The sequence below is a fragment of the Narcine bancroftii genome, chromosome 1, assembly GCF_036971445.1.
Source record: "Narcine bancroftii isolate sNarBan1 chromosome 1, sNarBan1.hap1, whole genome shotgun sequence".
Lineage (NCBI taxonomy): Eukaryota > Metazoa > Chordata > Chondrichthyes > Torpediniformes > Narcinidae > Narcine > Narcine bancroftii.
The window spans coordinates 209,350,379-209,422,467 of NC_091469.1; the positions used below are offsets into that span (position 1 = coordinate 209,350,379).

Genomic DNA, 72,089 nt, shown 5'->3' on the forward strand with positions numbered 1-72,089 from the left:
AATGGGAACTTGATGCTCTAGACCAGTGGTTCTCAACCTTTTTCTTTCCACTCACATCCCACTTTAAGTAATCCCTATGCCATCGGTGCTCTGTGATTAGTAAGGGATTGCTTAAGGTGGTACATGAGTGCGAAGGGAAGGTTGAGAATCACTGCTGTAGACCCAATTGTTACTGACATATGTTGCTTGAAAAAAAATGTCATTGGCTCATTACCTTTAGGAGTTATGAAACCATGCACATAATGAGTCAATGAGGTACAATTAAAACAATGGTTTTCAAGCTTTTTCTTCCCAACCACATCCTACCTTAAGCAATCCCTTACTAATCACAAAGCACCTATGGCACAGAGAATACTTAAAGTGGTATGTGAGTGGAAAGAAAAAGGTTGAGAACCATTGCTTTACACCTCAGGATCCTGTTGGACTTAAAAGTTTGGACGTTAAGATTTCTAAACTCCTTGGGCAGATGTAATGCATCTTCTTCATCCTGTGTGTGAATAATGATCCTCATTAAATTCCGAACAATTGTAGTACCTGTTACATCTCATAGAGGACTAATGTGCTATACAACAAAGCCATCTATTTTTCTCCCTTGAGCAATCTCTTGGTAGTTATATAAATTCGTGATTTATGTTTCACTATAGTTCTGAAAGGTACACTTGCTTATCTTAAGAAAATTTTTTTTTAAAGTGGCAAAGGTCAAACTTCATAACAAATCAGAAAGGACAAAATCATGCCTGAAGCTTCTGTGAAAGAACTTCAAACATCAGCTGCACAAAATAACTTAAGATGTGTAAATAATGTAAGATCTCCTGCTTTGAGCCACTAACACTGGGGTCACATTCATCTCTACTGTAAAGAATAAAAGAAAATTAAAATATTTTATTTTTTTTTAAATCAGCTGAAAAGAAATTAAAATATTTATAACACTTAACTGCACCTGCTCATTCTCCACTGAAGGAACTCATTCTGTATACATTTTTCCTGGCATAAAGCAAAGGGTCCAGATGGGAAGTGTATCCATGCAGTGTGTCAATGCTTTGGTTCCTGTCTTAGTGCTGAGGTCAGTCAGATTCCAGGCCTAGTGTCTATCCTTCAGTTAACCCTGAATTGACATGTTACAATGCATGTATTCATCACTGGCTGATAGTTCCAATAAAAGCATCTTCAGAGACCACTTTTCCAATGTATGCTTTAAAGTGTATTTCATATCTTTTAATTTTTTAAAAAGATTTAGACATACAGCATGGTAACAGGCCATTTTGGCCCAATCACAGCCAATTAACCTAAAATCCCTGGTACGTTTCAAACAGTGGCAGGAAACTGGAGCACCCAAAGGAAACCCAGGTAGAAATGGTGATGAACGTACAAACTTCTTGCAGACAGCTCTGTAATAATAGTGATCGAGGTTGCAAGACAACTAGCTATGCCTTACTGTTTGATTATTCTTGGCTGCCACCAGGGGCTGACACAGAGCAGAAGACACACCGTATGCTGGATCTATAATGGAGACTTGCAGCCTCATGGCCTGCCTCATTGTGCTGTTTACATCAACTTTAAAGTAAAGAACCTTTTCCTTCATCCATGTGTTGTCTTAAGAACTCACACATATGAATACAAAAAGAAGTATGGTGACAGAAGTGAAATGAAGGAAATACTTTAAAAGGTAAAATCTAAAGTCAGCAACTGATCAGTGAAGAGAAGCCAACAGAGTGAAAAATTGAAGGATTACATCCACCAGTGAAACTTCAGCTGACAGGTAATGTGGCTGAAAATTGGAACAGATTTGAACAGCATTTTGGATTGTATTTAGTGGCAGTTGGAGCTGACAAGAAAAGTGATAAAGTGAAAGCATCAGTTTCCTTACATGTCGTGGGTGATGAAGCCGTGGAGGTGTATAATAACCACATTTGCTGCTGAAGGAGACAAAATGAAACTGGAGAAAATAATGGAACAGCTTGAGGCATACTGCATACTTAAACATAACGTCATGTTTGAGAGCCACAGATTTTTCACACGTGTGCAGAAAATGGAAGAAAATATTGATCAGTATGTGATTGAATTGAGAAATGGAAGCAAACGTGCGAATTTGGTGGACTGACCGACTTGCTGATAAAAGACAGACTTGTGTGTGGTATTCCAGATAATAGACTGCTAAGAGAGCAAAATCTAGACCTTGATCTGTCCTACAGCTGTCACACTTATTGTTTTGCCCATCATAGAATGTCAGCACGGGCCACAACTCTCTGTGGGTCACTGAAATCCTCATCAGCCAGCAACATGTGGATATCCTCTGGCAATTGGTCCAAGAAAGCCTGCTCAAACATGAGGCAGGGCCTATGCCCTTCCCCTAGTGCCAGCATTTCATTCATGAGCATGGAAGGGGTCCTGTCTCCCAAGCCATCCAAGTGAAGTAAACAGACCACTCGCTCTTATCGTGAAAGGCCAAAGGTATCAATGAGCAGACTCTTGAGTATCATATACTTGCTCTCCTCCAGAGGCTGCTTCAGAAAATCAGAAACTCAGCATTCCCTTCTCTTGATCCAGGCACTGACTACAAAGTAGTACCATCTGGAATCAGATGTTATCTGCCTTAACTGGAATTGGGCTTCTGCTTGGTCAAACCATACACGTGGCTGTGAAGTCAAAAGCATTGGCAGTTTCAGGGCCACAATGTGCATCAAAAAAAAAAATCAATGTTGGGGTCCAAATATCATTTGATCCATCAGGGTCACCAATGTATTCTATACTGAGCTACTATAGACACCAGTGTACACATTGTTGAGTTGATGTATACACAGGAAAGTCAATACACACACAGTGGAGTTTTGTGTAAGACTTGAATACTGGGCTTATATACATCACTGCTTCTGTCACATGGACAGGAAGTGATATCATCAGCCCAGATAAAAACCTGTGTTGCATGCAGGTCAATTTCTCACATTTTTCCCCAGCATGTCTGTCATATTGAGAGCCAGTTGGCTTGCTGGTAAGTGGGTCACCACTCTGGTATTTTAATAGTTCAAATACTGCTGTACATCTAATTTAGAAGTATTGGACAAAAAGTTGTACTGTGCCTGAAAAAGCATGTTATAGCAATGCTGTTCAGAGGAAATGACAACAAAAATGGATAATGCACATGACCCAAACTATCATTTGCTATTGAATAGTCTCCAAGCTATTTATAACACCATGGACTTTTGCATTGTTGCCATCAGAGAAAGTCAGTTGGGCTACACTTTCTAAAGTGGGAATCAGGTTCAGGGAGCTGTAGAGTTGATCCATCAAAGAGAGGACCAGGGTGCAGCAGGAGGGATATAGATAATGCTATTGCATAGTTTAATGATGAGTCTATTGTCACATATATTGTACAATGTACATATGCACCAAAGTATTTGCTTGTTGTATTTGAATAAGTATCAAAAAAAAATAACTAAATGTTTAGTTATCCTAGTGCAAACAGACCTTTTGTCATCATGTGAGCCTGTAGAATGTGCTGTAGTCATGGAAGACCCACATCAAAATTCAGAATTTTCTGGAAGTAATGATGGAGCAATTCCTGGTGGTTGCCATCAGCAGGAACTCCAGTCTATTTGTTCAGCATAAAACTTTGAAAGTTGCTGCCTGCAATGCACCAGAGCTTGCAGACAAGTGCTCTGATATTGAACTCTAACTCAGCAAGGCAGTGAAAACTTGGATATTACTGCCAACAATTTATAGATGAAATATATTTAATGGTGTTGAATCAGATGTGAAGAGGATCGTGTTATCGCCATTATGTAGCAATTTCCTGGTTCAAATCTTCTGCGTGAAGTTGAATTCGGAAACCGAGCCAAGAGGAGTTAATATTCACTGCATGATGTATAGGTCTTTGCAATACATTAGCATTTGGGCTGAAAACTGAATGTCAGAAATTTTGAGATAGCATTTATGATGGTGATTCTACAGTAGCTGGCTGCAACAGCAGAGCTACCACTGGCATGGATCTGTCCAAGAAAGTAATGAGCAGGCCCACAGCCTTTCAAAGCTCATCTACGGGACCCTACTGCTGAGTTGCCTGCCCAAACTCTGGCTCACTGCTGAGACAGGGTAGGAAACTGTGCAGTTACAGGGACATTGGGGGAAGTGATACTGGAGGAAGCAGAAAGATTCATGGACTCTCTTATCTTTGAAGAGATGCTCTTTTGCTTCTCTTTCTCATCTTGAGAGTGGCACTGAATTAATCACAATTCTTTCTGTGCCTTTACAGGGCAAACAAAGGAAATATTCTTTTCTCTACATAATAATAAACAGAATTTTGAACCTTGAATCTTGGGGATGAGATAAATAGATACATTAATTCTGAGACAGAAGCAATTAACTTCATCAGTTAAAGTTAAATTATTTCAATTAAGTTTAAACAAAACAATCCATGGGTTAAATTTCCAAAATTATATGTGTCCTGTTGAATTCACATTGGATGGACTGCCTGTTGCCAAGGAAATTGAGGATGAATTTTAAAGCCATTTAAAGTTGTCCATGCTTCATTAGTAAAGGTGGCATTGAAAATGGATGGATCTTTGCTGCTGTTTTCGTGGTTTAATGCTTCACAGAGTTTGGTGCTTGGGCAATGTCTGACAGCGAGGATTCGGAAAACAAACTTTGGATAGCACTGTTTCCTCTCCGCATTCATAATTCTGTTTTATTGTGTATTGTTTGACTAACCCGGTGCCTAAGAACAGAAGTGTGAGCTGCTTATTGACTATTGCCCAGTAGCGCTAACTTCTACTGTGATTAAATGTTTTGAGAGGCTGGTCATGTCCACAATTAAAACGTACCTAAGAAAAGATCTGGACTCGCTGCAATTCCCCTATCGTCACAATCGCTCCATAGCAGATGCAATATCGCTGGCTCTCCACTCTGATCCGGATCACCTCGAAAACAGCAATTCATACATTCAGCATAGACTGCAACTCGGCCTTCCCTCAAAGCTGGTCAAGAAGCTGCAAACACTGGACCTCTGTAACCTCCCTCTGTTACTGGATCCTTAATTTTCTCATTGGATGACCACAGGGTACAGAGTAGATATGTCCCAGTGGGGATCAAAGGAAAGGCTGGAAGTCATAGGGAGGCTTGGTTTTCGAGGAATATTGGAAATTTGGTTAGGAGAAAAAGGGATGTGTACAAGAGGTGTAAAGAGCAGGGAGCTGAGAATTTGAAGGAGGACAACAAGGAGTGTAGAAGGAATCTTAAGAAAGAAATTAGAAAGGCCAAAAAAAGGCATGAAGAGGCTTTGGCAGACAGAGTAAAAATAAATCCAAAGGGTTTCTATAGGTACATTAAAAGTAAAAGATTAGTGAGGGATAAAATTGGACCCCTTGTAGATAGCGAGGGTAGGCTGAGTGAGAAGTCAGAGGAAATGGGGGAAATTTTGAATGATTTCTTTCCCTCGGTATTCACTAGAGAAAAAAAATATTGAACCAGTTGAAGTAAAGAAAAATAGTGGGGAGGTCATGAAACATATAAGGATAACCGAGGAGGTAGTGATGGCTGTGTTGAAAAAGATAAAGGTGGATAAATCTCCGGGACCGGATAAAATATTCCCAAGGACACTCAGGGAGGCTTGTGGGCAGATAGTGGGGCCATTAACAGAGATATTTAGGATGTCACTGGCCACGGGGGTAGTGCCAAAGGATTGGAGGGTGGCACATGTGGTTCCGCTGTTTAAGAAAGGGTTAAAATGTAAACCTGGGAATTATAGGCCTGTGAGTCTGACATCTGTGGTGGGCAAGTTGATGGAAAGTGTTCTGAGGGATGGTATTTACAAATATTTGGAGGTACAGGGATTGATAGGGAGTAATCAGCATGGTTTTGTCAGGGGTAGATCATGCTTGAAAAACCTGATTGAGTTCTTCGAGGGGGTTACAAAAAAGGTTGATGAAGGGAAAGCTGTGGATGTTGTCTATTTAGACTTTAGTAAAGCTTTTGACAAAGTTTCCCACGGGAGGTTAGGAAAAAAAGTGGAGGCGTTAGGTATAAATAAGGAGGTAGTGAAATGGATTCAGCAATGGTTGGATGGGAGGTGTCAGAGAGTAGTGGTAGAAAATTGTTTGTCCAATTGGAGGCTGGTGACTAGTGGAGTTTCTAAGGGGATCGGTCCTGGGTCCACTATTGTTTGTTATATATATTAACGATCTGGAAGTAGGGGTGGAGAATTGGATAAGCAAGTTTGCGGATGATACAAAGATTGGTGGTATTGTGGACAGTGAGGAGTATTACTGTACATTAAAAGGTGATTTAGGAAGGCTGGAGGTGTGGGCTGAGAAATGGCTGATGGAATTTAATACAGATAAGTGTGAGGTGTTACATTTTGGAAAGGCAAATCTAAATAGGTCATATGCATTAAATGGTAGGCTATTAAGATGTGCAGAGCAACAAAGGGATTTAGGAGTGATGGTAAATAGTACCCTCAAGGCTGATACTCAGGTAGATGGTGTGGTGAAGAAGGCATTTGGAATGTTGGCCTTCATAAATCGGAGTATTGAATTCAAGAGTAGGGAGGTTATGATGAAATTGTACAAGGCATTGGTGAGGCCTAATTTGGAGTACTGTGTACTGTTTTGGTCACCAAATTATAGGAAAGATATAAACAAAATAGAGAGAGTGCAGAGAAGGTTCATGAGAATGTTGACAGGATTTCAAGGTTTGAGTTACAGGGAAAGGTTGTGCAGACTAGGGCTTTTTTCTCTGGAGCGTAGAAGATTGAGGGGGGACTTGATAGAGGTGTTTAAGATTTTAAAAGGGACAGACAGAGTAAATGTGGATAGGCTTTTTCAATTAAGAGTGGGGGAGATTCAAACTAGAGGGCATGGTTTAAGATTGAAGGGGGAAAATTATAAGGGGAACATGAGGGGAAATTTCTTTACGCAAAGGGTGGTAAGGATGTGGAATGAGCTTCCAGCAGACGTGGTTGAGGTGGGATCATTGGTTACATTTAAGGAAAGACTGGATAGTTACATGGAGAGGAGAGGACTGGAGGGGTATGGACCAGGTGCTGGTCAGTGGGACTAGGAGGACTAGTAGGGTTGAACTGGCCTGTTCTGTGCTGTAAGTGGTTATATGGTTAACATTTCCTCCTCACTGATTATCAACACAGGGCGCACCCCAATGATGTGTGCTTAGCCCACTGCTCTACTCATTATGCACCCATGACTGTGTGACCAGGCACAATTCCAATGCTAATGGCAATGGCACCACAGTTTATGGCAGAGTCACAAATGGCAATGAGGAAGCATACAGGAGGGTAATGACAGCTACCTTGCACTCAACATTAGCAAAACCAAGGAGATGATTGTGAAATTCAGAAGGAAATCAGGGGAACATGTCCCAGAACTCATCAAGGGCTCAGTACTCTGCTACCATCGGGGAGCCAAAAGATGAGCACTCAGTGGCACAAGTACAGCTTCGTCCCCGCTGCCATCAGATTCCTGAATAATCAATGAACCAAAGATGCTGCCTTATGTTGACTTTTCATGCACTATTTTTATTTATTGTTGTAAGGTGGTTTATGTGAATGTTTGAACTGTGATGCTACCCCAAAATAATGAATTTCAGGACTTGTTCATGACTAAACATTTTGATTCTGATCCATGTAATTGGTTCTTATCAAATGAGAGCAACATCTATTGCCTTGGAGCTTCTTGTACGTTCCTCAATAAAGTTTTAAAATATCTTGCAAAAGTAGTAAATCAATGTGATCTCTATTGGTGTCACGAACAAACACACAGAATAGCCGCCAGCTGTTTTGACCAGGCTGCGTCACTCCTTGCTGCTGGGTGGTATGCAGCTATAATTGGAACATCAGAACCTTGTGTTAGAATCCTAGACATCACATGTGGAGTCATAGAATGTTTGAATTGTTTGACACAGGAGGAGACATTTTGGAACATCAGGTCCACACTGGATATCCATAGATAATTTAATTAGCCATATTCTCCACAGTTTTCCTGCAAAATAGGATGTGAGACAAAGCTGCATGCTGTGTTGGGGAGAGCCTTTAGGAGAATAAAGTATTCACACTTGTTCCTCAAGTGTCTATCTGATTATCAAACTAATTTTAACCCTTCTTTCTGTATCTGATTGGATGATGAGAATGCAGTTGAATGGTACCCAAAATTGGAAAATACAATGTTTGTCTGATTAGGTCACAGGCTACAGAGGCAGAATGAGGCATTTTCCCTTTAGTTTGTGTTGGATCTCACTCAGCAGTGAAGGAAGCTGTGAGCAGGCCAGGTTTGCGTGGGTCTGGGAAGGGGAGTTAAAATGGCATTCAAGCTGGAGTTCAGGATGGCCATTGTCCTCTGCAAAAATTGGGTGCCTGTACTTAGACTTAATGACATTGGGAGTACAGAAGGCACTAGGCAAGGTTGGAGTAGGTGCCTCACCTGAAAGGGTTGCTGAGATCCCTGGATTGTGGTTTTGAAGGAGGTGTAACCATTCGTGTTTTACCTCTCGCAGCTGCAGGGGCAATGCTGCGCTCAGGGAGGGATGGCAGGTGAGGGGTAAATGTATGGGGGACTCAGAAGGAATGATTTCTGTAGAAGGGAAGATGTGGTTAGATGTGGGAATCCCATTGCTGCTACTAGAAATGATGAAGGCTGATGGAACGGATACAAAGGCTGGAAAGATGAAAAGTGAGAATAAGGGGAACTCCTTCTCTATTTTTGGAGGAAGTAGGGATAAGTGTGCAAGTTCGGGTAACCTAACTTCTGCATTCATCGCCAGGAGAACAAAGCCTCATCAACCACAGTTGAAGGGAATCCATGTTTCCTGGTAATTTTCAGATTTTGCAAGATTGCTATGTTCTAACCAAAATACAAGAACCTTGTATATGATTCCATTTTAAAAGGAAACAGTTTAAGTTAGTGGAAAGTTTGCAAAGAACTTAACCTGGAACATTTATCATTAAGAATATCATAGTATTTATTATTAACAAATTTTTAAGCATTTATAAACTTGTTCCATTGACCTTCTTCATGGTGGCTCACATAGTGATTATGTTTTTAAAGCTCTTGCTACAGCCTATTTCACTGTAAGCAATGAGCTGTTTTAGGGCTGGACATAATAGGACGTGAGACAAAGCTGCATGTTGTGTTGGGGAGAGCCTTTAGGAGAATAAAGTATTCACAAGCAAGGCCATTGTAGAATTGTTGCATGGATTTTTTTTGTAATTTCTTCATACATGTTATTTATCTTTCTCCACAAAAGCCTTTAGAAACTGTTAATTTAAACTGTTTAACATTTAACTGAAATATTAATACTACAGTGATAGCACTCTTGCAGCACTAATCAGTTGCCTCAAAAGCAAAGATTACTTTGCGCAGGAGAGATGGCAATAAATATTTCAATGGAGCATAAGAAATAGGAGCAGGTGCAGACCATCTGGCCTGTCAAGCCTTCTTTGCCATTCAGTAAGATGATCTGGCCATAGACTTCACCTACCTGCCTTTTCTACATAACCCATTAATTTACAACTCTCTGGGGAAAGCAATTTCTCCTATCTCTGTTCTAAATCTACTCCCCTGTATCTTGAAACGAATCTCCTAGTTTCGGGCTCACCTAGCAGGGAAGTAAAAACACATAAATACTGGAGGAACTTTGCAGGCCTCTCAGAGTCCATAGGAGGTAAAGATGTATTACAGACAATTTGGGCCTGAACCCTTTTTTAATGCAAGTCCCAGGTGACTCCATCTTTCCACCCAGGCTAATGGTTTCATTTCCAGAATCAACCTAATGAACCTCCTCTGCCTGTATATCCTTTTCCAAATAAGACCAGGTCTGTGCATCGCACTCCAGGGATGAACTTGCCAGTTCTCTGTACAGTTGCAGTAGAACCTCCCTGCTCTTAAGTTTAATGCCTCTATCAATGAAGGTCAACAATTTATTTGCATTCTGGATAACCTGTTGTACCTGCAAGCCAACCTTTTGCGATCTGTGTGCAAGCACTCACTGCACAATAGTACACTGCAGCCTTTCACCATAAAAACAATAATCTGATCAACCATTTTCCTTCCAAAATGCATCAGCTTCCATTTAGCAGCTTTCATCTTCCAGTCCTGGGTCCACTCATTCAAACTATCTTAACCTCTCTGGAGACTCTCCACATCCTCTGCACAGCTTCAAATTCGGCAAACTATGATATGCCATGCACTGTCTCCTCTTCCAAATCATTAATGCATATCGTGAACAGTTGCGTGCCCAGCACCAATCTCTGTGGCACTCCACTCACCACTGTCAACCACTGAAGCACCCACTTAACCCATCTATCTATTGCTTAAACAATTCTCTATCAATTCTACTATTTCACCTCCAACTCCTTGCATCATTATGGATTTTTTTTATGTGTCACTTTACTAAATGTCTTCTGGAAATCTAAATATACAACATTGACCTGTTCTACTCTATCCACTGCGCTCATTATATCCTCAAAGAGTAAGTATGTTCCTTGGCTTGTTCTTGCTTTTTAAACAACGGCACAGCATTAGCTGTCCTTCAGTCTTCTGAACTTCACTCAAGGTGATGATGATGTAAATACCAAGGCCACGACCTCCACAATTTTTTCCTTGGCTTCCCTCAGGGTGCAGGGATGCACCTCATTGGGCTCTGAGGACTTTTCCACTTTAATCACACTCCAAACCTGCCAATACCTCTCTTCTGGTACCTTTCAATTGGTCTGTGACCTGCAACCATCTTCATTTGAGATAATTCTCTTTACTTGGCAGCTCACTAAATAAACAATGAACATTTAGTGTCTTTCACAAAGATGTTGATGTTCAGAATGTTAAAGTGTGTTTAGGAAGAAATATAATTAATGATTTTTCAATATTGTGTCATGAACCAACAAATTGTCTGAGAATCTAATACATGATGGGCTAAAATTATCATTGTCTTATTATTGTCAGAGTACATACATGGCATAACATACAACCCTGAGATTCTTTTCTTTGAGGGCAAGGCAGAATTACCACTTATTGGTAGTGCAAATAAAACTGCACACACTATACATGGAAACAAAGGAATGTAAATGGATAATGAATATAAACAAACCAAATGTGCAATGCAAAGAAAATTTTAAAAATCAATAAAGTGCACAAGTAAGAGTCCTTAAATGAGTCCCTGATTCAGTTAGTTGTTGAGGAGTCTGATGATGGAGGGGTAGCAGCTGTTCCTGAACCTGATGCCGTTGTCTTATGGAACCTATACCTCTTTCCTGATGGCAGCAGCGGGAACAGAGCATGTGCTGGGTGATGTGGATACTTGATGCTGCTGCTCTCTGATGGCAGTGTTCCCTGGAGATGTTCTCAATAGTGGGAGAGTTTTGTCTGTGATGTCCTGGGTTGTGTCCACTACCATTTGCAGGGCTTTATGCTCAGGGGTATTGGTGTTCCTATACTACACTGTGATGCAGCCGGTCAGCACATATTCCACCACATATCTGTAGAAATTTGCCAGGGTTTCTCGTGTCATACCAAACCTCCGCAAACTCTAAAGGAAGTAGAAGCACTGATGTGCTTTCTTCACGATGCCATTGGTGTGTTTGGTCTACGAAAGATCATCCGAGATAGTGACTCCCAAGAACTTGAATGTGGTCACCCTTTCCAGCTCTAATCTCCCAATGATCATTGGATTGTAAACCTCTGGCTTTGCCTTCCTGAAGTCAACAATCAGCTCCTGGGTTTTGGTGACATTGGTTGTTGTTGGTGCACCGTTCAGCAAAGTTTTCAATCTCCATCCTTGTACGCTGACTCTAAAGCAATAATTTTTAATAAAATGAACAAAATTGATCATTAATTTCCTGAGGTTTATAGGTAACTGTTGAATTCCTTTTCACAGCATTAATAGTTCTTGAAGCCTGCTCTGTTTAGAACCCTGTAATGACTTAGCTCTATCACCTAATTCATAATAACACTGCTTAGATCTCTGAATTAAACACTCATATTGATAAGTTTTCAATGTATTATAATGTAATTTCAACTTAGTTAGTGTTGCCTTTTTATCTTTTGTACACTTTCTGAAACTCTTTTTCCAACTCATTTATCTGTTTCTCCAATGTCAGACTTTCTGCTAAATACTTCCTTTTTTATCCTTTGCTGAATAACTAATAATTTGGTCTCATAAATATCCTTTCAAAGCATCCCATAAAATAAAATTACTCCAAACAGATTTTGTATTTATATTTTAAAAAGAAGCAATTTTTCCTTAATAAAACTATATTAATAAATATACTACCTCAATAAAACAATAGCATGAAATCTCCAACGATAAGTTGACTGGCAAACTTCAGATCCAGCACATGATTTAAGTAACAGAATGATCAGATACAACCCTATTCTTATACTCAGCCTGATTAATTTGAGTTTGAAGATGAGTAGATACCAAAAACAAATCTATTCTAGAGAATGAATCATGTCTAGATGAATAAAACAAACAAAAAAAATTCTCTGTTGGATTTAATCTCCTCCAAATCTCAACTAAATTCAGATCTTTCATCAAAGACACCATTTGCGCAGCCATCTTCGATTTCTTTACATTTTTTGGAAATTTGTCCAATAATGAGTCTAAAACAGAATTAAAATCTCCTCCAACTGAAATATCTTCCTTAGCCTGATTTAATGTCAGAAAAGCTTCAGATATAAATTGTTCATCATCTACATTAGGTGCATAGACATTTTACAAAGTCCCCGATTCTGCATAAATCTTACAATTCACCATGAAAACTCGACCTGCTGTCTCAAAAAATGATTTCAATTCAAACTGTATTTTCTTATGAACCAAAATCTCCACTCCTCGTGCTTTAGATTTAAAAGAAGAAGCAATTACATGTCCTACCCAATCTCTCTTCAATTTTAAATGTTCTTTTACAGTTAAATGTGTTTCTTGCAAGAAAGCAATTATCAACCTTCATCTTTTTAATATAAGCCAACACACATTTACGCTTAATTGAATTATTCAATCCCTCTACATTAAAAGTCGTAAAAATTAGACATTTTGTACTAAAAAAGTTTCTGTTAATTTCACCATTCACATATATATAACAAAAAAAGCTTCCCTTGCTCAAATAATTAAAAAAACTACTCTAAAATAAAATACAAAAAAACCCCTTCAATATATAAAAATCACACAGAAAAAAACACTCCCCAAAACTACAACCAATGTAGTAATTCCCCAATTAACTGGGTGTGGTAAAAAAACAACCCACTGGTGGCAGATGATTTTTGAAAGCTTCAGAGTCATCGATCTCCCCCCCACCGTCGAACTTTTCAACAATTATCCATCTCAATCATATTCCCAATGATTCCAATCCTAAAGATTATTCTGGATCTTCAATATCAATCAGGCTCCTTGACATTTCACCCTTGTTTCCATTCCCATTCCCATTTCTTTTATCAGATATCCTCCTCTTAGGTGACAATGGTCAATCAGCTCCCCGCACATCTGGTAAAGAATGAGCAAATATTAATCCATCATGTTCATTCTCAAAAAACTGAGATTGATAGTTCCCATAAAAAACTTTCAACACGGCAGGGTACTGAAAAGTAAACTTGTACCCCTTTCTCCACACACATCTTTTGCTGAATTAAATTCCTTACGCTTCTTAATAATCTCCTGACTCAAATCAGCATAGAAAAAAAACTCTATTGCCTTGAACCATCATTGGAGTTTGATTTCGCTGAGCTTCTGAACAGCAACTCTTAAAATCATCTCTCACATGGTATCTCAGACAACGAAGTAAAACTGCTTGAGGTGGTTGACCTGCATAAGGTTTCTTCCTCAATGCTCTATGTGCTCTATCCAGTTCCAGTCCATCTGGGAAAAATTCAACCCCCAATACATCTGGCATCAACTTTAAAAAAAAAATTCACTGGATCTGAACCTTCAATGCCTTCTGAGAGTCCTACTATTTTCACATTATTCTGATGCCCTTGATTTTCCAGAGTCAATCTTCTTCAACAATTGTCTCTTTTTAATCTCCCATCCTACAAAAGAATCTTCCACTTTTACTATTTTCTCTCTATTCCATTCCACCTGGTCTTACAATCATGGAATGCCCCTTCAATCTTTTTGAAATTATCTTGCACTGAATCCACCACTTTCAGACATCTATTAACATCAGCTTTAACAATAACAGTCATAACTTTCTTTACAGATGACACTTCTTCACAAATACTGTTCATTTCAACTTTCATATCCATAAAACCTTGATCCATTTGAGAAGACATCTGAGTTGACATATTGTCTATTTGATGAGCAATCCCTTCCAAAATTGTAAAAAACTGCTTCTAAGCCAGGTTCCCCCATTCCTCCTTGAGGCCACCCTTCTTAAGCTGTAAGTTCTGAAGCAAGTTCTTCCTGTTTCCATTCTGACAAGGCAGGAATTCCCTCCCCCTCTTCACTTGCACTTGTCATCGGCCAGGTCGCTCTGCTGCGGGTCTGGACCCCCACCGATGCAGGGCCGAGTTCCTCAGCCTGTTGTTGGCTGGTCTCCCCCACAATCCAGACCCTGTCTAACAAGTCACAAACCCGCAATGCACCTCACATGCTAGTCAGCGCCATCGATCGCACAGGCGCGTCTTCTGATGGGCCTCCGCACATTTCAGGGCCACCAGGCACAATTGCGGGGTCATGCGGTGTAGTCGGGAGATGCTGCTTAGCCACTTCTCCTGCGCATCCGGCATCATGGGTGCGTGTATTAGAGTTGGCTGAGCAGACAACAGTGCCAATGCCATTTTGTGACCACAAGGTAGGCATCGGCATCATACTAATCTGACCTGGAGTTCGTTGAGCCTTGGGAGCTGGATCCGTCGACTCCATCGTTTCAACTTGGTGAGTAGGCCTCAATTCTTCAGCACTCTTGTATGGTAGTTTCTTCTCTAATTGAGCCTTCAGTTTCTTCATATTAGTAGTCAATTTCTTCCTTCAGTCTTCAGACACCTTTAAAAACACTTTTTAAAACTTTCCAATTTTTTAAAAATCAGGCATTAATTAGTCCAACTGGGGAGAGGTGGAATTACACATCTTCTTTCTACGCCATCATGCCATGTCCCCCCTAGTTTAATAATTTTCATTTGATAAAATTTTAATTTTAATTCAGGTCTTGTTCCTTCCATGTTCCCCAACAAAAATAAATCTGCATTTTGTGGAAATACAATCCCAGTAATCTGTTCTAAAAACTTTTCCAAATCCATCCAGAAGGTTCTAACTTTAGAATATGAATGAGTATTAAAAAAAAAGTTCCTATTTCTTCGTCACATCTGAAATATTTATCTGATAAATCCGATTACATTTTGTGCAATTTTTGTGGCATTAAATATAACAATTACAGCACAGAAGCAGACCATTTTGGCCATTCTCATCCACTCCTAACTCTCCTCCAGTCCCACCTACCTGTACCCTGCCCATAACCTTCCATTTCCATTCCCCTCCCATCCATATACCTATCCAATTTTTCATTAAATGACAAAATTGACTTTGCTGCCACTACTACACCCAAAAGCTCATTCTACACAGCCACCACTCTCTGAGTAAAGAAGTTTCCCCTCATGTTACTTCTAAACTTTTGCCCCTTAACTCTTAACTCATGACCTCTTGTTTCAATCTCCTTCTCTCAATGGAAAAAAGCCTATCCACATCATCTCTCTATCCCTCTCATAATCTTAAATACCTCTATCAAATCCCCCTCTCCACCTTCAATACTCCAAAGAATAAAGACCTAATTTGCTCAGTCTAGGTGCTGAAACCCAGGTAACATTTTTGCAAATCTTCTCTGCCTTCTCTCTACTTTGTTGATATCCTTCCTATAATTTGGAGACCAGTACTGCACTCAGTATTCTAAATTGGGCCTCACCAATGCCTTGAACAGTCTCAACATCACTTCCCAACTCCTGTATTCTAAGCATTGATTTATAAAGGCCAGCATACTAAAAGCCTTCTCCACCACTCTATCCACATGACTTTCTACCTTCAAAGAACAATGCACTGTTATTCCTAGATATTTCTGCTCCACTGCATTCCTCAATGCCCTCCCATTTACCATGCATGTCCTGTTATGATTATTCCTACCAAAATGAAGCTCTTCACACTTCTCAGTATTAAACTCCATCTGCCACCTTTCAGCCCACCCTTCAAAGCAGTCCAAATCCCTCTGCACTTTTTGAAAATCTTCTTCATTATCCATTATGATGTAAATAATTATATTGAACTAATCTATACCTAACATTTATATTTGTCATACAATCATGAAAAAGATCTGCCCATCTTTTCTCATCAATTGTAATGTTTAAATCTGCTTCCCATTTCTGTCTAGATTTATGAACTCCCTGATTAATAGTACGTGCTAGTAATAAAAGGTGGATTGCAGAAATACATTTCCTACTAAAAATGAATATTCTCCCTTTGTTCATTAGCTTGAAGGCTTCCTGATGTGTTTTCTGTGGATGTTGAACTGTTAAGAATATTCAAGCTGAGACAGATTGCCTTCTTGACCACATGGCAATCATAGATAATAGGAGGGATAATCAGGCAGAATGTGGAGTTCAGATCAACATGCATAGCAGCTGCTTTTTATTGGATGACGGAGCAGATTCGAAGCCCCTTTTGGTCAACTCCACTTTCAGCTCTCACACTCTTAAGACTTTCATCTTTCTCTATTTTTTTTTTATTTCAGATTTCCAGCATCTGCTGCCAATTAATTCTGTCATTGATTTTCATTTCCAGCCAGAAAAACAAGCCATTTAATTCTAGGGAAATACAAAAGCTACAGATATCGGAATCTTGACCAGACGGATGAAACTCAGCAAGTCAGGCATTATCCATCAATAGAAATGGTCAGTGAACATTTCAGATCTGGACCCTTTATCCAACATTTTCAACCAGAAAAGTATCTACACACTGAAATACAAATTGCATATGTTTTCATAGGTGGATAAGGCTGCAGTCTTTTTTCCATGGACAACATTGAATCCATATAGTTCTCTGCCCCAGCGAGATGTGGAGGCCAGATTAGCTTTTAAAAGATTGAGGAATTACAAGCTATAGAGAACTGGTACAGATAAGGGGTTGAGGGCAGCGTCACCTAGCCATGTCATATCAGATGGCAGGCCGGGCTGAGGGACTGCATGGCGTTCACCAGGGCCTAAGCCATAAACTATGCTTTTCCAGACTTGGTCAGAGGGATTCTTCAATAAAAATGCAAATGGTTCATTAGTAATCCTGGAATGTCTTAGCCTTCCTGACTGTTAAGGTTCATTTATTGTCATGTATAAAAATTATATAAAATATGTTTTCCTTCCTGAGTTAGTATCAAGATGAGTAAGAAAGAACAAAGATTCCCTTCAGAGACAGAGTATCTGTGAATCCATCACCTCCGACAATGCCATCATCTCCTACTCTCTTGCATCCTTGTTAGCCACAATGACTTGCTATTTATTCTAGCAATTCTCTTCAGGAGTCCTTCCCACCATTGACTCCTCACAAATCCAAATCCAGATTTATAGTTTCCACGAGCTAATCACCGAAAATCTTGTATTCCTACTTATCACAAACAACTTTGTTAGTCATTCCCATAATTATCAATGTTCAGGTATGTTCCTAAACTCTCCGATCACAACCCAGATTGGAACAATTATGATCTGGATAAGAACCATTGTCTTCACAATTGATTCAATGATCTTTTCTAAATGTAGATGGAGGAAATGTAACTAAAATGGAGCCAGTTATGAATCAGATAGAGATTAAACATCCTGATGCTCTGTGCTCAACCTTGAAAGGATGTGACGAGAAGCTCAGACTGGGAGCCCTGCCCTAACTATCCTGAGTGAAAGTTTTGGCCCTCCCCAGTCACATTTTTAAATTTAAAAATATTTAGACATGCAATACAATAATAACACATTTTGGTGAATGAGTCTGTGCCACCCAAATTACACCCAATTAACCTACACCCCCAGTACAGTGGGATGAAACCAGGGCCCCTTGGAAAATCCACGTAGACACAAGGAGAACATACAAAGTCTTTACAGACAGCGCGGGATTTGAACCTCAGCCCCGATCACTGGCACTGTAAAGGTGTTGCATTAACCACTGCACCAACAGTGCCACCAGTGATCCTTGGATTCCCCTTCTTATTTCAGTTATCAGATAACATTTATTTTGTGTGAAAATGGAGTTAGATATTTAATGTCCTGACCCTACTCTGCCTTATGGACTTCCGTTCCAGTCCCTCAGTGCTGTGGGTAAAAATGAACTATACCAGCAGCAGCATGTGCCAACTCAAATAGATGCTGCCTGGATATTCAATGAATCCTACACAGATCTTTGCAGCACACCAGAGGTCTTGCTAGAACATATAATCATGGAATTCATATCAAAATTGGCTCTTCCCAAAGCAAGGTAAATCAGAAGCAATTAGGTCCTCTTAGAAGATCAATGTGGTTGTCATTAAAAGACCTACCCCACCCCAGTCACTTTCTCTTCTAGAAACAATGAACCTCTAGCATCAATGACAGTTTATTTTCCTGATTTTGAGACACTTGAATGGATATTTTATTGGTAAAAGATTATGCCTTTGCCCTCTTTTTGACTGTGCTTTTCTTTGTGCCTCCTGTCAAACAGATTCACAAGTATGAGATCATGCACCATCATATTCTAAGACTGTTCCTTTCCTGTCGTGATCCAACTGATGAATGATCCTCACAATAGTAAGTTCATGTTGCCTTTGGTCTGTAAAACTCACCTCTGTAACTCTGCACAATTGTTCTGTGTCTTCCTTGCTGTAATACATGTGGTGATAGAATCCTAGTGATACTTCTGACCACTAGAGAGAGTCAAAGATGAATTATGTACGTCGGATTAGGTATAGAAAATGGCTGCACCACGAGGTTGTGAGTTGTTAATAAAATGCTGTTAATATAAAAAAACTCCAAGTTTCTTTATTACTTAAAAGAAACCACCAGGAGTGTATATCAGTCTTTATCAGCGGGAAACATGGAGAGTGTGAAGATTCTTGATGCTCTGATTTGGACTGGGAACATTGACTATGAGTGGTGATTGTTAAAATAATGATTCATACTGTATCTGCAAGCTATTGGACTCAATAGCAAACCAGATGCACAGAATATTGTACTGCTACTTACTGTGGTAGGACCTCAAGCACCAAAGGTTTTCAATACACGTGTTTTTGTCAAGGCAGATGACCAGGGCAAGTTCAACAAGGTTATCAAGATGCTTGATGAACACTGCTTACCAAAGAAAAATTAAATGTTTGAGAGGTACATGTTTATTGTGCAGGCAGAGACCTTTGATACTTTCTTAATGGACTTGAAACTAAAAGCGAGAACATACAATTTTGGATTGCTGCAAGATTAAATGATCTGTTATCAAATTGTGTTCAAGTATTCAAGATTATTGAATAGAAAATGAGAGAGAGGTTGCTGTGGGAGACATAGCTTACTTTAGCTAGACCTGTGAAAATATACCATGCCAGTGAATTAGCTCTGCAGCACTGTCTCTCAGTGAGAGAGAAGAAGCCAGTGAAAACTAAAGCATAACTGTAGCTACAGTGTCTGGACGCACAAATAAACAGTGAACAAGACATGGGAAACAACAAAAAGATAGAGATACATTCAATTGTAAACCATGTGGCCCTCAATGTGCAGCAAAACAATGCCCAGCCTATGGAAAAGACTGTAACAAGTGCAAAGGACAGAATCACTATGCAAACCAATATTTTTCCAAAGGGAAACAAAACAGAAGTGAAAGTGTGCACACAAGAGAAGGAGCTGCCCTCAGTGATGCATTCTTTGTGGGGATGGTGGTGCAGGAAGGTTTCAAACCAACGGATACTGAACAGCCAAGCGTGAACCGAGTTGAGCAGTACAAGTGGACGGTATCATCACATTTAAATGGAGCCCATATTCCTTTCAAGCTGGACACATGGGCAAAGGCCAATTTGATTTATGAGCACAACATCAGGACAATGAAGGTAAAGACATGCATCCTTCCGAATCCTGTACAGCTCAAAGCCTACAATGAGCATTGGCACGAAAGGTACATGTCGACTAAAGGTGAAGATAAAGAGCACCACCTCAAGTTCACAATAGTCCCAGATGAACATGAATGGTAACAAAGCATGTGATAATGTAAGCCTAGTCAAGAGGGTGTACCACATTAACAGCGTCAATGCACGGAACAGCGTAGAGGAAATACTGTATCAATTTCTAGACATCATTAAGGGGTTTGGTGTTCTACTATTCAACTGTAAGATAATAGAGGACACACAGGATGTTCCACGGCCACTAAAAGACAAGCTCAAGAAGGAAATTGACTGAATGACAGTAGTCTGGGTCATAAAGAAAGTGGAGGAGACCACAAACTGGGTGAATTCAATGGTGTGTGTTTCAAGAGGAATGGTGACCTAAGTATGTGCATGGATTCAAAAGACTTGAATGTCAAAATAAAGAGGGAACATTAACAGATTCCAACCAGGGATGAAATCACAAGTTAGATGTCCAGTGCAAAGTTTTTTTACTAAATTGGATGCATCCTAGGTCTTCTGGCAAATAAAACTGCATGAAGATAACATAAAATACTGCACATTTAATACACCATTTGGACAATACTCCTGTCTGAGGATGCCTTTTGGAATTTCCTCAGCTCTGGAAGTATCCACAGGACAATGGAGCACATCATAGAAGGAATAAATGGGGTACATGTGTACATAGATGACATGATCCTATGGGGAGCCACGCAAGAACAACACAATGAGAGGCTTATCAAAGTGCTACAACACATCCAGAAGTATGGATTAAAGTTAAACAGAGAAAAATGTCAGTTTGGTGTGAAGGAAATGACCTTTCTGGGAGATGAACTGTCAGAGGCAGGTGTAGAGCAGGGTGAAAGTAATTCTAGAGATGCCCAGACCCACTGACAGAAAATGCATATTGAGAGTGGTGGGAATGATCAATTTCATTAGTAAATTCATTCCATGCCTTTCTCCCAAAATAATGTACCTCGAGAAGCTGTTACAGGACAAATGTGAATACAAGTGGAGAGCCAACCACCAGGAAGAATGGGAATGACTGAAGATCATTCTAATGACAGAATTGGTGCTTTTGACATTCTTTGATCCATCCAGAAGAACAAAAATATCTACAAACACTTCAAAAGATGGATTAAGTGCTGTACTGCTTCAGGCAGTGGGAGATGATTGGAGGCCAGTAGCATGCGCATCAAGGATGATGACAATATAAATTAACTTTAAAATAAAAGGACAATTACAACATCTGAATGTTGATATGCACAGATCAAGAAAGAATGTCTAGGTCTGGTCTAAGGACTTGAGAAATTCCACAGTTATGCATATGGTCTATCAATATTAGTGGCAGAGACGGACCACAAGCCATTAATAGCAATAATCAAGAAAAATCTCAGTGAAATATTGCCAAGAATCCAAAAACTGATTATGAAGCTACAATTTTATGACTTTGAATTGGTGTACACACCATGGAAACTTTTTGTGTTACCTGATGTGTTATAAACGACACAGATTGAAGCACACAATGAGAGTTCCACAGAGACTGATGTGAATCTCCACGTGAACCTGACCACTGAATCTCTTCCTGTATCTGACATTAAATCCAAGCAGATCATAGCTGAAACAGAAAAGGACATAGTTCTACAGAAGGCCATCAAGAATCTGAATGAAGGATGGCCCAGAGGTGAATGTCATCCATACTACAACATCAGAGCTGAGCTGAGTGTGTCAATGGGCTTCTACTCAGGTAGAGCAGAATTGTCATTCCTCAATCACTGTGACAGGAGATGCTGAAAAGGGTGACCAAAAGAGGCACCATAGAATGGAGAAATGCAAGAAGAGGGCCAGAACTCCTGTTTATTGGGCAGGGATAAATATATGAAATTAATCTTTGCAAGACATGGAATTCCTCAAATTGTCTACAGCAGTGGCTCTCAACCTTTTCCTTTCCATTCACATACCATTTTAAGTATTTGATATGCCATTGGTGCTCTGTGATTAGTAAGGGGTTGCTTAAGGTGGTATATGGGTGGAAAGAAAAGGTTTGAAAAACCTAATTGACTCGTAATGTGCATGGTTTCATAACTCCAAAGAAAATGGGCCAATGACAATTTTTCTCAAGCAAAATATTTCAGTAACAATTGGCTCTAGAACAGTGATTCTCAACCTTCCCTTCCCACTCACATCCCACCTTAAGCAATCTCTTATCGATCACAGAGCACTGATAGCATAGGGATTACTTAAAGTGGGATGTGAGTGGAAAGAAAAAAATTGAGAAACACTGGTCTACAGTGACAATGGACCATGCTACAGATGTAGAGAATTCCAGAACTTTGCAGAAGAGTATGATTTCCAATGTTACTTCAAGTCCTCTGCATCCCCAGTCAGCCTGTAAAACAAAGAACGGAGTTCACACAGTTAAATAGATGTTCAAGGAAGCACATGAAAGTAGGACAGATCCTTATTTAGCTTCGTTGAGTTACCGGCTTCATTACTTAAACATGGCCTGAGCTGCTGTTGAGATGTAGACTATACGCCACACTTCCCTATTCTGCAGACCCAAATAAGAACAGAGATGTTGAAGCTGTCAGATGGAAAAAAAATGTTTCTGCAAAGGAAACAAAATTCAAACCAAGACAAGTCAGCAAGAACATGACATAGTGAGGCCCAGAGTAGGGCCCAGAGCCCCAAAACCTGGGGCAAGATGACCACAGTTCTGGAGGAAGTAAATCCAAGGTCCTACACTGTCAGAACAGAGGATGGTCAAATACTGAGGAGGAATCAAAAGAGCCTGCTGAAAACATGGGACCCTGCAGGGATAGACAAATGCAGAAGATCCAGCCTGCAAAGCATCAAAGTAAACACCACCAGTAGTGGACCAACAGAGCCGACACATGCACCAGTGCTGAGATGACCCACATGTGTTATCAAAGCACCTGACAGGCTGAATCTCTAAAAGAAAAAGTACTGCACACTTAAAAAATTTGTGCTGCTGATGTTTGCTTTTATGTTGATGTTTAAATTGAAATGAATTCTGTAGTAGATTGAACATCTTAAGGAAAGGAGATATGGTGATTCTCCTGACATTAGAGGAAGCCAAGAATGAATGCTGCACCTCAGGACGGATATAGAAAATGGCTGCACCACAAGGTCATAAGTTGTTCATAAAATATTGGGTTTTTTTTATTTGACAATTACCAAGTAATCCTTTAATCTAACATTGATTTGATAAGTTTACAAGGACACAGTGAATATTTTCAAAAAATAATTTATATACTCAAAATTACATTTCAGACCATTAACCTCAGCGAGTCAAACAGGTGATGCTTTACAAATGAGCAACAGTACAAAGATGCAAATAACCTCATACTCCAAGCTTTATTGTAGACTTAACAGTACATATGTCAAATAATGTTATTGGCCGAAAAACAAAGATTGCAACAAGAAAACAACTTCTAAAACTGAATGCTTTAATAGCCCCAATCAAAACTCTGCAAATTCTGCAACTTCAGATATCAATGACAGAGGACTTAAATCTGATCCTGACTTTGTACTCCACCAGCACACCAGCCAAGGAGTACTTTACACCTTTTAAGAATAAAGATTAACATTTGAATGCAGTCATTCTGGTGGCTGTAATAATATCCAATCCTTTGAATGTCTTCAGCAAATGTGGAGTCAGAATATTACTGCGTTTTGTCACTCCTACATTGAACGTAATAGGTTTAAACTGTATACCATTTGACATAAGACCTATTTGCTTTAGAATGCATTGCAACTGGTTTCTTCCAGGTCCCACAACCTGCATATTGAGTTCTGATGTTTGTAGGATATTCGTTACATCTCTGATATGATTCATTTGCTGGTGCCCACATTTCATATCCAAGACGGTCACCTGGTATGTCAGAGGCTTGTCTTATTTCTTCATCCATTCGAGGCCTTTCCACTTGTTTAATTTCAGTCATCGTTGTCATGATAATGAATATGTATGAGATATACCAGGAAGTCACTTGGTATGAGAGAGAGATAAGAACACAAGCAAGAGAACAAAGGAAAACGGGAGAATAAAAAGACACTAAGAAGTTTACCTGATAAACTTGTGTTTAATGTTTTATTAACTTCACATTTCGGGCCACAAATGTGACATTGGCGACAAGGATGAAAGAAGCTTGAAGAAAATCAACAGCTACGTCGATCCATGGTCCTGTCAGAAATTGCGTATACCGGATCGGTTCTGGTGGATTACTCCTACTTGTGATTTGACATCCGTGACAAGTTTTAACAAATCTCTCTGCGACTTTATCACAACTTGGCCACCATACCTTGGTCCTGAGGTTTTGCTTGGTATCAACAATACCTAGGTGTCCTTCATGCGCTAAGGATACGATCTTCGGTCTCAATCTTTGCGGAATCACCAATCTGCAACCTCTCAATACACACTGTCCGATGCAACAAAGTTCGTCTCTAATGGGAATGTAAGCCTTGTGAGTACACTTGTCCCATTGTCCACTCTGTATGCATTCTCTTACTTCCATGAGTTCTGGATCACGTTCGGATTCTCTCTCGACTTCCTTCGTAGTCACAGCTTTCGGTGTCGCCTGAATAGCTACGAAGCGTACAAAGCTCTCTGTTTCTGTTCACAATTCTGACTTGGATTGTGGACCTCCATCCTTCACCAATCTGGACAGCGGATCAGCAATGTTTGCTTTCCCTGCTATGTGGATTACTTTATATTCGTAGGGTTGTAGTCTGAGTACCCATCTCTCTATTCTGGCACATGGTTTGGATCTAGGTGCATAGATCACCTCTAATGGCTTATGATCTGTGATAAGTTCAAATTCAATGCCGTATAAATATGCTTGGAATCTCTCACAGGCCCATACAAGTCCGAGTGCTTCTTTCTCTGTCTGAGAGTATCTTCTATCCACATCTGATAACGATCTGCTGGCATAGGCAATGATTCTTGGTCCTCCATCATGCATCTGGACCAACACGGCTCCTAAACCAACTGGGCTGGCATCCGCTATGACTTTGGTTGATGCCGCCGGATCGTAATATCCAAGAGTTTTTGCATCTGTCAGGCTTTGCTTCAGCGCTGTGAACGCTTTCTTCTGCTCAGATCCAAAATGAAATGGTACACCTTTCCTGGTTAGTTTCCTTAGTGGTTCTGCCACTGTAGCAAAATTAGGAATGAACTTTGCGCAAAAGTTGACCAATCCCAGGAAACTCCTCACCTCTGTTGTGTTCTGAGGTGCACGTGCCTCTTCAATAGCTTTCACCTTGGCCTCTGCAGGGTTTAGTCCTTCCCGTGTAAGTCTGCGTCCCATGAAGTCCATTTCTGACACACCGAACTGGCACTTGTTTCCATTCACGGTAAGGCCTGCCTCCTGTAGTCTAGATAGTACACGCCTCAACCGTTTGTCATGCTCTTCCTTCGTTGGTGCATGGACTATGATGTCATCAGAAATGTTGGCAACTCCAGGAATGCCTTGAATCACTCGATGGATTTCATACTGGTAGACCTTCGAAGCTGCATTAATTCCAAATGATAGTCTCTTGTAACGATACAATCCACAGTGAGTCACAAATGTAGTTACATCTCGGGAACCTGGATCCAGCTCTAATTGATGATAGCCCCATTTCAGATCAATCTTTGAGAATACCTTGCTGGTAGTTAGTTCTTGAAGTATTTCCTCCACTGTTGGTATAGGGTGTCGTTCTCTAATTATAGCTTCATTGGCCATTCTCATGTCAACACATAGTCTTATGTCACCCTTTGGTTTGGGCACAATCACTACGGGACTGACCCATTGTGTTGAATGTTCCACCGGTTCAATAATGTCTTGTTCGATCAATTCTTTAATTTTGGCTTCGACTTTCCCACGAAGTTCAAACGGAGTTTGAAGCATTGGTTGTGCCTTGGGTTTGACCGTTTCATCTACCACTAGCTTCAATTGTCGACCTTTCAGCTTTCCTACTCCTTGGAAGACTGCAGGGAATTCTTGCTTCATATCCTCGTATGACTGAATTGAATTGACACAAGCTCCAATATGAAGTATTGCCAGGTCTTGTGCTGTGCTTCTACTCAGCAATGGTTCTCCCCTCTCTTCTATAACCATAAACTCTGCTTCGGTGTACTTATCTCCAGCTTCAACAGTTGCAGTAAAACATCCAATGGTCTGCAATGGCTTGGTTGCTGTGTATGGATACAGTTTCTTGGAACACTTCTTTGAGATACAGATGATCTTTTACGTTTTCAACTTCTCCCATAAATGTCGATCAATCACATTACTGTCACTGCCTGAGTCTACAATGACCTGAACTGTCACTCCACCAATGATCACTGGGACCTTCTCATGATGTACTTCATTCAACGTAAATTGGTAACAACTCTGTTCCTCCTGGGTATCATCATCGTCACCGTCTATCTGGCGAATGGTATCTTTCTTTCCAGGATACTTTCCTTTCCCCCAGGCTTTGCCTTTGGAAGTTGTACTCTTCCTCTTCTGGTCTGCATTGGACTTGCTTTTGCACTTCTTTGCAAAGTGGTCCTTGCCTCCACACTTTCTGCAAACTTTGCCTTTGGCCGGGCAATATGGGTCTTTTCCAAAGTGACCTCGGTTTCCACATCGATAACACTCCACGTCATGTGTCGGCGTATATCTTGGCTGATTATGGCGATGTGAGAGCCTCTTAATTTGCTGGCTTGAGTTGTCTTTCAGGGTCATGGTATGAAATTGCCCTTCAACAGCCTCTAATGCAGCAGCAATGGTTAAAGCATCGGTGAGTTCCAACTCACTCCCTCTTTCCAGTAGACATCTTCTGAGTTTATCTGATCTGCAGTGCTGTACGACTTGATCCAATAATTGGTTGTCCAAATCAGCTGGCATGTAATTGCATCCAACAGCTAGCTGGCGTAGTCTCGTCACGTACTGAGCAATTGTCTGGCCATCTTCTTGTCTCGTTCTCCGAAACAAATGGCGTTGAAATGTAGCATTCGGTGTCACTACATAGTGTGCATTTAATGCATCTACCACTTTCCGGTACTCATCCTTTCTTCCAGTATTCAAAAGTGTCTTAAATGTTTCCTGAACTGAGCGTCCTGCAGTGAAAAGAAGTAATGCCCTTCTCTGTGCTTTTTGTTCAACTGTACCGGTATCTAGAAATAGGCCACGACTGTCGGCATAGGATTCAAATTCTTCCAGCCATGCCTTCCATTTCACACTTACAGTGCTTGCATCACCCGTTGGGTCAAAATGGACCTTTACCGACGGGTGAATCAATTATGGTAGTGATAGATTACTACAGCAGATACTATGAGTACATGGTGTTGAAGTCCACAACCACTGAAAAAACAATACAAGCGTTAGCAGAGATATTCGCAAGATATGGATTACCTGTTACATTATACTCCGACAATGGTCCACAATTCATTTCAGAGACATTTGCGGAATACACGAGGACCACAGGTATCCACCATCATAAAGTAACTCCGAAATGGCCGCAAGCCAATGGAGAAGTAGAGAGACAAAATCAGTCCATTGAAAAACGATTGAGGATTGCACACGCAGAAGGACAAAATTGGCAAGAAGCATTGCTATCTTATGTGGCTGTCTATCGAGCAACGCCTCATGCAACCACTGGAAAAAGTCCTGCAGAAGCATTTTTTGGGAGAAAAATCCGCACCAAAATGCCAGAAATAAAGGAAATCCGAGACGACCAGGAGATGAGGGACCACGATGCTGAAAAGAAAGGTGCAGCAAAGCTGTACACAGATTCGAAACGTGGAGCCAAGTACTCAGACATCATGCCAGGAGATAATGTTCTAGTGAGGCATGAAACTGGTGGTAAGCTAGACACACCTTATTACCATCAACCCTATACTGTCGTATCCAGAAGTGGCAGTATGGTGACAGTCAAGTCTCCGACTGGAGTCCTGGATAAGAGAAATGTCTCAGGTGTAAAAAGGTACCAGTCCAGAGATACATCAAGTGAAGAGGTTGAAAGGCCAATACGAGATGCTGAAACTGAGAGACCTGATGATGTTCCAGAGGCAGTTACCAGCACTCCTGATGAAGTGACTAGAGCACTAGAAACACCCGAAGCCGTGTTGAGCAGTATTTCCGACGCCGAGAGTGAACAACCGAGAAGCGACGACAATATCGCAGGCAGGCCGAAACGAAACCGGAAAGTGCCCAAACGATACGAAGACTTTGTGCCATAGTTTTAATAAGAACTTTGGGACAGTATTTAATCTTATATCATAAAGTGCATGTATGAGTGCTGTAGGAAGTAAACTTTATGTAGTTGAGTTATAGTATTACCATTAGTTACGATGTTTGTATGTTTCCGAGGAATATTGGTAAGTGAAGGTAAAGTTTATTTCTGATTAAAGGAGGGATGTCATGATAATGAATATGTATGAGATGTACCGGAAGTCACGTGGTATGAGAGAGAGATAAGAACACAAGCAAGAGAACAAAGGAAAACGGGAGAATAAAAAGACACTAAGAAGTTTACCTGATAAACTTCTGTTTAATGTTTTATTAACTTCACATTTCGGGCCACAAATGTGACAATCATCTTTAGACAAAATTGCATTAATCCGTCTCTGAGACTTTGTGTAAACTTCAAGCAAAACTTCCATCACTATCACAGGAAATCTGAAAATTTTGCAACTATTCAAAGACCTCCTGATTGAAATAGGTAGTTTTTGGAAGCATCCAGTTGATGGGGTTCAAACTCATTCTGCATCCATCCATCCATCAGATCCTTTGATTTATTTCTGATAACCCCTCATTAGTTCTTCTTCTGCACTCATCTCTAAAGTCTCGTATATTGTCAGAGCTCTGATCCATATCCAGCTCTTCAGATTTTATATTATTCCTCCTACTGTCTTGCAAAATGTAATTTGTTATCTTTAGAACATGGTATTCTTGATTCGTAGTAACTGGAACTTTTTCTGTCAAGATGCTGGTCAAAATTATTTCCAAAGTTCTCCTATCTTGAAAATCTGTTATCTAATTGTTCATCTTATGGATGTAGCATTCTTGCTTCAAACACATTTTTCATATCACCGCAGCAACTATTTTTATAATTTTCTCATGGTGAAAATTCAGCATCAAACTGGGGATCTTGCGAACGTGCCAGTCTAAACTTGTGGGAATTTGAACTTGCAGGATTCATGTTCTGTCCAAAATTATTTCTCAAGTTCTCATGGTGTGATAACCTTGAATCTGATGGACCATATGTAGCTGAAGCTCTTTTTGTTCCAGAGTTCCCTCCAAAAAACTCACTGACATATCATTGAGGATAACCTTAATTTTAACCCTTCCATAATTTTTTTTCCAATCTGTCCTGATTTTTCTTTAACTATTGCAGTTACTTCTGATTGCTTTAGCTTTTCTCTATCAATCTGTAGCACACCTGGATACGTGGTGTTCATATATCTCAATCTGGGTTTAAAACCCAAGCAAATGCAGTATGAAGGTGGTAAATCTTCCTTGACAATTACAGAGTTCACAAAAGGACATTCTCTCCTACATTCAATCACGTGGTTCAATCCAATGATCAGATCTTGTATATCCATATCTCTAAAGTGCTGTTCCTAAACAGATGAGCCATAGGTATGTCATGGATCAATTCTTGGTACATTTCTTTTTACAGTTAAAAGCATTAGTTTCCATGTTTTCCATGTGCCCTTTTGGTCCTGGAACATGTTTGAGGGTTTTCTCATTCTTTCTGTGTTTTATTCCAATGAAATGCATCTTAAGATTTATTTTAGATGTACAATGGACATCGCAAATCTTACAATAGGACACATTGGCCGAACCCTTGTTTTTGATCTCACAATTCGCTGGATCTTGCCCCAAATGTCTGTTGCCCATCCTCTTTCTGGAGCAAATTAAAGAACGCGTCAGGTTTCAGAATCTAATGGAGTCGCAAATCAAATTTACACGTTGTCAGTCAACCAGATGCAAGACAAATGAATAAACTTTGATCCTGACAACTCAGAAGTGTCTGCAATAAGTACAAATGTTATTCCCACTTTCCTAATCCTGTATGGAGTGTGGAGATCAAAATTTTCTTCAAATGTTACGGCCTAAACGTCACTTCCTTCTAAAATATTGATAATATAAAATAACCCAAGTTTATTTATTACTTAAAAGAAATATCATACCATGTATGAGATGTCTGGTGTGACTGTTCACAAAGCAAACTTCATCATCGCACCTTAGTGCATGCATCTTCTGACATTGTAACACCACTCCTTACATGGTTGTTTATTTATTATTGCATTACCTGCTAAGTCACCTTCGCTAGACAGTACTCAAAATGAGGCATTTTATTGTATCTTGGAACAAGTGACAATAATACATTTCATTTCAAATCAGTGTATGACCTAAACAGTAAATAGTAGGGCTCTAAATAGAATGGAGAAATCTAAGGGCACAGGTACATAGATCACTGAAAGTGGTGGCAAAGGTCAACAAGATGGTTAAGGCAAACAAGCTAAACACCTTCATTTGTCAGTGTATTGAGTGCAAGAGTTGAAATAGTGCGTTACAACTGTAACAGGTATTGACGAGGCGGCACTTGGTGTATGATGCACAGTTCTGGTCAGCAAACTGTGAGAAGGATGCCATGAAGCTGGAAAGAACACAGAAAAGATTTAGGAGGATGTTGACAGAGTTGGAGGGCTCAAATTACAAGGAGAGACTGTAATGATAGTGATCATGTTTGCATGGCCACTAGCAAGGCCTTGATTATAGTTCCTGTTTGATTAGACTTGGCTGCCAGCAGGGGGCTGACACACAGTATGTTATCTGTAATGGAGGCTTGCAGCCTCATGGCATGCCTCATCTGCTGTTTATATCAACTTTAAAGTAAAGAATGTTTTCCTTCATCCATATGTTGTCTAAGAACTCACACATACGAATACAAAATGAAACAGAGACTGGATAGTCTGGACCTTTTAGACCTGGAACTTAATCAGAGAGTGACATTTTAGAAGGTTATAAAATTATGAGTGGCAGAGATAAGATGAATAGTGACAGTATTTTTCCCTGAGGTAGGAGAGTCTAAAACTAGACAGCACCAGTTCAAGACAAGAAGGGAAAGATTTAAAGGAACCCAAGGGGAAAGCTTATCCATGCAGAGGGTGGTGTAGCATATGGAATGAGCTGCCAGAGAAGTGTAAGAGGCAGGCAAAATTTACAAAGCTTAAATGACATTTAGACAGATACATGGAGAGAAGAATGTGAGCCAAAATGTTGGCAAATGGGGTAGACAACTTGGTCACCATGGACACATTGAGCCAAACAACCTGCTTCCATGCTTTATAACTGTGACTATAATTCCAGATTCCAATTTCTTCTTCATGGTCTTAGAATCGCTTTTTTTTACCATTTATTTATCCACATTTTTGAAGGTCATAGTGGAATCTGCTCCAATCACCTCTGCAAGCACTGTATTTCTATCAAATGGCTGCTTTGAAATGTTTTAAATCATTATAAGCTAATGGTCTACCAATTTATTTTGTACTGTGACCTCTATCCCTCAGTTACTCCACAGCCTTCCATGATCTATTCTGTTCTGACCACTCAGCATTTTGTTTGCTTTCATTCAATATTGTCTCATTGTTTATGTTCCCAAAGAACATCATCCCAGCTCTTTCTATCTAGACCTACTGTCATCTCAGCAACAATTCATAAGCCTTTTTGAGACCCTCTCAAACAGATATACACTCTTTTTATTCTGCCAGAACAATCAAAGCATTGACACTCAATGTGCTCAAGTGGAGCTGGTGGAGAAGTTTAAGGGTAAATAACAATCTGTCCTGGTCCAATCATGTTCACTAGATAGACAAGAAGTACATGAACATCACTACTTCCTTAGAAACCTAAACGTTTGCCAGGCCTCCAATGTTGCTAAATGATTTTAACAGATGCATCTCAGAAAGTATCCTGCCCCGATACATCAGGGCTTGGTGTGGAAGCTATTGTGTCCAAGATGACAAGAATTTGCAGACAGCTGTGAATACAACTCAGGCCATCATGAAGCCCTCCCCTCCATCTAGTCGATCTACATTCACTACTCTTTCCAGAATAAAGCCAATCAATTAATCTCAACCTGGTTAAAGATCTCTACTTCCCCTCCCATAGGAATAATCAAAACAGGACATACATAGTAAATGGAAGTGCATTGAGAAAGACAGTGGAGCAGAAAGATCTAGGAATACGGTCCCTGAAGGTAGAATCTCATGTAGATAGGGTGGTAAAGAAGGATTTTAGTATGCTGGCTTTTATAAATCAATGCATAGAATACAGGAGTTGGGAAATTATGTTGAGATTGTTCAAGGCATTGGTGAGGCCAAATTTAGAGTACTGTGTGCAGTTCTGGTCACCAAATTAATGGAAGGATATCACTAATGTAGAGAGAGTGCAGAAAAGATTTACAAAAATGTTACCTAGTTTCTGAATCTAGATTACAAAGAAAGATTGAGCAAATTAGGTCTTTACTCTTTGGAGCTTTGAAGTTTGAGAGGGGATTTGATAGATGTATTTAAGATTATGAGAGGGATAGATAGTGTTGATGTGGATAGGATTTTTCCATTGAGAGTAGGAGAGATTGAAACAAGAGGTCATGAGTTAAGGGTTAAGGGTCAAAAGTTTAGAAGTAACATGAGGGCGTACATCCTTACTCAGAGAGTGGCAGCTGTGTGGAATGAGCTTCCGGGAGGTCAATTTTGTCATTTAAGGAAATATTGGATAGGTATATGGATGGGAGGGGAATGGAGGGTTATGGACAGGGTGCAGGTAGGTGGGACTAGAGGAGAATACTTGATTCGGAGCAGACTAGAAGGGCCAAAATGGCCTCTTTCAGTGCTGTAATTGTTTTCTGGTTAAATGAGATTTCAAACAGGAGGTTTCCGATTTGTGTCATAAACTGTTTCTTCCCTACTCTAATTAGAATAATAAACACACCCCGCATTGGTAAAATGGTTTTGCCCCAGCATTGTCTTAACTGAATCTTTTCTCTGCAGCCCTATACCCTGAACTTTGGGGTTATTTTTTTGTACTCCAAGTTAGGTTGAAATGACTTGATATCATGAAAACAAAGGTTTTTTTTTTGCTGATGCCTGTGACAATTAACAATTCAATTCACTATTTTGTAGCAGGAAAGCCCTGAAAGAACCAGGAGTTAGTGAATGATTCAGCTCCCTGTGCAAACTTCCTGGAAAATCCATATGTTGCATGTTTCTTGAGTGGATTATCTTGGAGTTCCTACATATGGCAAGCAACAATCTGTTTTGCTATCAAGAGCTATTGCACATGACATGTCCACCATAACCAGAAACCAATTCTTCCATGAATTACAGTTGTAGATTTTTTTCTCTCTAAAGAAACTTCTTTTCTCCTGCCAATTTTCTGCTGGCAGGCTTCTTAACCATGGAGGTATCAACACCTTCATGAAGTATGGCATATCAGCATCACTCTCTAAGATGCTGGAGAATAGCCAAAAAGTTCAACTAAAAATAGTGCTTTATGAAGCAAAATAACAGAGAGAGAGAGAGAGAAAGAGAGGACTTGCCCTACTGTGCCTTCTCTGAAGCACTGAACGAGTTTTCAACCCTTCACACAGTCGGTGGCATAACTGATTTAACTCCAGCGACCCCCCCTGTTTTGAATCTTGAATTCCAGTACAATCTGTACGTTCTGACACAAGAGTTTTTGTCCCTTTCTCTGGTTTCTTCTCTCACTCCAGAATTGGTAGGCTAAATGGCCAGAATTTCTCTCAATGATCTGGGGATTTGATGGGATTTTGGGGAGAATGAATTGGAAGTAGAGCAGTGATGGTCATGTTGGTCCTTAATGATAAGAGGCTGCTTTCTTGAGACACTGCCTCTTGTAGATGTCCTTAATGGAGTGAAGACTTATACCCATGATGGCACTGGCTGAACTTACAACTCCCTGCAGCCTTTTCCTATCCTGTGCATTGGCACTTTTATACCAGAGACTGAAGCAACCAGTCACAATGCTCTCCAAGGTACACCTGTAGAAAATTGTAAGAGTCTTTGGTGACACACTGAATCTCCTCAAACTACTAGCAAAGTACAGCCAGTGGCGAGTCTTCTTCGTGATTGCTTCGACATGGAGGCCTCAGTATAGATCTTCAGAGATTTTGACACCCAGGAATTTTACCCTCTCCACTGCTGACCCCTCGATGAGGACTGGTTTGTGTTCTCATCGTTGCCCCTTCCTGAAGTCCACAATCAGTTCCTTAGTTTGCTAACATCAAGTGCAAGGTTGTTGTTGTGACACCACTCAACCAGCTGATTTAGCTCAGTCCTGTATGGTTCCTCATTGCTATCTGTTTGTGCCGACAACCTTGGTATAATCAGTAAATTTGTCAACGGCATCAGAATCGTGCTTAGCTACAGAGTCATGGGTGTAGACAGAGTAGAGCAATGGGCGAAGCATGTATTCTTGAGGTGTACCTGCATTGTTTGTCAGTGAGGAGGGAATATTGTTACCAATTCACACTGAATGTTATCTTCTGATGAGGACGTCAAGGATTCAGTTGCTGAGGGAGGTGCAGAGGCCCAGATTTTGAAGCTTGTTGACCAGTATTGAAGGGTCAGTGTTGTAAGCTGAGCTGAGTAGAGAGCCAACAAGATTGCCGAATGATTGTGGCAGTAGGTGAAATGCAGCAAGTCCAGATATATACTTGGGTACAAGTTAATTATGGCCATGACCAACCTCTCAAAGCATTTAATCAGAGTAGATATGAGTACAATTGGGTGATAGTCCTTGAGGCAGCTGGCTCTGCCCTTCTTGGACTCTTGTATGATTGATGGCCTTTTGAAGAGAGTGGAAAAACTCGGACTGCAGCAATAAGAGATTGAAAATGTCTCTGAACACTCTAGCTAGTTCACTGGCTCAGATTTTCAGCACACTGCCAGGTATCCATTAGGTCCTCGTGCTTTGCAAGGGTTTACCGCCTTGAAGGATGTTCTTCATTGGCCTCAGAAACCCATATTCATAGGGTTACTAGCTTCTGCAGGGATTCTCAATGTTACCATTGAATTGTCCTTTTCAAAATGAGCAGAAAAGCTCAGCTCTTCAGGTAGTGAAGCTCCGCAGACATTTATGATGTTAAGTTTTGCTTTGTAGGATGAAATGGCCTGAAAACCCTGCCAAGTATCTGACTCTGTTTCTAGCTTCCCTCGGTATTGCCAAGATAGCCTTACGTAGGTCATACCTGGACTTGCTAAAGAGATCTGGATCACCGGATTTAAACTCCTAACTATATTTACTCTGTCTACCCCTCACCCCTCATTATTTTAAATATGTCTATCAAATTTTCCCTCATTGTTCAATACTCCAAAGAATAAAGTCCTAACCTGTTTAACATTCCCTGTAACTCTGTTCTTGAAGTCTGGGCAACATCCTAGTAAATCTTTGCACTCTTTTTATCTTATTGATATCTTTCCTGTAGTTAAGTGACTAAAACTGCCCACAGTACTCTAACATTGGCCTCACCAATGTCTTATACAACTTTAACATAACATCCTAACTCCTATACTCAATACTTTGATTTATGAAGGCTAATATGGCAGAAGCTCTCTATATTATCCTATCCACCTGTGATTCCACTTTCAGAGAATTATGTATCTGCATTCCCAGATCCCTCTGTTCTAACATACGCCTCGGTGCCTTACCATGTATGTCCTTTCTTGTTTATCCTTCCAAAATGCAATATCTCACACTTGTCTGCATTAAACTCCATCTGCCATTTTTCAGCCCATTTTTCCAGCTGGTCAAGATCCATCAGCAAGCTTTGAAAACCTACTTGGCTGTCCACAATGCCTCCAATCTTCGTGTCATCTGCAAACTTCCTGATCCAATTTACCACATTATTATTCAGATCATTGATATTGATGATGAACCACAATGCTCCCAGTTCTGATACTTGAAGCACACCAATAATCAAAGACCTCCAATCTGAAAAGCAATCATCTATCACTACTCTCTGGCTTCTCCTATTCAGCCATTGTCGAATCCAGTTTAATCCAATTTCTTAGACCAACTTCCAGTAATTTACGTACTGCTGATGTCAGGATCACTGGCCTACAATTTTCAGGGATACCTTTGGAGCCTTTTTTTAAACAAGGGAACAATGTGAGCTACCTCCAATCCTCTGGCATCACACCCTTGGCTAAGGACTTTTAAATATTTCTGCCAGAGCCCCTGCAATATCTACCCTAGTCCCCTCAAGATCCAAAGGAATATCTGCCAGGCCCTGGATATTTCTCCATCCTTAACTGCTTTAAGACAGGAACCACTTCCTTGTCTTTAATCTGAAGAAGTTCCATGACCTCATTGCTTGTTTTCCTGACTTCCTTCAACTCAGTGCCAATTTCCTGAGTGAATACTGATGCAAAAAAAAAACCATTTAAATCCCCTCTATCTCTTTTTGCTCCAAAGAAGCCGGGCACTCTGATCTCTGTGGGGATCAATTTTTCCCCTTACTATCCTTTTGCTCTTAATATACCTGTAGAAACCCTTAGGATCTTCCTTCACATTGTCTGCCAAAGCCACCTCATGTCATTTTATTGCCTTCCTGGTTCCTTTCTTCAGGTGTTTTTCATGCATTTTTTATACTCCTCAAGTACCTCATTTGCTTCGTGTTGCTTATATCTGTTGTGCACCTCCCTCTTTCCGAACCAGATCCCCAATGTCCTTCGAAAACCAAGGTTCCCTATTCCTGTTAATGTTGCCTTTAATTCGGACAGGAACATACAAACTCTGTATTCTCAAAATTTCGCCTTTGAAGGTCCTCCACTTACCTCGCATATCCTTGCCCAAAAACAACTGATCCCAAACCACACATTCTAGACCCTTTCTCATTTCCTCAGAATTGGCCTTTCTCCAATTTGGAATCTATTCTTCTCCGTAATTAACTTGAAACTAATGGCATTATAATCACAAGACCCAAAGTGTTCCCCTGCACATACTTCTATCACCTGTCCTATCTCGTTCCCTAATAGGAGATCCAGTGTTTTATTCTCTCTAGTTGGTACCTCTTTATGTTGATTTAGAAAACTTTCCTGACATATTTCCAAGCCATCCAACTCTTTTACAGTTTTGGAGTCTCAGTCAATATGTGGAAAGTTAAAATCTCCTACTATCGCCACCTTATATTTCCTGCATCTGTCTGCTATCTCACTACAGATTATTGGGCAGCCTATAATACGCCCCCATGAGTGTGATCATACATTTTCCTCAGTTCCACCCATATAGCCTCAGTGGACAAGCCCTCAGCCTGTCTTGCCTGGGCACAGTTGTGATATTTTCCTTGATGAATAATGCTTTTATTCCCCCTCATTCTTTCACATCTGAAGCAAGGGAAGCCTGGAACATTGAGCTGTCAGTCCTGCCTGTCCTCCAACCAAATTTGGCCACATATCACAAGCCAATCCATGCTCCAAGCTCATCTGCCTTTCTTACACACTCCTTGCACTGGAATAGATGCACCCAAGAACATTTCCACCTCATACTTCTCATGATGCATGCAATCTACATGTCATCTTTTCCCTCCTCTTCTTCTATCTGCTTTGGCACTCTGTTTCCCATCACCCAGCAAATCTAGTTTAAACCCCCTGATGCAGCAATAGAAAACCTTCCTGTAAGGATATTAGTCCCCCTCCAGGTTAAATGCAAATTTTCTTGTTGGAACAGTTCTCATCTTCCCAAGAAGAAAGCCCAATGATGGTTGGTATAGGGGTTAGCGCAATGACTTTACAGCGATCGGTTCCGGATCTGTGTTTGAATCTCCTTACAAACTCTTTACATCAGTAAGGATCTTGTAAGTTCTTTCCATGTCTGCAAGGATTTTCTCTGGGTGATCAAGTTTCCTCCCATGCTTCAAAAATGAACCAAGGTGTAAGTTCATGGGGTGTAATTGGGCGGCACAGACTTGTAGGGCTGAATTGGCCTGTTACAGTGCTGTATGTCTACATTTTAAAATAAATCTGAACCCCTCTCTCCTGTACCATATCTTTAGTCTCATGGTAAACTGCATTATCCTCCTGTTTCTAACCTCACTGGCTTGTGGCACAGGTAGAAATCCTCAGGTCACCGTCTAAGTCGGGAAGTTGGGCCAAGGAATGGAAAAAGAAATTTAACTCAAATATGAGTTATTGCACCTTGGTAAGTCAATCAATAGGACTTGTATAATAAGTAGCATTGCCCTACAGAATGTTGTAGAACAGGGACCTAGGGGTACAAGAGCATAGTTCTTGAAAGTGGCAATTCAAATGGGCAAGATGGTATCGGCAGCATTTGGAATATTTGTTTTCTTTGGGCAGGGTTTGGATTTAAAAAGTTGGGACCTCATGATACAACACTACAAGGCATTGGGTGAGACCAATGTGTTTAGGTCTGGGCACCCAGCTATAAGGAGGATAGCTGAAAGGAGTCCAAGGAAGATACACTGGCATATAGCAAGGACTGGAAAGCTTGAGTCCTGGGGAAATGTTGCAAGGACTGGGTCTTTAGTCCCTTATAGTGTGGCTAGTGTTGCAGGCTGAGAGGTGGACCAGAGGGGGCATAGATAAAATGAATGCTCAGTCTTTCTGCACACAGTAAACAATTCCTGGTGGAATAGATTTAAGGGAAGAGGGAAGAGATGAGAGGCAAAGTTTTCGCTCATTAGCAATATCTGGAATGAGCTGTCAGAGGAAGCTATAGAAGCAGGTACAATTATGACATTTCATTAAACATTTGGACAGGTTTTTAGATAGAAAGAGCTTAGGATGATATGAACTGAATGCAAACAAATGGTAAAAACACAATGCTGTAGAAACTCAGCTGGTCAAACCATGCCCTTTATATAGCAAAATCTTCATAAATCAAGAATGAAATGTGAATTGGATTTAGATAGAAAGGATGATGAAAATGTTTGGAGACATTTGTGTAAAGATAGTAGGACTAAGGTAATAAATGTACGTAATAGATTAGTGCAGTATAATTTTTTTTACATCAATTGTATTTGACTCCGTATAAACTGAAAACATTTCAACTTAGTGCTTCAGATCTATGTTTTAGATGTGGCCAAGAAGTAGGTACTTTTTTTTCATTTGACGTGGACTTGTTCTAAGGTTAAAGGTTTTTGGCTGCAAATTCAATTGTTTTTAGATCAGATATTAAAGGTAAGTTTACCTTTTGAACCAATGTTGGTTTTACTAGGAGACATTAAGTCGATAGCTTGAGATTGAGATTAAATATATATCAAATTAAATATGTATCAAATTGAATTTTTGTGTTTGTCTTTGGCAGTTTCTAAAAAATGAATGGTATTACATGGAAATTGGACTCGGTTTTAGAGATGAAAAGATGACATAATGAGATGAAAGCCTGTATTCCTTTAGAAAAGATTACATATAATTTGAGAGACAAATATTTTTTCTTTGCTAAAGTTTGGAGTCCATATCTGAAAATTATTGGTGTTAGAATTTGATCTCTTGGTCCACTCCGATGGATGCCGCCGCTCCTGCAGTCAAGAAGTTTTAAAGTTTTAAAAGTGATTGTACTAGATAATGATCTCCTTTTTCTCTCTTTGTAGGTGGGAAAGGGAGGAGGGAGGGTATTAGTGGGGTGGTTGCAGAGGTTGGGGGGGGGTTTCTTTTATTTAAAAATTATTAATCAAATTATGTCTGTATTAAAATGTAGTAACTAATGTGATTTTAAATTTTAAATAAAATATTTTAAAAAAGAAAAAGATATAAAGGACACAGTTTGACCAGCTGAGTTTCTCCAGCATTGTGCTTTAACTTCAACCACGGTGTCTGCAGACGTTCGTGTTTTACTTCTGCAAACAAATGGTACGAATAAGTTGGGTCAAATGGATTTTTCTGTAGCTCAATTTAATGCTTGCAATATAGTTCCCATTGCTTCAAATTAAATGAAAAATATCTTTACTGAAGCTATACACATTCAATCTCTTATTTACTGTGATCAATTTTCAGCATATCATTGATAGTTGTGTTCAAATAAAATACTTGTCTAAACAACATTGTCCAAGGTGCCCCTCTATTTACAGTACTTTTTGTCTCATTTTAATCACCGTGCTAAGATTGATATACATGTACCTCAGCTGCAGCTGCTATTATGCATTGAACAAGGAGTTTTGTGACGCAATTTAATCAGAACTGTGCATCTTGAAAACAACCATAAATAGTGCATTAGCTCCAGATGGTATTATTAAATTTTTAAAAGGGTGTCAATTTTGTTCAAAGACATTGCAAATCTGCTGCACATTTTCTCATGTACTGTTCCAAATTGTATGAAGACCTTTTGAAGATATTAAATGTAATATCGCAATTGATAGATCTGCTTAGGGAGCGAGATCAGTGAAGATATCACTCAGAGCTTGAAACAATATCAGTTTTAGCTAAAATACTTTCTTTTTCTAATTTGTGTTTCATGTTTATGGCAGGAACAGAAAAAAAAACATGAAAGTTAAACAGTTTTTTTTATTTTAGTTTTGCAATATCTTCAAGCATTAAAAATAAAATGGCATACTAATTAATTCGGTTTGTTAATTACACACTGCATGTCATTCCCACCTCCCCACCCACCACCACACACACCCAATGTGGCACCAAGCCATCCAGAAGAGATTGACCCAGATTCCATTGCTTAATTGTGTTGTGTTAAAATCTCATAATATCTTATAAGTGTCTCAGATTCATAAATGGGGAAGGGAACTAAAACATTGAACATTACAGCACAGGACAGATCCTTCACCCATAATTTTGTGCCGACCAATCTAACCTTATTCTATAACCCTACTCCATCTGTCCCTACCTCACACAAATGGAGCCCATTTCAGGGTCTTTTGAATGTCTCTATTATACCAGCCTCCATCACTATCCCTATTAATGCATTCCCATTACTCTCTCTATGAAGAGAGAGTAATGCCATCTCTTCCAAACTTAAGTCCACACACCTTAGATTTCTGCTGGTAATTGCTTTTGTAGCCCCAGGGAAAAGCTTCTGGCTGCCTAAGCACCTCATAATTTTATATACTTCTATTAAGTCACCTCTTGTCACACCAAAGAGATAAGCCCAGATTCTGTCAACCTTGCCTCACAAGATACATTCTTTGAATAGCCGTCCTGATTGGATAAGACCAACTGATATCGAGTGGTTCTTGCTTAAATGTACATCTGCACTTGACTTCCCTTTCAAAGGTGGAATTACTTGTCAACATCAACTCATCCAGATTGGTGCCTTACACAAATTTCCTCAGGGCGGCAACCATCACTCAAACCATTTTTAGGAAAAGTTCAAACGATTTTAAAAACAAGGAGTGAATGTTAGGATTTTTACCTCTGCTTTTTCAACTTTAAATGTCAACTATCTAAAGTAGAATTTAGTAGGCATCATTTCACAGCCCATTAATAACCTGTTGATTCCTTCTTCATGTCCACAATATATTTAATACTGGGCTTCTATTCCTTGCGATGTTTTGGATTCTGTGAGTTGTTGAAATTCTACAAGCATGGATGAAGTGTATTCACTACAAATTCTTCTTACAGCTTGGCAATTGTGGCACAAGATTAAATTGATTGGGAGTCATGTGATGCAGCAGAGATAGGAGAACATGAGCCCTGGGGCTCCTCAGATCAATTCAGTTAAAAGCCCTTAAAAAAATGCTCAAATTGCCTTTAAATGAGGTGAACATTTAGAGCAAGAACTGAAGAACCAGACAAAGAAATACAGTTACTGACCAGAATTCACCCTTAATAGTGGAATCCAACCTCAGTACCGGGACATCGGCAAAACAGCAAGATGGCCTCCACTAAAGCCTCAAGGTCTGCAGAGAAATCCACCCCTGGAACAGGGGTCAACGACTGAAGGAGGTTACAAAGCTCCTTCTAATAAACTAGACGCCAAAATTGAGATGATTAACCAGTCTATCTCAGGACTTAGCCACGTTAAACCTGTTGGCCTCCCGAATGTCTGCCACGGAGGAGTGTGTCGGGAGAGTAGAGGACCAACTAACAGAGATGAACTCCTTCCTTGAGTTTCCAAGGAAGGAAAATAACTTTCTGCTAGGAAAAGTAGACCTGCTAGAAAATTACAGCAGGTATAATAATGTCTGTATTGTTAACCTGAAGGAAGGCTCTGAGGGAAAGGATTCCATAGAATTTTTTAAAGGCTGGATCCCAGACACTCTGGGATGAGAACACTTTAATGAACCAATAATGATTGAATGGACCCATCAAGTATATGCACCTGGCATGTCTGCAGGCCAGAGTCCGAGACACATCCTGATATGTCTTTTGAAATAACAAGACTGGGATAAAATCTTACACACTTCTGCTAGTAAGCTGGAGAAGACAAAGGCCCCATTACATTTGACAACAGGCCAGTGTTTTTTTTTACCTAAGTGCAGGTCTAATGAAGCGAAGGAGGGAGTTCAACCAGGTGAAAAAAAAAGAGCTCCAGTCTCAGAATATCCCATTTGCTTGCTTCACCCAGCAACATTGAGGGTCGTGCTCCCAGATGGAAGGAGGTCATAACACTGAGGTGCATGTATATGAATAAGGTAATGAAATATGTTAGCTTTAATGTGAATGGGCTGAATAGTGAAGTTAAAAGGAAATGAGTATTGGCACGCTTGAAAAAAACGTAAACTGATATTGCCTTTATACAAGAAACCCACCTTACTACACAGGAACATAAAAAAATAAAGAGAGAGTGAGTATGACATGTAATATCATCTTCTTTTAAATCCAAAGTCATGGTGGTGGGGGAAAGGGGAAGCCATCCTGATAACCAAAAACAAGCCAGTAACAATTGGAGAAACGATCATTGACCTGTCAGGCCAATATGTATTAGTTAATTGTCAGCTTTACTCAGAATCCTGGACATTTTTAAACCTATACACACCTAACTATGATGAAGAATCCTTTATTCAAGCTATCTTCCTTAAGATTTCAAGGAGACGACAAAATAATCTTGTCAGGGGTGACTTCAGTTTTAGTTTGGACCCTATTCTGGACAAATCAATGCAAACAAAGCACCCAAAATCACTTGTCTTTAATGCAAGATCTAAATTTGACAGATGTGTGGAGGAAAATACACCCTTGAACCAGGGACTATTCCTTTTATTCCACATGTTACGACTCCCATACTAGGATTAACCCCTTTTTGTTATCAATACAATTAATTCACAGAGCATTAGAATCTGAATACCGACCTAGAACCTTTTTAGATCATTTGCCTCTGACTCTTTGTATTTTGATTCCAGAAAAATCAACTAACTCATTCAGATGGTGTCTGAATCTTACCCTACTCTAAAAACCAGAATTTTGCAAATTCATTAGAGATGAGATAAAGCTGTTCTGTGAAACAAACTGTCCCTCTGCTTCAAATAGTTTTATTCCATTAAAAGCCTTATGGGACAGATAACTTCATAAACATAAGGTAATAAGAAGAAATGCATGGCAAGAACTAGAAACAGAAATTCAGCAATTGGAAAAGGAGTTTCAACAGTCCAGCTCCAAAGAAATATATAAAGTGCTTGTAAACAAAGTAACTCAAGTAAAATATATTGCACACTTATACAATTGAAAAGAAACATCCTAAGAATGAAACAAATATCTTCTGAACTAGGGAGAAAAAGCACATAAGGTCTTGTGCAGACAATTGAGGGCGGAGGACATTTTGAGAACAACAAATTCAATCCAGACTGAGATGGGCTCAGTTTCACATAACCCAACAGAAATCAATGATATATTTAAACAGTTTTATACAAACCTATATAAATCAAAGTCCTCAGAAGACCTGATGGCTTTTTCTACACTGTTGAACTATCCAAAGTTGACCAAGAAGATCAAGTAAATTTGGACCTCACCTTTACTTCAAAAGAAATTGAAAAAAATCCTTGGGCTCAGTACAGTCTAATAAATCACCAAGGGAGGACAGTTTCCCACCAGAGTTTTATAGAGAATTAAGGATATCACCAGGGGAGGACATTTTCCCACCAGACTTTTATAGAGAATTAAGTATATCACCAGGGGAGGACAGTTTCCCACCAGAGTTTCATAGAGAATTAAGGACCTACTTATACTGGATGTAAGTAACTTAGCTTCTAAAACTTTATTTGCTTTTTAAAATATTTTTATTGATTGTAATTAAAAAACCCTTTATACATGATTTCTAACTGATTACATAATGTAATTCAATTCATAGAATATATATGACATATATAAATTGTAATACAGAATAAAATCCATAATAATCAGGCAACATATCTTGCTCAAAATCTCAAATTCTGATGTTAAATAGAAAATAATAAGGTAGAATTAAGGATCCGATATAGGGACTAATTGGTTTAGTCAGTATGTATTGGCAAAGCCTGTTAGGCCCAGGCTTACAGGTTTGGCCAATACTTGCTGAAATTAATAAATCCAGACTAGAGTGGCACTCTAGTGTTGACTAGAGTCAACAACCTATTTAGGCACTTCAATATTTATCCACTATGCCAAGTCTAAGGCTAAATCGAGTTTAGCTAGGGTTCTGGACCTGAGAAAGTCTTTGACAGTGTTGGGCGCTATCAGTAGCCCAATAATGATGCAGACAGAAGAGTGAGGGGAATGATAGGCTTTATTAAGCAAGAGACTGCTGACCTGGGTCTAGGCTAGGAAAATGAACGGGAAGGAGAGGGGTCTCAACCTTTATGGCCAGGGTATGGCGGTTATTTTAGAAAAATTTCCTCACGAGTTTTTGTTTCGATGGAATAAAAATTTATTACGAACTTATGATGTGCCAATATTGAAACATTTATTGAATTTATGGACAAGTAAACTTAAAAAATTGGGACTTAAAAATATATATTCTGGAAGATTGCCATTATATAATAATCAACTTGTTCCTTTTACGGTCTCTAATGCCACTTTGAAACAATGGGAAAAGAAGGGAATAAAAAATTTATCTGATTGTTTTTCTGAGGGTTGTTTTTGTTCCTTTGACAAATTACAAAGGAAATATGATATTAGTGCAAATTCTATATTTGTATATTATCAATTAAGATCTTTTGTAAAACAGTTATGTGGTCGACATATGATTTTATTGCCTGAATCTAGTTTTGAAGAATATGTACTTTCAATACCAAAAAAGGGATATATATCTGATTTGTATTGTATTTTACATGAAATTGATAGTAAAAAAGACTGGGATAAAGATAAGTTGAAATGGGAAAAAGATTTAGGACATAAAATAGCTGAAGAAGCTTGGATGGAAATTTGTCAGAATAGTATTCGGAAATTAATTAATGCTAGACTAGCAATGATTAATTATAATTTTATTCATCAGCTATATTTAACGCCGGAGAAATTAAAAAAATTTGAATTTAGTAAGTTGGATTCTTGTTTTCGATGTGATCAGATGGCCAATACTTTTTTGCATACTGTTTGGCTTTGTGATCGATTGCAACAGTTTTGGAAAGGTATTCAATCTGTTTTTAACAGTTTATATAATATCCATCTTGTATTAAATCCCGATATATTTTTATTAGGGAACATGCAATCATTAATCGATTTAGGTTTAGAGGATTATCAGATTTCATTTATTTATTTAGCTTTAGTTGTGGCTAAGAAATGTATAGCACTTACTTGGAAAGATAGAAATATACTAACTTTAGATAAGTGGTATTTGGAAATGAAATTTTGTTTGACTATGGAAAGGATATCTTTTTCAATTCAGGATAAGATATCTTTTTATAAGTTAAAGTGGACTCCGTTTGCTAATTATATGCATTTAAGTTTGATTTAAATATATGTTTAAGTGTGATATTTTAGTATTGACAATTTTTTTTGTTGTTGTTAGAATTGTTTTAGGTTAAGTTTTATCTCTTTTTTTTGTAAGTGGGTATTTTTTTTCATATATAATATTGTCAATTTTATTAACTCTTCACTCTTTATTTTGGGGGGAGGGTTGGACTAATTTTAAGTTAGACTGTTAATATTGTGTTACAATTAACGGGGGGGGGTTATTTTGTGTAGTTTTCTGATGTAATATTGTAATCATACCTTTTTAATTTTTTTTTTCTATTTTTATTTAAATGTAATTCTTTATTGTATAGTGGGATGAGGTCATGTTATAAAATTTTAAATAAAGTCTTTAAAAAAAAACCTTTATGGCCAGGGTCACATAGGAAGGATCAAGGGAGGAGCTAAGGTAAGAGGAGCTAAGGTGGGGAACCCCCGGAGGGTGGACCAGGCAGTACATACAGCCATATCACCACAGACAGGGTGGAATGGCCGTATTTATTTAGAGTTCTGGCCAAGCTCAGATTTAGGCAACTGTTCACTGATTGGGTTAAAACTCTTTATTACAGACCCAAAGCTAGAGCTGCAACTAATGGACAGATCTCGGCAACATTCCCATTGAGTGGATTGAGCCGGCAGAGTTTCCTCTTATTTCCAGGACTTTTTGTCTTGGCCATTAAGCCCTTGGAAGAGGCAATTAGAAAAGACCTGAATATAAAGGGTTTTATGGTGGGTCAGATAAGCCACAAAATTAATCTTATAGCAGATGATATAATTCTGTATTTAATGGATTGTAGCAGCCCACAGCCCACATCTCAGGCCAACACTGGAAATGCCCTTTGCATGCAAGAACTCGCATGGGCTGAGAAGCCTATTTCCATAGGCCATTAGTGGAACGGTGAAACTGGCCTACCACCACCGGCGGATCACAGGGGGCCCAATCAGGGCCCAGATGTTAGAACCGACAAATCAGTGACCGGCCCACTCAAACCACGCCCCGATGGTGACGTGGCCGAGCACTCTATAAAAGGCAGAGCTTCCCCTGACTAAACTCAGTGTCGAATACACTCTACCGGCGTGCACATCTTCTTTTCACTGCAAGTTTTGAGCTATAGCCCAGGAACTATAACCTGGCTGTAGCAATAGCGACCCTGCTAATTAATTCCTTTACTAAATTACAGATTCTAATAAAATCTTACGGCAAAGTTTCAGGATAAACTGAGGAAAAAGTGAAATCATCCTACTAACAAATTTTGATCCCACTGTGTACCAGCGAACAAGTCCATTCAAATGGCCCTTGCGTGGCATCACATATCTTGGAATAATGGTGGATGATGATCTTCAGAATTTATACAAACTCAGTTACCTCTGGCTACTTAGTAAAATTGAATATTTAAGTAGGTCGATGAATTTCCCCATCACTAATTGGCAAGGTCAACTGTGTAAAGATGAATATAGTGCCAAGATTATAGTACCTTTTCCAGTCCTTGGCCATTCCACTACCTTAAACCTTTTTAAAAAAACCCTTAATAAGCATATGGGACAATTTTTCCAGAATATCCATGAGAAAGTTAACATGGCATTATAGGTTAGGAGGTATCCAGTTGCCTAGTTTCAAAAAATATTATTTGGTGGCCCAAATAAGATTCATTTCTTCATTTTTTGAGGGGGACAATACCCCATCCTGGGTACAAATTGGATTGCACTCACTAAAAGAGGAGGTAAACAATGATTTCATGGATGGGGATCATGTGGATTTCAATAGAAGTTGGGAGTAACTCAGATTTTATTTATCATAGGACAGTTTGGCTCAATATAAAGGAATCGTATTTAGATATACATCAATAAAAGGAAGAGGTAGTTTATTTATATTAATCTTAATTATTCTATAAGGGATATTAGAAGATGAAGAGATTAATATGAGACTATTTACAAGATAGAGAGTTATATTTGTATTCAATATTAATTAGAGATTTTTACTTTTTTTTGAGAGATATTGTGTTGCTAACAATATTTTTAGGGTTAAACTTTTTTGTGTTTGGATCTCAAGAGGAGTTGGGAGTAATTTAGAAGTAAGATTTCAATTATTGGAAGATATACATGTTTGATATTGAGATTTGATGAGTGCTTTTGGAGTAACTGTTTTTTTAATTTTTTTAATATTCATTGTGTTTTATTTGTCATTTAGTGGGGAGGATGGAGGAGGGATTAAACATAATACAATGTATAAATGATTAATAATTGATGTCATAAGATCATAAGAAAACGGAACAGAAGCAGGCCATTTGGCCTATCGAGTCTGCACCATGAAACCTCCCTGAGCTAAACTGTTCTTGCATCTAGTTCCAAGTTCTGGCCTTGTCCCCATATCCCTCGATACCCTGACTAATTAGATACCTATCAATTTCCCCTTTAAATTCCTGCAGTGATCCAGCCTCCACAGCTGCATGTGGCCACCAATTCCACAAATCCACAACCCTCTGGTTAAAGAAATTTCTCCTCATCTCTGTTGCAAATTGGTACTTTTTAATTCTAAGACTGTGCCCTCTTGTCTTGGAATCACCCAACAGGGGAAACATCTTATTTATATCCACTCTGTCCAGTCCATTCATTATTTAATATGTTTCTATGAGATCCCCTCTCATTCCAATGAATAGGGTCCAAGAGCCGCTAAGCGTTCCTCACATGCTAGCCTTCTCATTCTTGGAATCATTCTGGTAAACATCTTCAGTACCCCCTTCAACCTTGCTATATCTTTTCTAAGATATGGGGCCTCAAACTGCACACAGTTCTCCAAATGAGGTATATATGACATTGAGCTGTGAACAATGTTTCTGGATAATATTTTTTCTCTATTTTATTTGGTTATGCTTTTGTTTGTGTATTGGGGTGGGGGCGGGGGGGGGATTAAAAAGACAATGAAATATATAAATGATTAATAATTGATGTAATTATTTTCAATGTTGTTTGCATTGTAGATGAAAACTAAAATAAAATGTATAAAAATTTAAAAAATGATTTCATGCATAAATTGAATTCCAGAATTATAGCCAGCAGGACAGACAACCCATTTTAAAACACTGTGATACCTGTGGAGGCTCTGGGCTGAAAAGACAATTGTCATCAAAGACACCTTATGACAACATGCACTTATAACCCTGACTTTGAACAATAGAATGTTGGATGCCTGGTATCATAAGGTGATACAACATCTGGAAGATTGTTATGACAAATGACTTCTCATGTCATTTGAACAGCTGAAGAAGAAATAGGACTTGTCCAATAAAGCCTTTTTTTGTTACCTTCAGTTACGATCCTTCCAATTTGGGCCCTGAAATGACTATTCTGGGACTTGCTGAAAAGGAGAAACTACTCCTTGAAGAAATGTATATAGGTTTATTTCTAGAATGTACCTTTTATTGAAGCCAGGTTTGCATAAGTCTAGGGTTAGATGGGGAGTCAGATTTAGACACAACAATTGACAAACAACTCTGGTCACATCTGTATCAGGGACATTTCTTAGCTACTATCAATGCCAGGTCATTTATAATTTTCTCCATCAACTGTACCTCACCCCACAGAAATTACACCAATATAAACCTGAATGATCAGAGATGTGTTTTAGGTGTGGTGTAGAGGTGGGTTCCTTTTTACATTCTACCTGACTTTGCATGAAGGTGAGGCCCTTCTGGTATGTCCTCTGTGATACCCTAACCAAGATCACAGGAGCCACCTTCCCAGTAGACTCAGAGTTTTGTCTTCTGGGGATCTTTACCACAGTGGGTAGACCACTAACTCATTTTCAAATTAAGTTCACAGAAATTGCCTTCTGTGTGGCCAGGAAATGTGTAGCAGTAACATAGAAATCTGTCTCCCATCTACTCATGGATAGGTGCCTTTGGAGATGAATAGTTGCATCCCACTTGAAAAGGTCACATATAATCTCAGGAAGGGATGCAACACCTTCCTAAAAATCTGGCAGCCTTATTTAGTGGCACCAACATAGGATTACGATCACTAGTGGCTAGGCAGTAGACCTCTGTAAAGATATTAACACTGATATTATTGTGTCTCCGCTGTACGCCCGGACAATGGGATGATCTTCATTATGTTTCTTCTTCATTGTTCTTTCTCTGTTTAATAGGACATATTAGAAGGGAGGGGTGGAGGGAGGGGCTCTATTAATGTTTCGTATTTGGTATGAGTGTTGATTGTTAAATATATTTAAAATAAAAAAATTAAATTGATCAAACAAAAGCTTGTTTGATTCTTGTTTAATTACTGCTGATGTATGGTGAAAATCAAGCAATATAGTCCAAAGATGACAGAGCAACTATGACTTTTCATAATGTAGAGCATGCTGGAGGAACTCAGCAGGTCTCGCAGCATCCATAGTAGGCAAAGATATATTACTGATGTTTCGGGCCTGAGGCCTTTATCAAGGTATGATTTATTCCTCTGGTTTCATTGCCTGAAACCACTGATAAAGAAGAAGGTGCTGTTCAGGAGTTTAAAAAAAAATTTAGACATACAGCATGATAACAGGTCATTTCAGCCCACGAGCCCAAATACACCCAATTAACCTACAACGCTGGTACATTTTTTAGTGGGGGGAGGAAACCAAAGCACCCATAGGAAAGCCACGCAGACACGTGGAGAATTTAGAAACTCCTTACAGACAGCACGGGATTCAAACCCTCGTCACTGGCATGGTAACAGCATTGCGCTAACTGCTAGGCTAACTGTGCCACTTTAATTTATAATAATAACTCCTACAACTTATTCCATAAATCTTCATTAATGAGCTTCGAACAACATGTAAATGCTGGATTTTCTATTTCCAAACATTGTGGGAATGAAAAAGTTTGATGGTCGGTTATAATAAGTGTAACACACAAGTGCTGGAGAAACTCAACAGGTCACACAGCATCTATAAGAAGTGAAGGGTAGCTAACGTTTCAGAACTGAGCCCTTTCTCAAGGTCTGAGCAAAAAGCAGGCAGGCAACCGATTAAAGATGCGGGGGGAGGGGTGGGGTGTGCCAGGTGGTGAAGGAGAAGAATGGAGAAGCAACAGGAAAGGGATACAAGCTCACAGATCATATGATATAGGTGAGAGGGTAGAAGAGAAAAAAAGCTGAGAAGTGATGGGAAGGGTGTAGCTCTGAATGGAGAGGGAGGGGATGGGGAGCTGGAGGTAAAGTCACGAGGGAAAGAGGGAGGCTCTGGGAAGGGTTTACTGAAACTGCAGTAGCTGAAGTTAATACCATCCAGTTGCAGAGTGCCCAGATGTTGATCCTCCAATTTGCAGGTAGCCTCAGTTTGGCAGTGTACAAGGCCATGGATGGACATGTCAGTGTGGGAGTGGTGTGTGGAATTCAAATGGAACAAATAAACAAGGATCCTTTCGGACTTTTTAAAAAATAATGCTTTCTCTTTTCTGCCTTCTTGGAATCACCTCATATTACACTTTTCAATCAGATACATTTCCATTTGACCAGGTTAATAACAGATTAGTTCAGACACCTGGCATAATAACCTTCTGAAAATTACACAAGGTCATTTTTTAATGATCAAGAACCATATTTTGAATCATACCAGACACAAAACAAATGAAGGATCATGGTTATACTCAAGTGTAAAGTAGAAGACAGTGAATACCAATGAAGGTGCAGAAATCAGTCTCTCTCACTTCACTATGCCAAAAACACTTTATGGTCCAATTCATAGAGGATAAAGGATAATTCATAGAACAAGCCATGGACATTTATGAATGAATCCATTGACAGCAATTAATGAATGAAGATTGTAATAACTGGGGACAGAAGCTCTGATACTTTGATCAAGAGGATAATGGGAAATAACAAACAAAATTGTAAAAAACAACCATAATTTATCTATTTCATCATTTTCACATACTATAGGAGACCACTCAGTGCATGGAGTCCATGCTGGTTCTCAAAGTAATCATATTTCCTCACCTGTAACATTCATACCCAACATCATTCAACTCCACCTCTTTCACCTACCAAAGCTGAATGTAATTTGCCGTGGTCAGTTAACCATCAGCAAGCTTATCATTGTGTTACTGGAAGAAAATGGAGCACTTGAAAGAAACCCACGGGGAGAATGTGCAAATTTTACACATCCTTGGATCAGAACACCCTCAAAACCGATGGGTGACAGAGTTTCAGTTTGAGGCATCATTATGCACTAGAATAGCAGCAATAGAAATTCACTAAGACAAAGCAATCATTTTTATTAAGTATGAATAATAACACTTCTTAACTCCAACTTTGTCCCACTATATGTAAGAGTATGTAAAAGTGTGTGTGTGTGGGGGGGGGGGGGGTGCAAAACCAAAACCATTACAGTTCAGGTATAATTCTGAAGAGATGATTCTAAAGTTCAGTTGGTTTTGTTTTGAAAATCCGATTCTTTAGATTGTTGATTGACAGTAATTATAGAGTAGGAGTGAGGCATCAGACTTCTCGACACTCGTGAGGTTCTTGTCAAGTAGTTTTCAGAGAATTCTTTCTTAGTACGAATGATTTCCCCCTCTTGCATGGAGGTTTCAGTTCTTGTGATCTCTGCATAACAATTTCACAAAACCAGGCAAGTATTACATGAAGTGTCCATGTCGAAATGGACACAATAGGACCGCCCTCTCTCTCTTAAAGAGACAGCCAGAAGTGGTCATTTTCTTTCGAAACCCACTTATTCTGTGTTGTCCTCTGAAGAGAAGTAACACATAATGGTACCTTTCTGGTTACAGTATCTTCAATCCTGTCTTACTTACAGGATGGACAAGCAACTTGTTCTGGTTTCAAAAGTCTCTGATTTCAGCAATAAGTTCTTTGAAAATGTCTTTAATCATGTGATGTGACATCATTGCTGTCTTTGAAGTTACTTCACATCTATATGCTGAAAGCATACGACTTTATCTCTTCCAAAAATTTTACAAGCCAATGCTTCCAATCTGTCTGCCAACTACAAGTAAAAGCCTGTTATTGTTTAAAAAAAATGCCATTTAAGTCTCCATTCTAACAACATAGGTAAACAAAGAGATGTCCTCCTTGAGCAACCCATTGTCCTAGATCAGTGGTCCTCAACCTTTTTCTTCCCACTCACATACCACTTTAAGTAATCCCGATCCCATCAGAGCTCTGTGATGAATAAGGAATTGCTTAAGGTGGTATGTAATTGGGAAGGGAAGGTTGAGAACTACTACTCTAGAGCCAATTGTTACTGAAATATTTTGCCTGAGAAAAATTGTTAATGGCCCATTTCCTTTGAGGTTACAAAATTGCACATAATGAGTCAATTAGGTATGGTTAAAACAGTGGTTTTCGAACTGTTTACAAAATAACTTTAGTAAAAATATATAGAGAATTTTATATACCTGAAGATTACTATTACAGTTTCATCACACTGCTTTCCAACAAAGAAAATTTTGAGCTTTTTAAAATTCAATATTTTAATCTGCAATCTATCATTTATCTGGTAGATTTTACATTCCTAGGTTATGCAATGCGAAGATATTTTTTTTTCCAACATTGCATTCCAAGATGTTGAATTTGCAATCAGCAATCATATCATATTTGCCTTTAATATGTTATCATAAATCATATTCTCATAAAATTAAACTCCAATTTAACAATCGTCTATTTTAATGTTTCATTTTACTCAAAAACACTAATGGACTATGAATTAGGGTAAACAGTAATCGGTCCCATTGCATTGCACATATAAACCTCAAAATTATGCAAAGCCCATAGAAGGGATAGTGATTATTTTTCAACAGTAGAATAATTATTTTGATATTAATAGTATTTCTTAGATACATAAGCCGCTGGGTCTTCAATATTATAACAGTCATTTTTTTGGTAATAAAACAGCTCTTGTCGCTTCATTGACTGCTAAAAATAAATGGTTCTCCAAAGTCAGATGACTTGAGCAAGGCTTTTGACATAAAATGGCTTACACTTTGTCAAATACTTTCTGACAAACCTTTGTCCAAATAAACATTTCACCCTTTTTTAGAAGGTTAGTCAAAGGTATGGCGATCTCAGCAAAGTTTTTACAGAACTCTTTATAATACCATACCAAAATATCTTCTAATAGCTTTCTTACCCGTGAGTACAGGAAACTTAAAAATCATCCGAACTTTCACCTGATCAATTTTTTTTGACCAACAACATAACCAAGATATGTAAATATAGCATGGCCAAATTCACTTTTAGGTAAATTAGTGGTTCTCAAATCTTTTTGGGCTTCCGGCCCCTTAGCTCCCAGGTCATACTCCTAGCATCCCCTCCACACTCCCAACACACACACACACACACATACAATGAACACACACCTCTTTCCAGATATTAGGTCTTCTGCATATTTAAAGCAGCAACTAATCTTACACTATAAACAAGCGTATGCATTTCACAAATAAAACTTTTTGTAAACCAACTTATTTAGTAATATGAAAGGGTTGATTTACATCTCACCTATAACTACATTGTCTTCACAGTTTTGATGGGATGGATGCGCTTGGTGCAGGGACATCAGCTTCTCAACATCAGTCCTCTTAGATCCCCACATTCAGTCATTTCCAATTTATTTCTTTGCTTGGAAAGAAGCTGGGTGACTGGACTGAAGCCTCACTCTACTAAATATGATGTTGGGGAAGGCAATAAAGTATACCTTGACTTTGTTCCACAGTGCAGGGTAATGGTCAGAAATGCATTTTTGTAACCAAAAATTTTGATGTGATTTTTTTGAACTTTGTCCTCAGCTCAATGTCATTTTGGAGTGAAATCAATTCTTCCTTCACCATTCCTGTTTTTTCATTGACGATAACGAGGAATGGATTTATGACCCAGTCTGGTATTTTAAACAAAAAAAAATCCTGAAATCTGTCAGACATGTCTCTAGGGAGCTCATCCAGGTGTGCACAATACACTTGAAGGTCATTGTCTGGTATGATCTTCTATTTCTCCAATTCAGAGAGGCTCAGAAACTGGAAGAGCTCACTACGGGCTATGTTACATCTGAAAAACTGTAACTTGGACAGAAACATGGAGAGGGCTGATTTGGCTTTGATCTTTGAGGTTAATCTCATTTCCTTGCAGTTGCAAATTAACTTTGTTGAACTTTGTGAATACATCTGGCCAGTAAGCAATGTCATGCTTGATGTTTCTTGGTTCATCACAGAGAACAGAATTGAAGTCTTGGAAGAATTCAACAACTGTTTTAAAAAGTGAAGAAACGTCTCAGGCAATTTCCCTTTGACAGCCCATCTAACTTTAGTGTGCAACAACAAATGCTCAAAATCTTCATCATTCTCAGTGCAGAGCTGTCAAAACATTCGGGAATTGAGAGCATGTGTCTTGATTTTATTTATGGCTGTGATAACAGTGCCTAATTATTTGTGGAGTTGACAACTTAGGTTTTGTTGCAACCAGATGTTGCCTGTGGATTACACAGCAGGTACAGCTTTTTACAAAAAAACTGATGAAGCCACAATGACGACCTGTCATCGAAGGTGCCCCATCTGTTGCACAAGCAAGAATGTTGGAAAGCGGGATGTCTTTCTCTTTGAAAAAATTCTCAACACAAAATACCGAGTCCCCTTTTGTATCCGTTTCTAGTTGTCTTTCAAATTACAGCTCTTGAACCAAAGTTTCCTCTCTGATGAAACAAACGGAAGCAAGAAGCAAAGAAGCCTGGCAGAGTGGACTCATCTATCTGTAAGCCAAGTACTGCTGTCCAAAGCATGCTGCACAATGTGCCTTCAGTGTTTTCAGCCATTTCATCCACTCTTCTTTGAACAGAGTTATGACTGAGAAGAATAGCTTTCATCATTTGTTCAGGTGACTGATGTAAAACTGTGCGCAGAACCTTATTTACCGCTGGCAGAATAAGCTCTTCTCCATTTGTATGAGATCTTGACAACACTCCAATTGTATGGATCTAGCAATCAGCAATGAGAGACATTGTGTGATGCATGCAAACTATGACTGGATGGTTGCGGGGTGCCAGCAAACATATTTCCACTCGTTTTCTGTTTCTGTAAGCTTTCTCGAAGTGACTGAAAATATGCTTAAGTTTTTGTCTGCTTCCTCAGAGTGTATTTTCTCCAAATACCCAAGAAGCATGGAAGGTTTTGTGGCTTCATTTGAAAAGAATCTTTCACACAGCAGACACATGGGTTTCTGTTGTTTATTTGGGGCTGATACAAATCCATATTCCCGATATTCCACACAATATTGCCAACACATCTTTTTTTTGTTTGCTAGGCTACGGCCATATTTGATTCTTCAAAAAAGAAGTCCTTTGTAAAAATCATATCAATTATGACAAAATGCAGCAGAAAAAAAACCCCACAGTGAAATTTAATAGCAATGCAATTACCTCTGCAGCCAGCCCTTCATATCCGTAAGTTCTGCATCCATGGATTCAATCAACTTTGGATCAAAAATATTCAAAAACTAAATTTCATCAAGTTGTAAAAAAGCACATGCTGAGCTCTATGCCATTTTATATAACAGGTGACACCTCATAGCCTGTATATGTATAACATGTATATGTGCATTTATGAAATGTAAGTTAATGTTGCCTGATGTTACATAAATAGAAATAAAAATATTGTGTGCCACTATAGAGAACAAAATGAAGCATTTCAAGGGGGAAAAAACATGTAAAAACCATGTAAATCACTGCAAAACCCAGTAAAAAAAACCACATTGTGGAGTTCTCTAATCACGGTCGGGCTATCAGGTGCTCGAATGGGTGAGTGGCTGGGGTGAGGTCATCAGGAGCATGGATGGGTGATCAGGCTGTCGGGGGCTTAGATGGATGGGGGGGGGGTGTCTGGAGCAAGGATCTGTGATCGGGCCATCGGGTTCTTGGAGAGCTGGGAGGTCAGAGTGAGGATCCGTGATCGGGCCATCAGGTGCTCAAATGGGCGAGGGGCCAGGGCGAGGATCATCAGGAACTCGAAAGGGTGGGCGACTGGGGCGAAGGTTTAGAGTTGGGGCATCAGGAACATCTGAGATTGTTTTCTTACAAGAAACACATTTGTAGCTGTGATAACTTTCATTTAATGTCAAGATGGAGAGACCAAAATTTTCATGATAAAGCCGGGGTGGGCGGCTTAATTAATCAAAACATTCCTTTCATGCATTATAATGTCATATCAGATTAAAATTGTCAATACATTATCATTACAGGCAAATTATAGAATAAAAAGGTAGTTTTTGCTAATGTACATGCCCCAAATGTTGATAATGTGAGATTTTTGAAAGTTTCTTTACACTCTACCAGATTTGAGTCTTTATTCATTGGTGCTGGGAGGAGACATTAATTTTTGGTTATCCCTGCTTTGGATTGTTCATTGTCTTAACTTGCGGGTTTGAGTAAATATGCTTCTGTAATTCATTCTTTTTTTTTTAATCAAATTTTGGTATCTCAGATGTGTGGCCAATAGGAGAAAATATTCTTTTTTTCCTCCTTCTGTTCATCACACTTACTCATGGATTGATTATTTTTAAATAGATAATCAATTTCTTTGACCCGATCATGTGAATATCATAGTATAGTGATATCTAACCATGCTCCTGTTATTTTGTTGATGAAATTTCCAGATTTCTCTCCTACAAAGAGGCACTGGCATTTTAACTCTACTTTCACATGATGAATTTTTGAAATTTTTTTGGAGGAGCCGATAACTTTTTTTCTTTAACATCAATTCCTCTTCAGCAATTTCTACTTTGATTGTTTGGGAAAGTTTGAAGGCTTATCTTAGAGGGAAAATTATTTGTTATACTGCTAGTATAAAGAAGAACATTAATAAAGAAAGGTTAGATTGAGTTAATTATGTTAAATAAATAGATCAACAATATGTACACATTAAACATCCTGAATTATATAAAAAGAGAGTTTAAATTAAAACCAAATTTGACATTCTTTCAACCTACTCTATTGAACATCAATATTTAAAGACCAAAAATCAATTTTATATTCATGGTGAAAAATCTGGCAAGCTCTTGGCCAATTAATAAAAGTAATTACTGCTCAGACCCAAAATACTAAGATCCAGATGGATGATAGAAATATTACTATAGACCATTCTAAAATAATGATACATTCAGGGAATTCAAGCTCTATAACTCTGAGTCTATTAATGATAACAGTTTAATGATGATCTTTTTAGACTGTTTAAATATTCCCCTGCTTTCTTGTAACAATTGTTTGGAAGTTTGGAAGAACCTATTTTACAACATAAATTTATTTTTGCTATTTCTTCATTACAGTCAGGTAAAACTCCAGGACCGGATGGGTATCCCATGGCATTTTTTTCAAATTTTTTGTAAATTGCTTGTACCCCAATTAAGTTCTGTGTTAACAGATTCATTTAAACAGGGCAAACTTCCACTATATTTTAATAAAGCTTATGTATCCCTCAGTGAAAAAGGGAAAAGATCCAGTTGAATGTTCCTCTTACAGGCCAATCTTTTTATTGAATGTTGATTGTTCTTAATTTCATATACACTGTTTATTGGATATTTGGTCTTCACCTCCAACTGTAGTAAAAGTGTTAGACCAGGTGGAGTGGGATTATTTATTTACAATCTTGGAAAAATTTAATTTTGGACCATGTTTTATTACATGGAGAAAATTATTATATTCATGTTCTACTGCTTCAATTCTTACTAATTTATAACAATCAAAACCTTTCACTCTCCAATGGGGTAATCATTAAGTCCATTACTTTTTGATTTGGCCTTAGAGCCTCTAACAATTGCATTTCACAAGTGCAGAGATATTTCAGGGACCAATAGGAAGTGAACTAAACACAAGATTTCCCTTTATGAACATGATCTTTTGCTTTTCATATCAAACCCTGATACTTCATTACTTTCCATACTATCCTTACATTCTCACTTTAGTCAGTTTTCAGGGTATAAATTAAATCTGCATAAGAGTGAATGCTTCCCTTTATGTTCTCCTGTACTAACTATTCTAATTTTCCTTTAAGATTGTGAAGGATCAATTCATTTATCTAGATATAGGTACATGATCCTTTATCCGGAACCCTTGGGGGACAGTGTTTTCTGAATTTCAGATTTTTCCAGATTTTGGAAAGCCAGATTTAAGCCCACCCAAATTGTGCTGCCAGTCTCCCCCCTCGCCCACCTGATTCGCGCTGCTGGTCCCATCCTCGTCCGCCCAAGTCGCACTGCCGGTCCCACCCCCCTGACTCGTGCTGCCGGTCTCTCCCCCTCGCCCCCCCCCCCACCACCTCGCACTGCCATCTCTCTCCCCACTTGCCAGATTTTACATGTCCAAATAAAGGATAGTGTACCTGTATTACAATTACAAAGAGAATCATAAATATCATGATAGGGAAAATGTCTCTACTTAAGCACGTGAAACTATTTTTAATGAAATAGTCTCCTTTATCTATTTCTTTGATTGGCCATATTAATTCTATCAAAATGAACATTCTACCTACATTTTTGTATCTCCTTCAGTCTAGACCAATTTTTATTCCTAAATCGTTCTTTGACTCACTCGATTCGCTTGTTTCATCTTAAGGCAAGGAAAGCACCCCCGTTTAAATAAAGCTCATCTTCAAAAGTCTAAAAGGACTGGTAGTTTTGCACTTCATCATTTCAGATTTTATTATTGGGCAGTCAATATACATGACCATATATTCTTAAGCGAGTTGACCATCCTGCATGGGTAGAAGTGGAATTAAATTCCACCAAAAATCTTTCTATCTCGGCATTCTTGGGTCCTCTCATGCCTTTGTTTCATATAAATTAAGAAAATTTGGTTGTTAAATACAGTTTGAGAATATGGGTACAGTTTTGAAGGCATTCGATTTCAGGGCTTTTCTCTTGCAAGCCCCATATATCCAATTATCTTTTCCAGCCTTCTGTTGCAGGACTCTGCTTTTAATGATTGGTATAGATTAGTTTTTAAATGCTTTAAAGACCTTTTTATTTATAATAGTTTTGCATCTTTTGAACAATTGATTGGAAAATTCATGTTACCAAATATTCATTTTTTCAGTATTTATAAATCAGGTCCCCAGTTTTCCTGAAGCTCTTGAGATGAATATGCTTGATACAGTTATTGGATTACAATTTTCAATAAATGGTTCACATCTGTATTTTATGACCAATTGACTGTTCCAAGGTACACCCCTTTGTAATGATAGTGATCATGGTTGCAATCCAACTAGCAATGTCTTACTGTTTGATTAGACTTCGCTGCCACCAGGGGCTGACACAGAGCAGGGGACTGCAGTGTGCAGATCTGTGATGGAGACTTGTAGCCTCATGGCATACCTCATGGTGCTGCTTATTACAACTTTAAAGTAAAGAACTTTTTCCTTCATCCATGTGTTTTCTAAGAACTCACACATATGAATACATGGTGAAACACCCTTTAGCCCAAATTAAAAATACCTGGGAGTAGAATTTGAACCCTTCGCTGTCCTATGAGGTTTGGGACTCTATTTTCAAACTGATTAACGTTATACCTCTGTGTACTCACCTCTGTCTGATGCAATTCTAAGTTGTACATAGGGCCTACATGTCTAATACTAAATTATCTCATTTTTACTCAGATATAAATCCTCAATGTGATAAATGTAAAATGCATGATACTTCTTTAATTCATCTTTTCTGGACATCCCCCAGTTTGGAAAAATATTAGAGAGAAGTCTTTCAAACACTATTGATTCAAGATTCAATCCATATTCGTAGTAATAAAACAGTGTTGTATTACATGAAATTTATTTTTGCCTGCTGCAAGGCAGACAGATTCGTCACCAGCAGGAATTGCCTAAATGCAACTTACTGTCTTACAGTCAGACTCAATTCTCAATTTAAAATTAGAACCAAATCCTTTAGTTGCTCTGTTTGGAACACCTGGAGAAGATGAGGGTTACTAACCCCAATTAAATGCTCCCTTTGTGGCGTTATTTTACATTGGACAGACAGGTCACAGATTAAGAGATCACTTTGCTCATCACCTCCTCTCCATCCGCAACCACAGCGACCTCAGAGAAGCCAACCATTTCAATTCTGAGTTACACTCCCACATTCACTTGCCTGATCATGGTTTTTGTACTATCCCACCCTGATCTCGCGCGGATTGGAGGAACACCTTAACTTCTGTCTAGGCTCCCTGCAGCCAGATGGCATTAACATAGACTTCTCTGCTAAACCTGCTCACCTTTTCTTTCCCCTCCCCTTTCCTGTCTTTCCAGTTCTCTTCTCCCTTACCCATACATCCCTCCTCCCCCCTCATTACTGCTGTCCCCTTCCTCCTCCTATCTACCTATCACCTGCCTTTGCATTCTCCCACCCCCCACCTTTTTGTTCAGACGCCTGCCCGCTTTCTCATACCTTGATGAAGGACTGAAGCCTGATGTGTTCGTTATGTATTTTTACCTTTGCTACATAAAGGACATTGTTTGACCTGCTGAACTTCTCCAGCATTTGAGTTTCCCTCATAACTGAGCACTGTTGTAGAAACTTAGACATCCTTGAATGAAACCTGAGTTTACTGTCTTCATCAGAATGGATATCAAAGCTTCTTGGGGAACTTCACAGCATTCCGGTGATGAGGTAGGCGTGTAAATTTAATGTACAGCCTACACCAGGTTAAACTTGCACAGGCTAACTGAAACGCACAATTAAAGTGCATTTTTCCCTGCACTGTCTAATTTCTCCTCCAGTGTACACACATAAGGTAAGTTGAATTAATTCTTGACAAAGTTGCTCTGACATTAACAAGACTTATTTTGGTGAATAATGCTTTTGTATTGTTTATTAAAATAATTATAAGACAAGATTCATGGAAAGACCTTACTTGCCAAATAATCCCAGTCAACTCTCAAAGACTAGAAATTGTTACTTGGTAAAAATAATTGGCATATTTCAGCTGCAGATCAGGAAAACAATTTGTTGCCTTTGAATCCATGTGATACTTTGTTGCTTTTTATGTTTTTGCTTTGAATCAAAGAGCTTTTGAGGTTTGGGACTCTAGTTTCATACTGATTAACACTGCGTCTCTGTGTGAGCGCCACTCTCTGTCGCAGTTCAGCGGTACATAGGGCCCACATGTCTAAAGTCAAATTATCTTGTTTTAACTCACATATAAATCCTCGTTGTAATAAATGCAAAATAGGTGACGTTTCTTTATTCATATTTTCTCAGTTTGGAAAAATATTGGAGAGAAATGTTTCAAACACTATCAGTGATTCTCAATTTAATATTAGACCAAATCCCTTAGCTGCACTGTTTGATTTAGCAGGATGTTGCCTGGATGGGAAAATGTGTCTTATAAGGTACATTTAGCAGAAATAGGGCTTTTCTCTTGGAAAGAAAGAAGGATATGAGGTGAATTCATAGATTATGAGGAATAGATAGGTTGGACAGCCAGCATGCCTTTCTCAGGCTAAGACTAGCGAACACCTGAGGTCATCTGTACAAAGTGAGGGGAGAAAGGTTTTGGGGAGATATCATGGAAAGTTTTCTTTTAAAAAGTAGTGGATGCCTGGAATGAATTTCCAGGGATGAGGTGGAGGCTGGTGCAACAGGGACATTTAAGTCTGTTGGAGAAGCATGTGGAGGAAAGAAATAAAGAGGGTTATGACATAAGGAAGGTTTCGTTTCTTTGAGTTGGTTTATGTAGGTTGGCATAATATCACATGGCAAAGGGCCTTTGATGTATTGCAATGATCTATCTTCAGATCAAGTTCACCACACTTGATCAACCAAAATTTATATTTTTTCTATGTACAAAACCCAAGGAATTATTTGCAACAGATTGGTGCTACTTTCAAGCAAACAATAGCTGTGTTATTCAAAGTGTGCTCAACTCAGTTACCTTGGACACATTCAGCAAAAAATTGTTTTCATCTGTCCTTTACCTGCTTCCATTTTTGAGTGCATTCCAGTTTTTTTGTTTTTCTTTCAAGACCCACCCTTTCCTTGAGTGTCCTTCTTCCCTCAAGAGGTCCTCCCCTCCTCATCTCTCCACGATTCCCAGAATCCTCTCAGCTCCTCCTGAGGACTCCTCCCCATTATACGTGCTACCTATCCTTCCTACTTCAGTCTTGAAAGAAAATGTCGTGGTTCAACCCAATGACTGTTAACTTTTCAGACTGGACACTGCTAGACATCTTGAAACCTTCCAGTTTCTGTTTGCTGAAAAAAAAAGACATTTATCAATCTCAATGACCAGATATAAAGAAAAAAAAAATCAGACTATTTCTCTGCCAGGTGAAACATCTGATTCGTACTGTGAATTTCTTCATCAAAAAGTACAACTGCAGTGAAAAGCTCTCTGGTCCTTGACAAGACCATATCAATACAAATAGTGAGAAGATTCAAGTTCAGGTACAGTCAACACACATTTCACTCAAATTATGACACATATATTGTTCTTGACTGTCTACAAACTGCCACTGATCATCTTTCATGGGACTGGGAGAGTTTTGCATTGAAAGTTCACAATTACATTCATAATTGGACAATTCATGTGGAAGAACTGAAAGGTTGATGAGGATTTGTGAACATCAAGTATTCAAAGGTCCTGTACAGGCAGCATATGGCTCCTGTCTTTTGGACCTGCATTAGTTACTCCCTGAAGGACAAACATCATATTTTCTATCAAAAAGAGGCTGAACATTGCTGATAAACACCAGTAGCAATTCTTGTACCAAACCACTGCTTGCCTTTAATAAACAAATATCATCCTCAAAGGATTTCTACATTATTGAGATAAATTAATTGTATATGACTGAGGTCACCCTTCATGAAAACTAACTGGAAAGATTCATGAATGATTTGTTACTTTAGATATTAATATATTCTTGCAACATTTGGTTGAGCATGGAGAAATTAATGAAGGAGAACTCAACAATATAGAAACATTCTTTACTCTACAGCTCTGAATTACCCAAATTTGTGGAAGTCAGCCTTTGACTGCCATGGCGAACTTGAGCAGGCCTGGTTGAAACAGTCATCATTTACTGCAGCAAGTCAAAGAAATGAGAATTGTTTTTATTTACGAACAGAGAGGGTTAAAAATCAATCTTTTGACCACTGACCAATCAGAATGTAAAAAATGTATTCAAACAAGAAAGTCTGCAGACACTGTTATTGTAGTTTATAGAAAGTTGTTGGAAAAACTCAGCAAGTCATGCAGAATTCTTTACGTAGCACAAAATATTTTGGTTTCTAAAAGGTGGAATGATGTTTCTTTAGAGATGGGCAGGATTCCACATGGCAGCACAATCCCTATTAAACAGATTTCATGCACAATCTGGTCACCCAAAAGGTCACGTTGCAATGTTTTTTTTTAAACAATGAAGCCAATTCTGTGGGTGTAGATAAATTTTGACCTTAACTGTGCAGCTTTTTTTTAGTTGAGACATAGTAACAGGCACCTTCCAGCTCATTGGCCGATGCCACCGAAATGCCCCAATTAAATGATTATTGGACCTACAAAAGAAACATTGACAACTTTTTTTCAGCACAGAAAGCGATGGGGAAATGGATCAAGCAGTCTGAGGAAGTGATAGAAATGGGCATAATTTCCACATTTAAAAGATATTTAGACATGTTCATGGATAGGAATAATTTGGAGGCATAGGGACTGAATGGGGGCGAATGGGGCAAGCTTGTGCAGACCACTTGGCCATCATGAACAGGTTGGATAAGAGGACTTTCCTCAGTGCTGTAATGTTCCAACCCTTGGTGATAATGATGAGACTAAGTTTATTGTCATACACGTAGGAACAATGAGCATATACACCAACATTCTCATTTGCTGCAGTCAAACTTGTACTTCTTGCAAAAAGAAAACAGCCACAACTGTATACTAGAGAAATACAAAAGCTGCAGATACTGAAATCTTGAGTAGGCAAAGTATTGTTGGAGGAACTCAGCAGGTTAGATAGCAATGGTAGGTAGAAATGGTCAGTCAACATTTATTATTTATCCTTCATTAAGCCATGAAGGAAGGGGGTGATATTACATACATAAAGGGGCAAAGAAGCTGGGAGAAAAATTCTGAGTATAAGATAGAAGGTATGAGAAGTGCAGAAACAGGTAGAGGGAGAGACCAATAGAAAGGGAGAGGGGAAAATAGCACAGCAGTAGGCAAAGAACCAGATGAGGATGGGTGTTTACCTAAAACTAGAAAAATCAATGGTCATGACATGAGGTTTAGGAAGATTATGACATGTTGTTCCTGACAAGAGATGAGGCCGATGACAGGCATATCCTTGTCTGGTTGGCTGCTGGTGACATTGTGATCTGCAGGGCACAGCATTGGGTCTAACACTGCACATTACAAGTCAATGATCAGGATGACAGAATGGAGGGCTCTGTGGCCAAGTTGGCAGATGAACAAGGATAATAATGGACAACAATTTTTTTCCCCTAAAAGGTTTGATAGACAACTTCAAGCTGATGACAAAGATAATTTCAGATTTGCTGTATTACATAGGAAGTTAAAGAAACATTAAATTAACTTTAATTGAATTTAGCTTGTTTAATCATACAGTGATGCTGACATATTGTGTTAGTTCAACTGAACCAAAAATGTTTTTCCGCCAAATTTCATTTGCACTCAGCATCTGATGTCTCTCACGTCAGTGGCTAACAATAGTTGGCCAGTATTGATGGATCCCAGTTGCCCTGATACCGCTTTTTCATGGTCGCATGTTCGTCACTGACTGCACCAAGATCTGTTGGGAAGAATTTTCAATGACATTTTGGACTTCATAGTTTTGTATGCTTGAAGTAGATTTAAAATATGACAGGAAGTCACAGTATTGTAAGTGATAGGAACATTTTAAGATGATTTTTGTGATCAACATCCCAAAATCTATAATACACCCAAATGTGTTGAGGAAGCAAAATATTTATTGTCCAGAGTAAGAGGAGGTGGTTGGGGGGGGGGGGGGGGGCGGGGGTTCTTTTTGAGGAAGCAGAGACTGCAGAAGGACATTGATAGATTGGAAACTGACCAAAAAGTGGCAGATGGAATACAGGATAGGGAAATATGTGGTTATGCACTTTGGCAAAAGGAATAAAGGTGAAGACTATTTTCTAAATAGGGATAAAAGCCAGAAGGCAGAGCTCGTGCAGGATTCCCTAAAGGTTAACACAGCTTGATTAAACAGTAAAGAAGGCAGATGCAATGTTAGCATTCATTTTGATAGGATTAGAATACAGAAGTATGGATTGGAGGATGGAGCATTTGGAGTATTGAGGGCAGTTTTGGACTCGTATTTCAGGAAAGATGTGTTGGGTTTGGAAGATGATCTTGGGGACGAGAAGGTTAATATACAAGGAGAGTCGAATGGTTCTGAGCCTATGGTTAAGGATGGGGGATTCTAATAAACTTTGAAAGCCCTGGTTTGAGTGAATATGGAGATGTTTCCAGTTGCAGGAGAGTCTAGGATCAGAGGAAAGAACCTCAAAATAAAAGATTTATCTCTTTAGAACAGGAATGAAGAGAACTTTCTTCAGCCAGAGGAATTAATCACCACAGATGGCTGTAGACTCCAGATCATTGGGTATATTTAAAGTAGAGGTTGATTAATCAGGGTGTTAATTTACAGGGAAATGGGTTGATCAGATCAGATACTATTTATTGTCATGTGACAAATATCATATCTCTTGAAATTGCCCAATACCCCTTACAGATAGAGAAAGAGAGGCCCTCTGAGGCACTGTTTGTGGATTGGTTCAGATACCTGGTTCTCATGACGCAGCCTGCGGCAAGTCCTTTGACCTCAAGTTGCTCATAGGCCACGTGGGTTCCTCTCCTGCAGTTTGCCAACAGCTTGCCACCGCGTCCTTCAGCTGCAGAGCCCTTCACATATCCACCACGCTACTTACCCCCCTTGGGGTTAACTCGGTTACTGGCACCCTGCACTATCTGCTGTTCCCCTAGTTGCTGCTGAATACAGTTACTGCCATCTTGGGCCCAGACCCCATAGTTACAGTATTTGACATGAAAAAGTAAATGAGCCATGATTAAATGGCAGAGTAGATGCAATGGTCTATTTCTGCTCCTACGTCTTGTGGGATATTTGGTAGAAAGTTAAAGTGTTTGGCAACAGGAAGTTGAGACCAGTGGTTCTAAACCTTTTTATTTCCACTCACATCACACTTTAAGTATTCCCTGTACCATCAGTGCTCTGTGATTAGTAAGGGATTGCTTGAGGTGGGATGTGAGTAGAAAGGGAAGGTTGAGAATCTCTATTCTAGAAAATAAGGGTGGATAAATCCCCAGAGCCTGACAAGATATTCCCACAGACTTTGAGGGAGACTAGTGTAGAAATTTCAGGGGCCTTGGCAGAAATATTGAAAATGTCCTAAGCCATGCATGAGGTGCCAGAGGATTGGTGCAGAGCTCATGTTATTCTGCTGTTTAAAGAGGCTCCTAAAATAACTCAGGAAATTATAGGCTGGTGAGCCTGATGTCAATAGTAGGTAAATTATTGGAAGGTGTTCTATGAGAATGGATATACAAGTATTTGATTAGCTAGAGAATGATTAGTCGAAGTCAAAATGGCTCTTTACAAGGTAGGTCATGTTTGACCAATCTTATAGTTCAGTGGTTTTCAACCTTTTTCTTCCCTCTCACATAACACTAAGTAATCCCTATGACATTGGTGCTGTGATTAGCAAAGGATTGCTTAAGGTCGGATGTGAGTGGGAAGGGAAGCTTGAGAATCACTGCTCTAGGCCCAATTGTTACTGAATTATTTTGCTTGAGAAAAATTGTCATTGGCCCATTTCCTTTGGAGTTATGAAACTGTGCACATACCGAATCAATTAGGTATGATTAGAACAGTGGTTTTCAAACCTTTTTCTTTCCACCCACAGACTACCTTAAGCAACCCCTTACAGTCAGAGAAAGTGAGTCCCTCTAAGGCATGGGGAATACTTAAAGTGGCATGTGAGTGGAAAGAAAAAGGTTGAGAACCACTGGTTTAGACCTATCAATGATGTTTAGAGAAGCATTTGATCTCATCAGAGAATGGCCACACCATGTACTCCAACTGCAGCTGATTAGATTGAACAATATGCATGTAAAGCTCTGCCTTGCCTGCAAGATCTGATTGAGGTCATGGATGGAGGCAAGGGAGGGAATATAGGAACGTGTCTTGCATGTTCTGCAGTTATAATAGTACATTTTCAATTTTCCCAGTATGGGAATAAATGTGACAGAATATATTTTTGAAAAGTTTATTTAAAATTTTACACAATACAAATATAAAAAACAAAAAAAACCAAACCCATCTAAATCCTATACCCCCCCTACCCCCCACCAAGCTTAACATACACATAGAAAGTATTTATAAACAAAGTGGGTTAGGTTGCAATATTTCAATTCGCCAGTAAAACAAAAATAAAAACAACCTTAACATCTAAATTCATACATTTCAAATACGGGGTCCACATTTTCTCAAAAAAAAGGGAATAATTATTTTGCAAATTATATGTAATTTTTTCTAAACATAAACATGATTGAAGGGCTGCCCATTGTCACCAGCCTTATTTGCATTGGTTATAGAACCTTTAGCCCAGGCAATTAGGCACAATATGAATATTCAAGGTATTAAGGTTGGGCAACGGGAGTATAAAATTTATTTATTTGCAGACAATGTGTTGATATATTTATCTAAACCCAAGAATTCTCTAGAACCTTAACAGAATTTATTAAAATTTTATGGATCAATGTCAGGATATAAGGTAAATTGAGATAAAAGTGAGCTATTACATGTATCTGATGAGTACTATTCGAATTGTATGCAAATTACTAAATTTAAATGATCAGATAAAATTAAGCAATTAGGTGTAATTGTTGATAAGGAATATAAGAACTTGTATGGTTTAAATTATTTACCTTTGTTAAATAAGATTGTCTGATTTAAATAGATGGAAAGATTTACCATTAACATTGATTGGTCAGGTAAATTGTATCAAAATGAATATAAATCCTTGTATTCAGTATTTGTTTCAATCAATTCCATGTCCTACACCAGGGAAATTTTTAAAAGAATTAAATAAAGTGATACATTATTTTTTGTGGAAAGGCAAATTATCTCGAGTATCGATGTAAAAGTTGACATGGACATATGATTTGGGAGGTCTTCAGTCACCCCATTTTCAAAATTATTACCAGGCAGCGCAGTTGAAATTTATTAGTAGACTTTTGATATTGATCAACCACTGATGTAGGCTTATGTGGAAAAGGATCAGATACAGGAAAGATCAATACATCACTTTATATACAAATGGAATTTTTTGCTTTTACAAGCATACAAGTTACCCCACAGAGTCATTTGTTTAAAGTACGGAGTAAGTGGAATCAATTTATAGGTTCGAAGGATGTATGCTCAATTAAAACTCCGCTATATCAGAATCAGTTAGTTCCATTTTCTATGTATAATCCTTATTTAAAGGATTGGGATTCAAAGGGTTTGTTAATAATTGAAGATTGCTTGGAAGCAGGTTCATTTCTTTCATTTGATAAGCTTAGAACACATGGTTTGCTAATTATCAAGTACATAATTTTTTAATGAACTGTTTTGGTCAGGAATTGATACTGCTAATGCAATCCAAGTTCAAAATGTTATTTATGGATAAGGGAAAGAAAGGGTTTGTCTCAAAAATGTATTCGTTGTTGCAGGTAAAAATGAAGGTGGTAGGTGTATTGAGAATAAGAAATGAATGGGAACAGGAGTTATCTACTATTTCTGAGGAGAAATGGTCTGATCTGTGTTTGCATCATATTACAAAATTAGTTAATGTGCGTTATAGTTTAGTTAAATATAACTGATGCAGAAAATTATAATCAACTCCCGAAAAGTTAAAGAGATATGGTTTTAGTGATTCTGATTTGTGTTTTCAGTGTGGAGATCAGATAGGTACTTTTGTTCATTCTGTGTGGAATTGTGTAAAAGTTGAGCCTTTTTGGGAAAAGATTATAAATTTTTTTGCGAGATTTACTCCAAGCAGATTCATGGTTGTGTCTGTTAGGTTATATGAATCCATTAACAGTGCGTTTGGATAAACCTTAGATTGCATTTATTCCATTAAGTTTGGCAGTGGCTAGGAAATGTATAGGAGTAACTTGGAAAAATGATGTGGAGTTAAATATACAAAGATGGCATAATGAAATTTAGACATAGATAAATATTCACCGTTGCAGTCAGAGCAAAGAAAAAAGCTGCATTTCAGTCATGCAGATGGGTCTTTTGTTTGTACAAGCACAAAGAGTCAAGTTTGGCTATTTGGTCAGGTTTCTTTTTCTAGTTTTCAAATGTGACTGCATTCAGACAATGGAAAAATGGTCATCCTTAGCAATAATGGCAGAGTACATAGTGATGGATGCAGCAGTGTCCACTGGTCATGTGGTACCTCAGTACGCAAATGAGACCCACTCATTGAAAGTGTGCTGTAGGGATGTGATGGAGTTGTTTGTTTTAAGCAAACATGGAAGTTGTTTCTTGTCTTTAATAAAGAGTTAATCTGTGTTCTGAAATTCTTGGTGTGTCTGGGAATTCATTGTGCATGGTTCTCACCAGCCCCATAGCAGTGCCTCAACAACCCTCTCCCTCTACACATAATAGGCAGAGAATAAGTAAAAAAAAAAAGCCACACATAATGGGACCAGAGGAACAAAGGGACATTTTTTAGAAGCTTACCAATGATTGACAACACTGAGCAAAGCTGAAAACTCCACATTCATTGAAGATAAAGCAGCTGGGACATCGAAATTTCGCGCACAGCACACATGCAGTGGTAATTTAGCAAGACAGTGGCAGCCAGAAGTACTCTGCAAGGCAGAAAGTTGCCGATAAAAGGGGAAAGCACAAGAGATTTGATTGCAAAGCAGAGAAGATAAATTCAGCAGGGACAGGCAGGATGTCTGAGAGAATGAGTTTGTTCTTCATTTCAAATAATATTCTGTAAATAGGGGACATATTGAAACTGCACAGGGATAACACAGGGAATCTGATTTGTTGTCAGAGACAAGCTCTGAAAAGGAGTCATGAACTTACAAATCTGGTTGCCCTACAGTCAACTAAAATTGCTAAATAAGCCATGTACTTTTGGAAAGGTATCAAAGAGATGTTTGGGCAGCATAAAGGAGGAGCATAATCAGTCCATACAGTTAAGCGTACAGAATCTTGTGCTTGCAAAATTGGAAACTCCGTAAAATATCATTGTAAAAGGTCAAGGAGTTTTATTTGTGTAAATTCTAAGCCACCAGAAATTGACCAGGACAGACAAAGAAGGCCGTCCACTAATTGACAACATGTGGTGTGGAACTGCTAAAATACCAAACACTTGAATGACTAATACCTAGACAAAAAGCAGCAGTAAGAAGTGTTCCTTAAACGTGACAAAGTATTATTTATGTCAGAGGAAAACACATTGGCAGCAAACAAGTCCAAGTCCAAATCAAGTCATAGTACTGTGGCACCTTTACAAAAAGACAGTTTTTCCAACAGAACAAGTGAGGGAGTGTGTACAACACTAACATCGATTCCAAATGAACAGAACAAGGCTTTGACAGATTTCTAGAGGAAATTCAATACGCACAAAATTTCATATCCAAGGTACAGATAAATCGATGCAACATCAGCTTCTTCTGTCGTGAGAAGAGAAATGCCTTTGATAGAAAAAAAATTCATATCAAAATTTTCTCTGGAGAAGGCAAGAAATCAAAAGTAGTACCATTTGTGTAATGGATCAGCCTTAGATTTCAGATGTATTGTCAGAGTACATACATGACATCGCTTACCACCCTGGGATTCTTTTCTTTCCTGTGGGAGCTGCAGAATTACCACTTATTGATAGTGCAAAAAATAAACTGTGCACCGCGTAAACATGTAAATAAAAGAACTAAACAGAAAATGAATATAAAAATACTGACTGTGTAATACAGAAAGAATAAAAGAAAAAAAAATCAAATGCACAAGTAAGAATCCTTAAATGAGTCCATGATTGAGTTTGTCATGGTGAAGAGGTAGCAGCTGTACCTGAACCTGGTGGCGCCAGCCTTGTGCCATCTATACCTCCTTCCTCACGAGGCAGCGAGAACAGAGTGTGTGCTAGGTGATGTGGGTC

General features: G+C 38.9%; 1 long non-coding RNA gene and 1 pseudogene across 2 annotated transcripts; one reads left to right on the forward strand and one right to left on the reverse strand.

The window, feature by feature from the left end:
- Positions 1-2,923: 2,923 nt before the first annotated feature.
- On the forward strand, positions 2,924-49,236 carry LOC138748309 (uncharacterized). 2 transcript variants are annotated; one of them, XR_011347931.1, is made up of 5 exons: positions 2,929-2,989; positions 16,753-16,862; positions 18,646-18,731; positions 41,673-42,685; positions 48,954-49,236. It is a non-coding gene; the product is annotated as an uncharacterized lncRNA (long non-coding RNA). The 2 variants fall into 2 exon arrangements; XR_011347946.1 differs by lacking the exon at positions 16,753-16,862 and having other exon boundaries at positions 2,924-2,989.
- A 5,231-nt stretch (positions 49,237-54,467) lies between these two features.
- On the reverse strand, positions 54,468-56,357 carry LOC138753760 (protein FAM200C-like; annotated as a pseudogene).
- Positions 56,358-72,089: the final 15,732 nt, after the last annotated feature.